Source organism: Anomaloglossus baeobatrachus, chromosome 3, assembly GCF_048569485.1.
Source record: "Anomaloglossus baeobatrachus isolate aAnoBae1 chromosome 3, aAnoBae1.hap1, whole genome shotgun sequence".
In the NCBI taxonomy this organism is placed as follows: Eukaryota; Metazoa; Chordata; class Amphibia; order Anura; family Aromobatidae; genus Anomaloglossus; species Anomaloglossus baeobatrachus.
Window position 1 is genome coordinate 386,962,985 of NC_134355.1, and position 72,089 is coordinate 387,035,073.

At 45.1% G+C, this 72,089-nt stretch overlaps 1 protein-coding gene and 2 long non-coding RNA genes across 5 annotated transcripts; 1 reads left to right on the plus strand and 2 right to left on the minus strand.

Annotated features, from left to right (window-relative positions):
* Positions 1-34,657: 34,657 nt before the first annotated feature.
* Positions 34,658-35,290, minus strand: LOC142296520 (uncharacterized). Its single transcript, XR_012751648.1, has 3 exons — positions 35,158-35,290; positions 35,019-35,072; positions 34,658-34,932 (listed from the first exon to the last, which is right to left on the minus strand). It is a non-coding gene; the product is annotated as an uncharacterized LOC142296520 (long non-coding RNA).
* Positions 35,291-41,845: 6,555 nt separating this feature from the next.
* LOC142296519 (uncharacterized) lies at positions 41,846-53,081 on the minus strand. Of its 3 annotated transcripts, none has more exons than XR_012751646.1 (7): positions 52,798-53,081; positions 43,303-43,685; positions 43,158-43,220; positions 42,988-43,070; positions 42,703-42,888; positions 42,542-42,611; positions 41,846-42,367 (listed from the first exon to the last, which is right to left on the minus strand). It is a non-coding gene; the product is annotated as an uncharacterized LOC142296519 (long non-coding RNA). The 3 variants fall into 3 exon arrangements; XR_012751645.1 differs by having other exon boundaries at positions 52,433-53,081; XR_012751647.1 differs by having other exon boundaries at positions 41,947-42,011; positions 52,433-53,081.
* An 878-nt stretch (positions 53,082-53,959) lies between these two features.
* EEF1A1 (eukaryotic translation elongation factor 1 alpha 1) lies at positions 53,960-56,395 on the plus strand. The gene is made up of 7 exons (XM_075340206.1): positions 53,960-54,134; positions 54,325-54,504; positions 54,665-54,961; positions 55,041-55,191; positions 55,296-55,552; positions 55,671-55,905; positions 55,990-56,395. The coding sequence occupies exons 1-7, from the start codon at positions 53,991-53,993 to the stop codon at positions 56,112-56,114; spliced, it is 1,389 nt and encodes a 462-aa protein (XP_075196321.1). The 5' UTR covers positions 53,960-53,990; the 3' UTR covers positions 56,115-56,395.
* The last annotated feature ends 15,694 nt before the right edge of the window (positions 56,396-72,089 follow it).

A 72,089-nucleotide genomic window follows, 5' to 3' on the forward strand; every position in this document is an offset into this window, starting at 1 on the left:
GCCGAGTGCTGCTGTCAGGAGGTGAGATGAGATAATTACCTGCTGTGACGATCTCCTGCCTCCTGACGTCACTGCTGTCTATGCCCGTCTCGCGAGCGGCCCGAGACTGTCACTAGCGGTGACGTCACGGGGTCTCGCGATACTGCTGACAACACAGCGGGCATAGAAGGCAGTGACAGCGCTGATGGCAGGACTACAGGAGATCATCACAGCAGGTAATGATCTCATCTAACCTCCTGACAGCAGCACTTGTCATCCCCTGCAGTGACCTGGGCTATTGATGTTAGCTCAGGTCACTGCATTACTCTCCCAGCCAATGGGTAACATTCTGTTCTTCATGGACTGGGACAGTGACTATGGTAAGGATCGCCGTGGGACGCCCCCCCCTTATTGGATTACGCCGGACGTGTAATTGATAGCCTCTTTCACCAATTTATTGAAAAGAGCAATGTGGGGAGTGTTTTTTCAAATAAAACTTTTTTTGTTGTCTATTTTTTATTTCTTACTGACTGGGTTGGTGATGTCGGGTGTCTGATAGATGCGTGACATCACGAACCCCAGGGCTTGATGCCAGGTGACATTACACATCTGGCATCAACCCCATATATTACCTCATTTGCCAACGCACCAGGGCAACGGGATGAGTTGGGGCGAAGCGCCAGGATTGGCACGTCTAATGGATGCGCCACTTCTGGGGAGGCTGCGGCCTGCTATTTTTAGACTGGGGAGTGTCCAATAACAGTGGACCTCCCTAGTCTGAGAATATCAGACCACAGCTGTCCGCTTTACCTTGACTGGTGATCCAATTTGAGGGGCACCCCATGTTTTTTGTTTTCAATTATTTATTTAATGTAAAATAACAGCGTGGGGTGCCCTCTATTTTGGATTACCAGCCAAGGTGAAGCTACCAGCGGTGGTCTGCAGGCTGTAGCCGTCTGCTTTACCCTAGCTGGCTACAAAAGATGGGGGGACCTCACGTGTTTTTTTTTTTTTAATTATTTATTTTATGGCTAAATACAAGGCTAGGCACCCTTTAGTGCCACATGAAAGTCACTAAAGGGTGCCAGGTTAGAATATGCAGGGGGGTGGGACATTATATAGGTCTTTCTCATCTATCTATCTATCTATTTATTATCTATCTATTCATATATCCATCTTTCCCTCTATCCATTATTTGTCTATTGATTATCTATTATCTATATTATTTATTGCAGTAGTTACAGCATAAAAAAACCGCAGGGACCAACCTGCGGAAAAACCGCGGCAAATCCGCGGCAAAAACGCGGATTTGGTGCGTTTTTTTCAACGCAGGCGCGGTAATCTTCAACTCCCAGAAGTTTCTCAAGAAATTTTCTTGAGAAAAATCACTTTTCTAGTGCGCACATAGCCTTAGGCACATTGTGGTGCTCAGAAGGGAGGGGGGACATTTGGATTTGGACGTGCAGATTTTGCTGGATTTCTTTTTTTGAGTGGGAGCAATAGCGCTTTTCCAGAGCCTTAGTGCTGCCAGTAATGAGGAAGCCCCCTATATTTCTGTTAACAGATGGCAGAACTTAGTGGAGACTTGTTTTTTTGTGGAGTGAGTTGAAGGCTATTGGCGGTAATTTGGGGCCCTTACATCAAAGTTTCCATGGACATCTCCGAAATACGTGATTCAGGTGAAAACTCCAATGGATCCATTCAATATAATGAGGCAGAAGCGTTAGGCTATGTGCGCAAGTGTGCGCTCTGCACCGCACCTAAAAGGTGCGCTTCAGAGCGCAGCTGAAAAGCTCCGTTCTGAAGCGCATGGTGCCGGCAGAGAACGTGCGCTCTGCATGCTGCCTCTCCCTATAGGCAGCATGCAAACCGCACGGAAGAAGTGACATGTCACTTCTTAGAACGCAGCGATTCGGGCAGCAGCCGAATCGCTGCGTTCTAATATGCCACGCGCGCACGGCTCCTGCACAATCTCCATAGACTGTGCAGGGGACGCAGGACGCATGCAGTTACGCTGCGCTGCAGATCGCAGCGTAACTGCATGTAATACGCACACGGCGCACATAGCCTTACTCCAGACTCCATCTGGACTGACAGACTGGCATCTGTTCAGCAGTGTTCCTCTTTGAAAGGTGCACAAAACGTCTGTTGAGTGCACTTTTGTGAACGTGTAAACAGATGGCCATTTTCAGACCACAAAGGAGTTTAAACTGCCTTATTACAGTGAATTTTCCACTGGCAATTTTGTCTGAATCATGTTTTTCAGAGATTTACATGTAGACACCTGTGTAAGCTCACAGTGTAGCGCGCAGAATAAAAGTGAGCCAAGCCTTAGGCCCTGTGCGCACTTGCCAGTTTTTGCCGTGGATTTGCTACGGTTTTGCTGCATGTTATGTTCATAACATCTCTGCAGTGATTCACCAGCAAAACCTATGGGGAAAAAAATGCTGTGCGCACTATGCGGATTTTGACAGCTGCATGTTTTGCTGCGGGATTCCCGCAGCAAAAACAATTGCATGTCACTTCTTTTACGCAGGTCGCTGCGGCATTTCACTCCATTGACTGCAATGTAATCGTGAAATCCCGTAGGGAATAACGCAGGCAGAAAATTCTGTGCGGTTCATTGCGTTTTCCTGCGTTATTCCCTCCGGTGTTTTGTGGTTTCAGGACATAATGTTCATCGCTGCATGCGGTTTGCAAGGAAGTGATGTCATTATGACAGGAAGAGAAAGCTGAGCTGAGGGTAAACACACACATATCACACTCACACACATCACAGACAAAGACATAGAATACACACACATCGCACTCACACACAGACATGTAGAATACACATACAAATCAAACGGACATATAGAAAAAAAAAACACGTGGGCTCCGCCGTATTTTTACCTTCCAGCCGAGGTAAACACACAGCGGCGGCCCGGTATTCTCAGGCTGGGGAGGGCGAGGGACAGGGTTAATGTCCCCGCCCGCAGCCCAGAAAATCAGCCTGCAGCTGCCCTGGGACTGTCACATCCATTATGCGGCAGTACCGGAGTGTCCCGGCTCTTCCTGTTGCCGTGATGCGGTGGCAATCAGGGTAATATAAGGAGTTAATGGCAGCAGATTGCCGCCACTAAGTCCAGGCTTTAATCATGGCAGCGTCTATGTGACAGCTGACATGATCAACCCGTAAGTAAAGTGAAAAAAAACACACACACCGAAAAATCCTTTATTTTAAATAAAACACAAAAAAGCCCCTGTTTCACCCCTTTATTAACCCCTCCCAAACACACAGATCTGGCCTAATCCACATCCTGCGATGCTTGCATCCAGCCGCGACTGACACACTACTGAATGCAACCTTGCAACGAGACAGCAGAGGTAACCACAGGTCATTTCCCACGGCCGGTAATGTGAACAACACATTACCGCTTGGGAGAAATGCAGCGTGTGCTCACAGGGACTCTATCGATCGATCTATCTATTCTTTTATTTGTCTATTTATCTATTTATCTACTATCTATCTCAGAAGGAAATAACTTTTTTTTTTTTTCCCAATGTGCTTTATTGCATTGAATGCATTAAAACACATGTACCAACCAGCACGCGGCAAAACCACGGCAATACCGCGAACAATACCGCGGTAAAACCGTGGCAAACCGCATGCGGTTTTCAGGTGCAGTTTGCAAGTTTTTTACCGCGGGTGCGGTAATCTTTCAGACCCTGCGGAATTTTCTTAAGAAAATTCCGTTTTCCAGTGCACACAGGGCCTTACTGTGATGTTTGGGAGGTAGCATGAACAAATCAACAGTGGTTGAAGAACTGGCTTTATTTATTTTTTACGCCATTCACCGTGCTATATAAGTGAGAGGGCTGCTTTATTTCTCAAGTCAGTACAATTAAAGCAATAACAGGTTTATGTAGATTTTTTTAGGTTTGGCTACAATCACACTAAAAACACTTTCACAAAATAAAAGTTTTTGGCATCATCGAATTTTGAAGGCTAAATTTTTTTATATTTTTCGGCCAACAGTCATGCTTGTTTTTTGCGGGATGAATTGGAGTTTTCATTGGTACCATTTTGGGCCACATAATATTTTTGATCACTTTCTACTCCGATGTTTGTGAGGTAGAATCAAGAAGAAAGAGCAATTCAGGTTTTTTGGGTTTTTTTTAACACCATTTACAGTGTTGTAAACGTGATAACACAGCTTTATTCTTCGGGCCAGTACAATTACAGCAATTCCACATTTATACATTTAATGTTTTGCTGCTTTTACAGCATAAAAACAATTTTATAGAAAAAAAAAATTATTTGCATTGCTGCATTGTGAGAGCTATAGCTTTTTTATTTTTAATGGTGCCGTGGCCACGAGTGAGCCCCTGTTATCAAGGTTCGGGAGCCCTGACCACTTGGTAGAGGCAGCGCACTCCATCTTCAAGCCCCTAAACGCTGCGATTGCGGTATTTAGGTGGTTAAACAGCTAGGGGTGGTGCGGGGATCATTTTGGACTGCGAGAGCTGGGTCTCGGCTGTCACATAAGCCGGCATGTTCCGGCAGCGATCATGTGGGCACAGCTCCTGTGCCTTGCATGATTGCTATGACGTATCCATACATAACAGGTCTGAAACCCCTTCCCAACCATGATGTAAGGGTGCGTCATATTTCATTACAGGGTTACAGGGGGTTTTCCCACAAGCAAAGTTAATTTTAAAGTCAATTCTAATCAATAGATCTTGGAATAAAAAGTTCCACAATTGGATGTGTTTAAAAAAAGGTTTCTGTGCTGAGATAATATTATAACTGTGCCCCTGTTGTGTACTGTGTAATGGTCGTGTCTGACCATACAGGGACATGGTCTGATCATACCACATCTCCAGGGCTGGGAGGGGGGGGGGGGAGTCTTACAAGAGAGTATACAGGGATCACAGCTGATTCTTTATGTAAGGTAAAACATTTATTTCCCTTTTGGTTTTAAAAAAAAATTATTTACCTCAAAAAAGTATTGTAATGTCTGTATACTTTGTATTGCATTCGCATTCTCCCCTGCCCAAGAGCTGTGGTATGATCAGACCATGTCCCTGTACGGTCAGACACAGCCATTACACAGTACACAGCAGGGACACATATATAAGATTATCTCAGCACATTAACATTTTTATTAAACACATCCAATGGTGGAACCTATTGTTATACAAAGATGTATTGATTACAATTAACTTTGTGGAAAAATCCCTTTAAGTTTCTGGAGAAGGTAATAACATTTGCAAATGACTTAATTATTTAGAGAAATATGACACTGTATTCAAACAGTCCAGTGAGTGATGCTTGGAAATGTCCACACAGAAAATCACAGTATGCACTGGTCTTGTCTGTTTTGAGGATGAGACAGCGCTGGTATCAATGGCAGCCAGTTCCTGCAGCCATCTGCGATTCAAACAAGTGTATACAGCTGCACACGTACACAATCCTGTCAGCAATGGTAATACTCATCTGAATATAGCCTACCTTGTATGGCTGCATAGGGAGCATCCCTGTCTAGCAATGAGACGATAGGTCACTTTACAACAATAAAAGCAAAAAAAAAAAAATCATATTTCAAAACAGAAATGTCTTATATTTGGTGAAAGGGACTGACAGTGCTGAGAGCTTCAGGCACATGCAATAATTGATACCAGCTCATAGATTGTATGTGTGTATTGTTGGAACCTAGCAATGTATGCATCCTATACCTAGAATTCCAGGCCAATAAATGTACAGAAAGGAACGCTAGTTACTGTTCTTGCAAATGGAGTATTTTAGCTTTTTTTACTAAGCCATCAGTATCAAACTGATGAGCATCTTCAGGTGATGTCTACTGCAAGTATACAGTTGCCTCTGTGGATAACACAATACCCATTTTATTTTTTGTATCTGGAGGCCATACACATGGTAATGGCAATGTGTCCCATGAGGCCCCTGCCCCCATCAGCATTGTGACCATTGTGTCAATGGCTCAACGGTTAGAACTGTTGCCCTGCAGCACAGAGGTCCCTGAATGGAGCGTGTAGGTTCTCTCTAAGCCTGCATGGGATATTTCACTGTAATTACTTTTACTCAAAACAATATTGTCCGAACTGATAATTCACAATCGTTGTCCAGTGATCAGCAAACAATTTTCTCATTTATGGTTGAGCGCATGTTTTATGCTAAAAAAAACCAACAAAACATTGTTATCATCCCATCTCCCACATAAACAACATTAGTTTCCCTAATTCTCAAATGATCATTTGTAAGAAACCCCCCACAATTCATTACACATGTAAATGCAGGTAAATGGGAATCAGTCGCTGTTTTATATCGCCAGCTATCACTCTTCATGGGCAATTTATCTGTCCATGTATGGTTAAGTTACTGCAATTGGTTTTTCACACTTTGGAGTTTTGCTACACAAAAAACACAGGCTCTTACAGTTCCCGCAAAGTGGATCAGCTTTAGAGAAATCTCATTCCCGCTGTATTTTTTCTTTTTTAACGCAGAGTAAACTAACCTGCGGTGCGTATTTGAAATCTGAAACATGTCAATTTCCCTTGCAGATACGTTTACTGAGGTGCCTGTTCAGTATTTCTCTATAGACTTGCATTGGAAGCGGGAAATCCACAGGTAAAAAAAAAAGTAGGAATTAGACCTACTGGTAATGATATTTCCAGGTGTCCATCATGACTGCACTACAGGAGGTTGCTCCCTATCCTATGTAGGGACAGGAACACAAGCAAAAGGTTAAAAGCCCCTCCCACCCCATCCACACCAGTGCTTTAACAATTACCACACCAGTATGGGTACAATGCTATTTTATTATGCCTAGTAAACACATGTTAACTTCACATATGCGAAAAGAGAGGGATATAAAAGGGTGGTGTCATGATGGACTCCTGGAAATATCATTACCGGTAGGTCCAATTCCTACTTTCCAGGTCATCCCTCATGACAGCACCACAGGAGTATACCCAATAAACCGTCTTAGGGTGGGACAACTGCCTGAAGAACTTTCCTACCGAAAGCCATCTTTTGATTAGAGAGAACATCTAATTTGTAATCTTTACAAAATGTAGAAGGGCCTGATCAAGTAGCTGCAGCACAAATCTGATCAAGGGAAGCCCCTGCTCTAGCTGCCCAGGAAGTGGAAAGTGCCCTAGTGGAATGGACTCTGACAACCCCTGGGAGAGGAATGTTAGCTGAAGAATAGGCCAACTGAATCACGGATCTAAACCATTTGGCCAAGGAGGATTTAGATGACTTCCTGCCTTTTGTTTTTCCCCGCAAATTGAATGAACAAGTTAGAGTCCTCTCTCCAGCTCTGGGTTGCCTCCAAATAGGCCAATAGCACCGCACGAACATCCAAGGAATGTAGATCCTGCTCCTTTGCATTTCTGAGAGACGAACAGAAAAATGGTAGCACAATTTCCTGATTGAGTGTAGAAGTAGACACGACTTTAGTAGAAAAGAAAAGATTCAGCTTTAAGACCACGTAATCGTCTCTCACTTGAAGGTATGCGTCTTCGAAAGAGAGAGCCTGAAGTTCCCCTATTCGTTTAGCGGAAGTAATGGCCACTAAAAAGATTGTTTTTAGGAAAAGATGTTTGATATCCAGATCCAAATTCACTGAGTAAGGATGGCCACATAGAAAATTCAGGACCAGATTCAGATCCCAAGGTGGAGACGTACTTCTCAAAGTGGGTCGTAGTAGCTGAACTGCTTTCATGAACCCCAGTATCCAAGGATGGGCGGCCAACCGAGTATCGAGGAACACGCTGAGAGCTGCCACCTGAACTTTCGGCGTACTTGGTTTTAAACCTTTATTAAAGCCTGCTTGGAGAAAATCCAATATGCTGGGGATATTGGGTTCTGTCTCCTCCTTATGGCCGGTAGCCATGAAAGTACAAAAAAAAACTTTCCAGATTTTATGGAATAATAATAATAATAATAATAATAATAATAATAATAATAATAATAAAAAATAATAATAATAGTGACTGGTTTTCTGATTGCCAGCATAGTGGTAATCACCTGATCCGAGATACCCTTTGAGGCTAAGATCTCCCGCTCAGGATCCAGGCGGAGAGCTGTAGTTGTTGTAGGTTGTGATGTAAAAGAGGACTCAGAGAGAGTAGATCCTCCCGGAGTGGAAGAATAATCGTATCCTCTTCGGACAGTTGGCAAAGCAGGGTAAACCAGTTGTATTTTGGTCAGAAAGGAACGATCACTATGGCCCTTGCTTGATCTTCTCGACTCTTCCGCAACATCCTTGGAACCAATGGGACTGGAGGAAAGGCATAGAGCAGGCAGATGCCCCAGAACAGAGACAGGGTGTCCACTGCCACTGGATTTTCCACCGGACTGAGGGAGAAGAACCGCCATACCTTGGCATTTTCTCTGCTTGCAAACAAGTCTAGGCAAGGCTGACCCCATCTGCAAGCTAGTCTGTGAAACACTGTTGTATTCAGGCTCCGCTCTGATGCTCTCATTTGACGACGACTGAGATAATCGGCCTCCATGTTGTCCAATCCCCGGAGATGAAGCGCAGAAACAGAAGATACCGTGCTTTCCAGAAGAAGAAAGATGTCTTCTGCCAGTCTCTGTAAACTCAGATGTCAGGAACCGCCCTGGTGACGGAGAAAAGAGAAAGCCGTGACGTTGTCAGAGTAAATGTTTATATGTTGACTGTTGACCCCGCATAGCCGGTCTGCTGAGATGAAGGACTTCTAGGACTGCCCTTAGCTCCCGGAAGTTGGACGATTTTGACTGGATCACTGGGGCCAAGTCCCTTAGAGATAGGAACGATCCACCTTAGCACTCCAGCCAAAGCGACTCCATCGTGATAGGGATACCTGGATCCAATACCCTTTGGTCAGGATCAATATTGTCTTCCACCACTGTAATGAATTTCTGGCCTTCCCTGAGAGCCTGAATCTGTGACTGAGTGAAGCTTTGTGTCTCGCTGAGATGGCAAGTACGTTCTTCTGCAGGGGTCTTGAGTGAAACTGACTCCAGCGTACGCTTCCTATACAATAAGTCATCAGCCCCAGTGTTCTCATCGCCTGGTGGATTGAGACCTTTTCCTTTTCTGAAACCACACTTATTTCCTGGGAGATGGCCACCACTTTGTCCCTAGGCAAAAAGGACGTCTGCCTGACGAAATCTAACAAGACTCTCAGGAACAGTTTGGATGTTTCGGGCTGCAGGCAGGATTTTTTATTGTTCAGGAACCAGCCCAATCTGCGAAGGACACCCCTGGTGACTTGAAGATGATGCTCCATCTCCAGAACCAATCTTGCGATCAGGAGGAAGTCGTCGAGATATGGAACAACCACTACATCCTGCAGGCGAAGATAAGCCACCATGTCAGTCACTGCTTTTGTAAATATTCGGGGTGCTGAAGAGAGGCCAAATGGAAGGCATTGGAACTGGTAGTGGAGAGACTCAGCCCTTTTGAAGACAAAATCTGAGAAACTGTTGACTGAACAGGAAGATGGTAATACGCATCCCGCAAGTCTAGTGTACACATCACCGCTCCCTGTGCGATAAGGGGAATGGATGAGCGAATGGATTCCATTCGAAACGTCCTGTAAAGTACCCACTGATTTAGGGGCTTGAAATTGATAATTGTGCGGAACTTCCCTGAGGGCTTTCGTACAGATAACAGGGAAGAGTAATGACCCCGAACTGTTGATCTAAAGGGACTGGAACGACTGCTCCTATGTCTAAGAGCATGGCCACATCTGCCAAAAGACGACTGAGGAAGGCAGGAGAGCCCTGAGTGACACAAAACCGCAGAGGAGGGAGGCAGGAAAATTCTATACGGTACCCTGAGATTGTGGAAAGGAGCCACTGGTTTTTGGTGACCGACTGCCAACCCTCCAAAAACTGGGAAAGCCCCCCCCCCCACTTGTTTACCATCATGTACGTTTAGAACGAATTTAGAGGAGGACTGGGTTTTCTTGTCTCTGCTCCTATAACCCCACTCTTGGAGCCCCTTTTCCCCAGAAAGTGCTGTCTACGCTGAGGAAGGGATCTCCAAAAGGGCTGGGATTTCTGGTCTTCCTCCGGAAAACCCTTCTTTTTATCAGAGGCTTTGTCCAAAATCTCATCGAGAACCGGAACAAAGACTCTGAGCCCTGAGAAAGGGATAGAGCACAACTTGTTTTTGAAAGCTAAATTCCCTGATCAAGACCTCAACCATAGGGCACGCCTGGCAGTGTTACATAAAGCGTTATTCTTAGCTGAAAATATTACAGTTTCTGCTGAGGCATCAGCAAGAAAAGCAGTGGCCAACTTCAAAAGTGGTAGGGATTCCAGGATGGTATCCCGAGGCCTTGACATGGTCTTCCAAGTCATTCAGCCACAGGGTCATGGACCTAGCCACTGATGTAGCCGCAATGTTGGTTTTCATGGAAACCGCCTAAGCTTCCCAGGCCTTCTTCAAAAGACCATCTGCCTTTCGGTCCATTGCATCCTTTAGACCAGTCTAGTCCTCGAACAGAATAGATATCTTCTTAAGAACCTTCACTATTGGAACATCAATCACTGGAACAGTGTCCCAAAATTTCACATCTTCTGCATTGAAGGGCAGACGGTTCTTAAATTCAAGAGGGATAAAGGCTCCTTTTTCCACCTTCTCCCACTCCTCCATGATCATGTCCTTTAAATGATCATTCATGGGAAACACCTGAGAACGCTTGGACCATAGACCTTCAAACATCTGATCCTGGACAGAAGCTGGGCCCTCCTCCTCCTCAATCTGCATGGTACGGCGGACTAAACGCAGGAGAGCATCGGTATCCCTGGAGTCAAATCGGTAAGATTTCTTTCCGTGCTAGGTAGGTGATGACCTGGGCTGTCCCTCCAACTCTGAGCTACAGGACGACCGAGAGGTAGAAGTCTCCTCATCCGAAGATGGTTCTAATCTCTCTCCTGGGTCTTTTCCGCTTCTCCTGGGCCTGAGATGTAGTAGACAGGGATGTCACGGATGCCTGGACTTTTTCTCTAATGACATTACGCATGTTAGACAGGAGGGTCTCCTGTTCTTCATTAAGCAGGTATGAGATGCATGTGGCACACAGACGTTTTACGTAAGAGTCCGACAACTTGCAATTGGGACACTTTTTAGATTTGGCAATGGCTTTTTTAGCCATATCCTTTTTTTTCTGCAGCAGGGGCTGGAGAGGAGTCCCTGTCCTGAGGGAAACATATATAGGCACCCGTTAATAACATACTAAACAGACCCCGCTGGGAAGGAATAGAAATCTAATTACTGGGGCTGCAGGCAACTCTGGGGGGGCATCAGATTTCTGTGAAGACTCCATGTTCACAGAAGCAAGGATCAATAGGTACACTTTACCCCCCCCTTTTTATACTATACCGTTCCACGTCGCCCCGGTCTACTTGCTCCATGTGGTCCTGACGCGGCACCACTGCCGACTTCAGCAGCTGAACCGGAAGTGTCCTCACGTGACCCCGGAAGTGCTCCTGCGCATACCCGGAAGTAAGGACTACACTAGCAGAGCCCACGCCGACATCTGCAGGCATGCTGGAGCGAGGCGTCGAGAGTCCCTGTGTTGGAGGAAGCGGCACATTCTGGGAGCTCCGGCTTTGACCAGCCTGGCTGAGGGACCGGTCCTCTAACATCAGCCGCGGACCCGCTTCACCAGGGAGGAGGCAGCACAAAAACCACCACCGCTCCCCTGGGCCCGCAGTTAAGATCTTCTGCTCTTGCATGCTATCCTGTGTAGGGACAGGAAAAACACTGTTGTGGATGTGGTGGGAGGGGCTTTTAACCTTTTGCGTGTGTTCCTGTCCCTACAGAGGATAGAGAGCAACCTCCTGTGGCGCTGTCATTCGGGACGACCTGGAAATGCATGTTTCTGGTGCACACTAAAATACACTGAAAATGGTGGCATGGTCTGGACATGGCTCTGACCAGACGTAGGCAGTGAGAGCTCCTCTGGTTAAGCTGCTCTGCCCTTACTTATTAGCATTCACCAGTCTCCCTTGCTGCCGTCATGGAGGGGAAGTCTGGCCTACGGTCCCAGACACCCTCCGATGCCTCGCAGAACCATCTGAAGCCTCAGTGATGATTCAGGTCAACAAAACCGTTTCTATCCCCTTCAAAATCGCTAACGGAACAAGGTATGGGTGCTCGTTCTCCCCTCTACTATATGTAATCAGAATGGAACATTTAGTGATAGGGCTGAGAGACTCCTGATATTGATGGCTTCAAAATAAAACAAAACCACTTCAAAGTAGCTCTCTATGCTGATGATTTGCTTATTTATTTGTCAAATCCTTACATATCTTTCCCAACACTAATTAAAGAATTTCAAGATTTCTGGGAACAATCTAATAATGTAACTACTCAAAGTCCGAGGACCTTAACATTACCCTCCCTGATGAAGTTTCCAGGCTCCAATCTACCTTCCCTTTTAAATGGGAAATCCATGCTCCAAAAAACACTTGTAGACTTAAGACATATGACTGGTCCCAGCTCTTATGGTTTGGTCGCATAAATGCCATCAAGATGGATATTCTCCCGCAATTTCTCTATCTCTTCCAAACAATCCCGTCTATTGTCCCTAAATACTACTTGAAACGCTTACAAGTAGTTCTAAGTTTGTTTGGGGAACTGGTAGACTGCGGGCCAAATTAGAAACCCTTTTCAGATCTAAACCTTAGGGGTGAGCTGGGCTTCCCAACTTTGAAAAGTACTATCAGAGTGTTCTATCTAGAATTCTGGACTGGAGATTTAACGAAACAAACAATGGGTACTGGTTGAAAATCTCCTACCTCGGATTCCCCTCCATCAGTTACCATGGACCCCAAAAATATTCAGACCTCCTATCTTGGAATTCGCTCCATTGACCCAGGCCTTGTTGTTGTTCTGGGACTGTCATATAGAAAAGTTCAATCTATCCCACATGCCAAGCCGAATAAGCCCCCTCTTTGACAACTCTGCCTTTCGTCCTGCACTAGGGAGAATGTCCTTTTTATGCTGAAGTTCCGCAAACCAGGTCAGGCTAGGGCAGGTAATTCATAGGTTCTGTAGGGTCCCGTCACTGGCAGCTATACAGGAGACCTGCCTTGATTCACCTTTGTTTTGGCTTGATCATCATTGAACTAACCGCGTTTCTTCACAAGATTTTTCCCAGAGGCCTGACTCAGACACCCCTTACCCCCTTTGAGTCTCTCCTCTCTCCAATGGCAGCTCCTTCATATACAGTGCTGGCCAAAAGTATTGGCACCCCTGCAATTCTGTCAGATAATACTCAGTTTCTTCTTGAAAATGATTGCAATCACAAATGCTTTGGTATTATTATCTTCATTTATTTTGCTTGCAATGAAAAAACACAAAAGAGAATGAAACAAAAATCAAATCATTGATCATTTCACACAACTCCAAAAATGGGCCAGACGAAAGTATTGGCACCCTTAGCCTAATACTTGGTTGCACAACCATTAGCCAAAATAACTGCGAACAACCGCTTCCGGTAACCATCAATGAGTTTCTTACAATGCTCTCCTGGAATTTTAGACCATTCTTCTTTGGCAAACTGCTCCAGGTCCCTGAAATTTGAAGGGTGCCTTCTCCAAACTGCCATTTTGAGATCTCTCCACAGGTGTTCTATGGGATTCAGGTCTGGACTCATTGCTGGCCACTTTAGTAGTCTCCAGTGCTTTCTCTCAAACCATTTTCTAGTGCTTTTTGAAATGTGTTTTGGGTCATTGTCCTGCTGGAACACCCATGACCTCTGAGGAAGACCCAGCTTTCTAACACTGAGCCCTTACATTATGCTGCAAAATTTGTTGGTAGTCTTCAGATGTCATAACGCCATGCACACGGTCAAGCAGTCCAGTGCCAGAGGCAGCGAAGCAACCTCAAAACATCAGGGAACCTCCGTCATGTTTGACTGTAGGGACCGTGTTCTTTTCTTTGAATGCCTCTTTTTTTTTACCTGTAAACTCTATGTTGATGGCTTTTCCCAAAAAGCTCTACTTTTGTCTCATCTGACCAGAGAACATTCTTCCAAAACATTTTTGGCTTTCTCAGGTAAGTTTTGGCAAACTCCAGCCTGGCTTTTTTATATCTCGGGGTAAGAAGTGGGGTCTTCCTGGGTATCCTACCATACAGTCCCTTTTCATTCAGACGCTGACGGATAGTACGGGCTGAGAATATTGTACCCTCGGACTGCAGGGCAGCTTGAACTTGTTTGGATGTTAGTCAAGGTTCTTTATCCACCATCCGCACAATCTTGCGTTAAAATCTCTCGTCAATTTTTCTTTTCCTTCCACATCTAGGGAGGTTAGCCACAGTGCGATGGGCTTTAAACTGCTTGATGACACTGCGCACCGTAGACACAGGAACTTTCATGTCTTTGGAGATGGACTTGTAGCCTTGAGAATGCTCATGCTTCCTCACAATTTGGATTCTCAAGTCCTCAGACAGTTCTTTGGTCTTCTTTCTTTTCTCCATGCTCAATGTGGTACACACAAGGACACAGGACAGAGGTTGAGTCAACTTTAATCCATGTCAACTGGCTGCAAGTGTGATTTAGTTATTTTTATTATTTAGGCACTTTTGAAAAAGTTTGGTCCTGACGCACGCTTATGCGCGAGTATTTTTGGGCATGACAATATGGCCACATAAGATGTATATGGGTCGTACCCTATAATCTTCACCTGGACTCCCCTGATGATTGATTTAGTTATTGCCAACACCTGTTAGGTGCCACGGGTAAGTTACAGGGGCTGTTAATTACACAAATTAGAGAAGCATCACATGATTTTTCAAACAGTGCCAATACTTTTGTCCACCCCCTTTTTTATGTTTGGTGTGGAATTATATCCAATTTGGCTTTATGACAATTTTTTTTAATTGTTTTTCATTAAAGACAAATTAAATGAAGATAATAATACCAAAGAATTTGTGATTGCAATCATTTTGAAGAATAAACTGAGTTTATCTGACAGAATTGCAGGGGTGCCAATACTTTTGGCCAGCACTGTACCATTTCTTTACTATATAATCTACTGTCTGAGGTCTCTGCAGAGGGCATGCCGTCCTACTTGGAGGCTTGGCAAAAGGAATTAAATATTACTTTCACAGAGTCTCATGGCTTAAAAATCTACACCCTGTCTCATAAGATGTCGGTGTCCTGTCCTGCCCATGAGAAAAACTTCAAAACTCTGGCTCACTGGTACAGATGTTCAGACCTATTACATAAAATTTTCCGGCGGTCTCCGATCTTTGCTGGCGGTGTGGAGTGGGTATTGACACTATGTCTCACATCTGGTGGCAGTTGCCAATGTATGTAGAGTGTTGTGGAATTAATGGTGCTATATAAATGAATAAATATTATTAGTAGTAGTATTATCTGTGGTCCTGTCATTATCTTCAACCATTTTGGTCAGCAATATTCAAAATCTATTTTCAGGTTACAGGTGTACGTGTCCACCCTTCACCTCAGGTTGCACTGCACTCCTTTCTTTACTTCCTGGACCCATTTCCTCTGCAAAGAAGGGTATCTTATGATAGTTTCTCATTGCAGTACAAATGGTAATTCCCAGACATTGGAAGTCCTCAATAGTTTTTTCCATCAGGGAGTGGATACTGGAGCTTGACCGTCTGGAACGAATAGAATCTCTTATTGCACAAGACAAAAATAGCTGTGGTCAATATGCTAGAACCTGGTTCTCGTATACCTCCTTTAAAGATAGCCCTAAATTCGCGTTTTGGCTCTGTAAGACAACCTCTCCCACTAAGGCTGAACTTTGGAACGCCTGGATTCCCTATGCCCGTTTATTGCTCCCTCCTCCCCCTTCCCCCTCTTCCAGTTTTCCTTCCTTTCCCTCTACTAACATCTGGCTCAATTCCTCTCATATCCATCTTTCCCTTTTGATCTTCACTTTTCTCATGTTCTTTGTTCTCTTACTTCTTTATCTCTACCTTTTTTCTCAGCTTGCCTTTTGGTAAGGCCATGCATTTTTGTGTTTTTTTTCCTTTATTCTTGTTTAGTTTCAGACTCAAGATTATTTTTGGTTTCAATATTTCTGTCTTAGGCCTCACTGCCAGATTTTCGTGACTGGTTATACCATTCTACTGATTCCTCTAATTTGTTTGAATATTGTAATTTTGAGTTGTTACTATTATCTTGTATTAACCTGTTTTACAATTTAAAAAAATCATTTATGGAAAAAAAACACACACTAAAAACACATGTAATCCACATGCAGAGATAAAAATGCATGTAAAAGAAACACACATTGAAACAAACCTGCAAGTAACCTAATTTAGCTAAGGCCTGTTTCACAACAGAAAAAAACATAGACGTGTTTCACTGACGTGTTAAAAACGCCTATTTCCCTCCGTGTGCCGAGATTCACGGCACACGTATGTTCTCCATGTGCAATCCGTGATACGTACTCCGTGATTGCACATGGAGATAAACTCACCTGCCCCCGTTCCTGCTGTAACGAGGCGAGCAGCTCTGACTGTGTTGTGACTGAAAAAGACATGGAGACTGACATTACACAGGATGGTGCTGCCACCTTGTGGACAAGTGCTGAAATTGCTCGAGGGGCGGACGCTGTAAAATCTGATCCCCTCCCACAGGCACTGGTTGTACAAGGAAAAAAGTGCGGGAAAAAATACACTGAGCTACTGGAGCTGGACCTGAACAGACCTGCCTCGGACTGCCCTCATCGCTGACGTGTGAGGGATTGCCAGAACTGCTGCAGATGTGATCCTGGACTCAAGGGACCTCCGGACCCTCTCCTTCCTCCATTTCAAGAGACTGTAAGCTAGTTCTCTGGTGAGAGGGCTGAAGATTTCCCCATCTCTGCTCCTTGGAGTCGCCGTCGTTTACCCGGAGTCCAGGCCTGATACGTGGGAGCCCTCGCCCTTGTGTTTTGGACTGGTAATATAACCCATAGGGCAAGTCAGGGACAGAATTCTTGTTTATCATTGCTGTTTTGTTTGTGTTCTGCGCCATGTGTCTGAAGTTAAAGACCCGGATAGCAAACCCTGGTTATGGGTGCTGCTCAGCCAGCTGCGTGTGTTATTGAAATGTTTACCTGTAAAGAAATGTACCCTTGCATAAAATCTGAGCGTGGGGATTTTGTTGGCGCAGATTATGGGAACTCAGCCGTGGTCAGACCTGCGGCCACTTCAATGCTGTCCGTGGTGCTGAAGTCTCCAGCTTTGCAGCATCCGGCCCCCGCCGTCTCTCACCTTTGCAGCTACTTCCGGGTCGGCTCTGGCTGTATTGATGAATATGCATACCAGTAATGAGCCAGCCAGGCGCTGCAGATAGCAGAGGCTGCACAGAGCGTCGCTGGAGAAGGGGAGTTGAAAATGTTTTTCTGGTACGTGTTTCATGGATCACACCATAGTGTGGTCCGTGGGACATCTGTGAGGAAATCACACAGCTTATTGATTAACAGAAGCAACATGCAATTTCTCACAGATGACAAAGCTTCTAATTATAAAACAATTTATCTTTATTACAAAAAATGACATACATTGTACAAACACTATATCATTAAGAACAGATAGTTATACACTTACTGATGTAGCCAAATCCACATATAAATATAAAAAAGATACCCCTTTACCGTTTCCCTAGTCCCTATACAGACCTAGGCTTTGTTACATATGAATGTCTGGTTACAAGTGAAAAGGTTTTGGTACCGTGTTAGCCAGTTGAAAAATTATTGAATGTTCTCAGTGAGAGGAACAAAATTATAATCTTGTGATACCTTTTAATGACTAACTAAAATAAAATAAAGTGATGTTACAAAGCAAGCTTTCTGTAATACTATTGTATGTACTGAGGATTTCGATTGCGTTAGGGCAATGACAACCAGAGACGAGTTCTTGGTGCAAGACGTTTATAATATGCAACCAACAATATGTACATAAACGGAACAAAAACACAGTAGAACATAAACACAGGAAATACCTTCCAGGGTCGGAGCGAAAGGGAATTCCCGGGACCACGCACCGGACTCCCCCAGGGAGACCACCAAGAGCGAACCCCTATACAGGGACTGTCTGGCAATCACCCCAGAAGGCCTAAATGCGCAGCAGCCGGGACACAAAAAGGCAATAGGTATAGTCCAAAAATGTCCGTACGTGATGTGAGTCCAGAGCGGTTATGAAACGGAAGGAACCGGGCAGAAGTGCCGACCAAAGACGGCAGACGGAGTCTCGTCGGTTGGTTTTCAAGAGGATCCAAATAACAATCAGGAACCAAGAGCAGCAGGGCAGGAGCACACAGGAAGCAGTATACTCAGGCACTGGACTAAGCTTGGGGGCGGCTTTTAAACAGATGGACAGGAAGTAGGGCAACAGAACAGAAAACTCCATGTTAACAAAGGGCAAGCTCTTTCAAAAGAAAACTGGAAATCCCGGAACTCTGACACTTTCGAGACATCTCAGGTCCCTTCATCAGGCATGGTATGACAAAATATCTGAAGAAACACAAACATATGCACAAACAGAGCAGAGGGATGGTATAATAAGACATTTAACTAAACAAACACTGAGCTTAGAAAGTGAATCCTTAATTAGCTTTGATTAGTGGTATGAGAGTTTTATTGTCCCAATATCCATGAAGGATCAGAGTAGTCTAGCAAGTCTCTGGAGCAAACTCCTCAGATTTTGTAATGGGCCATAAATCCTCCTGACAAGATGAGTCCTGTGTCAACAGAGTTAAACATTTTAATGAATTTGTATTCCCAGACCCTGCAATGGCTCTGTGATCTGAAGTTGCCTTTTAATATGACAACTTTCATATGGTTTATGTTGTGTCCTGAAGCACTGAAATGTTTGGCCAAAGGTAAATGGATTTTTTTGTCTGCAATTGTGTGGCGGTGAGATCTCATCCTTGCTCTCAGTCTCTGTCCTGTTTCTCCAACATAGAGGCCCCCAATAGGACATATAGTGCACAGGATTAAGTACATCACGTTGCAAGAGGAACATGTGAATGTCCCAGGAATTTTATAGTCCTTCTGTGTGTTAGGGATCTGTATCCGGTCTTTGGTCTCTACATGAGTACAGGTTTTGCAGCTCTTTACATTGCAAGGATAAGTTCCTCTTGGTGTGTCTGAGGGCATAGAACTTTGGATCATGATGATGCTCCTTAAATTAGGATGTTGCCTGTAGCACAGCTACACAGCACAGCTACAGCCAACCTCCTAATTTAAGGAGCATCATGACATGACCACCCCTACAATTGCTGTTTCTTCTTGATTCTGTCTCACAAAAAGTGGAACAGAAAGCGATCAAATATTAATGTGGCCCGAAATGGCACCTATAAAACTCCAACTCATCCCTCAAAAAAAACAAGCACTCACAACTGTCAGAAGAAAAATAATAAAAAAAAAAAAAACTATAGCCTTTAAAATTTGGTGATAGGAAAAAACCTTTATCTAATATATAAAGCTGTGTGTGTGTGTGTGTGTTTGTGTGTGTGTGTGTGTGTGGGTGTGTCCCCGCTAAAGGAATCTGCACCGTCGCATTTACAATCACAAAATTTTGCACAGACACTCCATGGGACTCAGGGAACTTCATAGACTATGTTTGGGCGGGAAAATTTAACCCCGCACTTTACAGTTACTCTCCAAAAATCCTGCTTCCATTAAACTGAATGGAGGTGGGAGCTATAGGTTATTAATACCAACTGTCAGTGGTTGCTATAGGAACAAAATAAACTGTTAGTGTAAGAAGCTTATGTGTGAGGTAATATGATGTCGGTGGGGAGACAGACCGGGAAAAAGAGACAGCCAAAGACAGAAGGGGAAAGAGACAGGCGGAGAAAGAGAGAGACAGACAGACACACACATAGAGACAGAGATAGAGAGAGACAGAGACAGAGATGGAGACAGACTGATACAAATACAGACAGAGATGGAAACAGACATAGATACAGACAGACAAGGAAAGAGACAGACAGACAGACACACACACACACACACACAGAGAGAGACTGGGAGAGAGACAGTTACTATCCCGGGCAACACCCGGGTACTACAGCTAGTTTTGTATGAAAAGAGGTTTTTTAGCGTGATACCAGCCAAACCTACAAAAACATGGTACTGCTGTAATCATACTGACCTAAGAAATAAAGCCGCCCAAACACTTATACCGCAGGGTGAATGGCATAAAAAAATAGTAATAAAGCCAATTCTTAACTACTGTTCATTTGATTTATTCATTCTGCCTCCCAAAGATCGCAGTATGGCATGGCTCATATTTATCCTGCGCTCTATGCTGAGCGCTTACAGCGGGAATTACGTGCACATCCCTGAAAAACGTGATTCAGACAAAATTCCCAAAGAAACTTCACTTTAATGAGGCAGAGTCACTGAACTTCTGTCTGGCCTGTGGTGCAGCAGTGTCCATCTTTTTATGCATCTTTTTAGGCATGCACAAAAGCGCGGTCAACAACAGTTTTGTGCACCTTAGAAAAGATGGACACTGCTGATCAGACATCAAACAGAGTCTCTAGTAATTCTGCTGCCTCACTAGTGAATGTATCCGTCAGGGGTTTCACTTGAATCACACATTTCAGAGATGTAAACGGAAAGCCTGATGCAAGTGCTCAGCACAGAGCACAAGATAAATGTGAACTGATCCAAAATGTTCTGTACCCAAGTAGCCACCAAATAGCATTCAGCTCAACCCACAAAAATACAAGTCCCCACTCTGGTCCGCCCTCTGTTAGCAGAAATATAGGGGGTTCCACGTTACTGGTAGCCCAAGGGCCCTGTAAAGGTGCCATGACTGCCCACAAAAAAGAAAACCAGCAAAATCTGTCCCCCAAAAATCCAAATGTTAAACGTCCACAAACAAAATACAAGCAAAAGAAAATAGCAGCACTCTATAAGAGCTAATAATATGCAAACATAGAGTATATGAAATTTAAACTGCAGTAATGCTATACAGAATAGATTTAACCTCTACATGACATTTTACATACTGGGTACATCATGATTAGTTGTCCCTTAATGACGGATGACATACCTAGTACGCCATGAGTTCATGCATCGTTGCGGCTGAGGTGATGGCAATCACATGAAAGTACCTGCTGATTCTGTCAGCCCAGCACCTACACTGCATGCCACGAGGGTTTTGTCACCCCTCCCCCGCAATGACAATCGCTGTGATTGGCTGTTTAATTCTGAACAGCCAATTGCAGCGATTTCAAGGTTTCAGGCAGTTTAGGCACATTATAAGGCTATGTGCACACGCTGTGTTTTTTTGACGCTGCGTTTTTGTGCATTTATGGCCGCTAAAAACGCACAAACGCACCCGCGTCAAAAAAAGCGGCAAAAAACGCATGCGTTTTTACCGTGATTTGGTGCGTTTTTGGCTGCGTTTTTGATCTCTGCGTTTTTTTCTGCATTTTTCCAATGCATTGCATGGGGGGAAAACGCAGGAAAGAATTGACATGTCCATTTTTTTTAAGCTCAAAAGCGCAGCTTAAAAAAAAAGTTGTGTGCGGACAGCAAAAATGAAAACTTATTGACTTTGCTGGGGAAGCAAAGTCATGCAGTTTTGAGAGCAAAAACGCACTCGAAAAACGCCGCGCAAAACGCACTGTGTGAACTTACCCTTAGGAGCTCTTCTAACTAGACATGACATTCACAGATTATTGAATCAGTCTGCGCTCCAAAATGTCCCTCCATCCTTTTGGAATTCTGCAGTGTGTCCAAACAGTAGTTTTCCACCACATATGAGAGATCAGTGTATTCAGGGGAAATTGCACCACAAATTATGGGATCTATTTTCTTCTGTTACCCTTGTGAAAATAAAACATTTCGAGCTCAAAGAACATTTTTGTGGAGAAAGTGTAATTTATTTTTATTTTCACAACAAAACTGTGAAGCACCCGTGGGTTTAAGGTGCTCACCACATGTCTTGAAAAGTACCTTGAGTGTTTTTTTTTCCCCAAAATGGGGTCAATTGTAGGGGGGCTCCACTGTTTAGTCACATCAGGGGCTCTTCAAATGCGACATGACATGTGCTAAAGATCCCAGCCAATTTTGTGTTTGAATATTCAAAAGGCGCTCCTTCCCTTCCAGTCCTGCTGTGAGCCCAATAGCAGGTTTCCACCACATATGGGGTATCAGCGTACTGAGGAGAAATTGCACAACACATCATGGGTTCCATTTTCTCATGTTACCCTTGTGAAAATAAAACAATTTTGAGCTCAAAAATATTTTTGTGGGGAAATGTTATTTTTTTATTTTCACGGCAAAACTGTGAAGCACCCGTGGGTTCAAGGTGCTCAGCACATGTCTAGACATCTTCCTTGAGTGGTCTATTCTCTAAAATGGGGTCATTTGTGGGGAGCTCCACTGCTTAAGCACATCAGGGGCTCTCCAAATGCGACATGGCATGCGCTAATGATTCCAGCCAATTTTGTGTTTGAAAAGTCAAATGGCGTTCCTTCCCTCCGGAGCCCTGCTGTGAGCCATTATAGTAGTTTTCCAACCACATATGGATTACCAGCGTACTTAGGAGAAATTGCACAAAAAATTATGGAGTCCATTTTCTCCTCTTACTTTGGTGAAAATGTAAAATTTCTAAATAAAGTACCATTTTTTAAAGGAAAAAAAACCCATAAAATTAAATTTTCACATTTTCTTTATACATTGCTTTAGTTCCTGTAAAGCATCTGAAGGGTTAATAAACTTCTTGGATGTGGTTTTGAGCACTTTGAGATGTGCAGTTTTTATAATAGTGTCACTTTTGGATATTTTTTTGTCAAATAGGCCTCTCAAAGTCACTTCAAATGTGATGTGGTCCCTAAAATAAACGGTTATGTAAATTTTGCTGTAAAAATGAGAAATTGCTGATGAACTTTGAACAATTCTAACTTCCTAACAAAAAAAATGTTTCAAAGATTATGCTAATATAAAGTAGAGATGTGGTAAATTATATTTATGATCAATTTCCTGTGATATAACTCTGGTTTAGGGGCATATTAATTGAAAGTTTAAAAACTGCAAACTTTTCTCATTTTTAGCCAAAATTCAGTTTTTTTCACAATTAAAAGGAAAACATTTTGTTCTAAGTTTACTGCTAACATTAAGTACAATATGTCGCGAAAAAACAAATCTCAGAACCACTGAGATCTGTTCAAGCGTTCCAGAGTTATAAACTCAGAGTAAGGCCTCTTTCACACGTCAGTGATTCTGGTACGTTTGTGCTTTTTTTTAAACATACCAGAATCACTGACATACGCAGACCCATTATAATGAATGGGTCTGCTCACACATCAGTGATTTTTCATTGCACGTGTCTCCGTGCGGCGTACCCGCGTGTGCGTGATTGCCGCACGGAGACATGTCCATTTTTTTCTGGCATCACTGATGTCCCACGGACCACGCAGTGGTGTGGTCCGTGAAACACGTGCCAGAAAAAAACGTGCTTTTAAAATAAAATACATTTTAACTCACCCGGCGTCCAGCGATGTCCTCTGCAGCCCGTTCTCCTTGCTGCTTCTGAGCCAGCTCATTATTGTCGCGCATATTCATGATGCGCGACACAGCCGACCCGGAAGCAGCTGCTGCGGGGGTCAGCGCCGGCCGGATGCTGCACCGCGTGAGCGATCAGCACCATGGAGTGCGGGAGCGGGCGCAGGTGAGTTGATTATTAAGTGCAATCACGGGCCACGGAGAACGGAGCCCGGATTGCACTTAGACAACCCACGTGTGCCGTGATTCACGGCACACGCAGGGACATGTGCGTGTTTTACACGCCAGTGAAAAACGTCAGTGTTTTTCACTGACGTGTGAAACGGGCCTAAGGCTGGAAACACATCTATGCGAGTAAAATCGGTGTGTGTGATCCTTTTTTTTTCTCAGCAGCTGTCATCTGCCATTCAGCTCTGCTACATGGCCGCTGACAGCAGCCACAGACAGCCATGTAGCAGAGCTGAATGGCAGATGACAGCAGACACAGACAGAGCCGCTCGATCAGAATGAACTCGGGTGAACTTCACCCGACTTCATTGTCATGCCCCAGCTCTGTCTGTGTCGCGTCCTGATTAGCGGTCACCCGTGAAGGACTGACCGGTGACTGCTAATCCCCTGAGTGACTGAATTGAGCAGCGTGATTAGCGCTTCTGTCACTCAGGTTACCCGCGGCCAGCTGGATCCTCCCCCCGTGACCGCAACTCACCTGTGACTTCATCGCTGTCACTCGGGCGACTTGCTGTCACTGTTGGAGGATCCAGTGGTGGCCACGAGTTACCTGACTGACATCAGCTGATCGCGCGGCTCACCTCAGTTGCTGCGTGGAGCTGTCAGGAACGGCAGGGTTCTTCTGCAGCTCCTGTCACCTTCATGTAGCAGAGCTGGAAGCGACGCGGGACCTCCATGGATTACGTCGGACAAGGATGGGTTTTTTGCGTACTTAATAAAGTGGTGAACGAGGGTCTTTGTTATTGTTTATTATTTCAAATAAAGGATTTTTTCACTGTGTGTGTTTATTAACTTTAATTTACAGGTTAATCATTGGGGGTGTCTCATAGACGCCTGCAATGATTAATCTAGGATTTAGTGGCAGCTATGGGCTGCCATTAACTCCTTATTACCCCGATTGACAACGCACCAGGGCAAATCGGGAAGAGCCGGGTGCAGTCCCAGAACAGTCGCATCTAATAGAAGCGGCCATTCTGGGCGGCTGCTGGCTGATATTGTTAGGTTGGGGGGCTCCCCATAACGTTGAGCTCCCCATCCTGAGAATACCAGTCTTCAGTCGTATGGCTTTATCTGGCTGGTATTAAAATTGGGGGGGACCGCACGCCGTTTTTTTTAAATTATTTATTTATTTATTTTACTGCACAGCATAGACACGCCCACCGGCTGCTGTGATTGGTTGCAGTGAGACAGCTGTCACTCAGCGTGGGGGCGTGCCTGACTGCAACCAATCATAGGTGCCGGTGGGCAGGTAAAGCAGGGAATACGAGATTGAATAATGAACGGCCGGCTTTTTCAAACGCAGAGATGTTGTCAAATTTTTGACACTCAAAACGCTGCGTTTAAAAAAGCATCGTGCGCACGGATTTTGCATGATTAACATAGACTTTGCTGGGGAAGTCGAATGCATGCATTTTGAAAATGTGACGCTGCAGCTTAAAACGCTGCAGAAAAGCAAAAAAAACCCTGCAATGTGCGCACATGACCTTTTTGTTGCGTTTTTGTCAATTCTGACTTCATGTGTTTGTCAGTATAGAAAGTGTGACAAAACTGCGACAAAAAGCAAGAAGAATTAACATGCTGCATAATTTTTGTCAGACGTTTGGGACAAATAAACTGTAGACAAAAAAATGCAACATGTGCACAGCAAATCTGAATTCTCAGACTTTGCTGGGAAGTCAAAAGTCAGAATTTTCTGACAAAACTGCACCAAAAAAGCAACAAAAACTGCAGCGTGGGCATGTAGCCTTAAGCTGCATTATTGGCGTTTTATTTCTCTACAGTACATGTTTAAATAAAGTTGGTTTCATTCACCACAAAATGCATCACAAACCACAGCAAAAAAAAAAGTTTACACTCTCATTGCGTTCAATAGTACAACAAAAGCTGCAAAACCACTGAAAGAACTAGACTGCCGAGACCCACCCACCGATTCCCCCTTCCCACCGCACAATGAAGGAGACCACACATGGATTATCTTTCTTTTATACTTTATTGAAGGTATCCACATAACACCATTCAATGTTGCTATAAAAAAGGGGGTTGCTTGATATTTTGGCCACAGCTTTAACCACAGGCACAAATCCGCCTTAAACCTGAGGGAGGAGGCCCGATGCCTACGGCCGTCCGTGACAGGTTGGCTCTCCAAATCCCTCTTCCACCGTCTGACTTTTGAACTTGAAACAAAACTTTTAGGTTAGGGCCCCACTTTGCATTCTCCTACTTGCAGTTCAGAACGCACGTTTTGGGCTTAATTGATTTGACCAAAGTTGCCTTTTTCAGAAATTTAGCACTGAAAACGCATGCGTATTTACCGCGTTTTAGATGCGTTTTCAGCGCTTTTTACGTGCTTTTCCACCTGCGTTTTGATAGATGCATTTTGAACATCTATACACTGATAAATAAAGTTTAAATAGTCAAACTCAATGAAAAAAATTGGAAAAAAAGAAACAAATCTATATTTTTGTGAAAAATAATGGAAATAAATTATTTTAATGAAATTATAGAGGTAATATGATATTTAATGGAAAAATAGCACTAATTTAATACATTTCTTATTTTTAATTGTCGGACTATGTGTGTGTGTAAAGGGACATATGAAAGCATTATTTTGATGTCCAAAAAGCATGCGTTTTTGTAGTCCAAAACGCATGTTTTCAGCACTGAAAAAGCAGGTAAAACGCTGGAATTTGTAGGAATCTTGGTTTTTGCCTTTTCTCATTGACTTCAATGTTAGCTAAACGTACCCAAAATGGCAAAAACAATTGACATGTTGCTTCTTTGAACGCATGGTTTTTGCCACAAAATATACAAATTAAACGCAGTGTTTAGAAACGCAAAGTGGGGTCAGGAAATCCACTTTTTCCATAGACTTTGCTGGTAAATCAAAACGCATGCCTTTTGGCATGAAAAAGGTGCTTCTCAAAACGGATCTAAAAAGCACCTAAAACGCAGGTGGAAACTCAAAGTGGGGCCCTAGCCTTAAACACAGGCACACGCCTTAAGCCTGAGGGAGGAGGCCCGATGCCTACGGCTGTCCGTGGCAGGTTGGCTCTCCAAATCCCTGTGTGACTTCCGAATTTGTAACAAAACCTTCTTAAGGGAGGGAGGGAGGGTGATACTCACCCTGAGGGCAGATTGTGGTAAGAGAAAGGAGGGACTCCGGAAGCTACTTATATGCCCTGGAGGAGGTCCCAGCAGGGAAGGGGGGCAGCGGGGGCATTGCACAGTGGGGAGGAGGGAGAGGTCACCATGGGAGAATATAGCGAGGGGCTCAGCAGTCAGGGGCAGCGGTATCGGCCGCAGTGCCCTGCACAGGCACATCTATGTTGACAGATACAAATATACAGGTACATCTGATTCTTCCTGATGAAGGAGCTGTGGCTCCGAAATGTGCAGAGAAATAAAATTACTTTCTTTATCTTCAGCCTTTATTTGTAAGGCTGTGTGGATTTAACCCCTTTCTTTCCTCTCCATGCTTGGTTATTTTAGACGGGGACTGCAGCAGCCATTGTATATACTATATGTCTTCTACAATGGTTGTAACAAATCACAACTACTCCAGGTGAGCCATCTCTTGTCATTTTCTTATCCGGTCCCACCTGGGTAAGACCCTGTTTCCGCCTTTTGTCTTTCCAGCATTAGCACGTTTCTTTCAAAAACATAGCAGTTTCCATTTCAGTGAGGAAAAGAAAAAAAAAAAAACAGTTTATGTCCGTGTGCATGAGATTTCTGAAATCTTATAAGTTTTGCTGGTACTGTAAAAAGCAGCTTTTAATTCACATAAAACTCATGAAAAAATGATGCAAAACACGTGTGAACATAGCTTAATTCTATTAAGAAATAAAGAAGTTTTTAAAATATGAACAAAAGAGTGACATATCCCTTTTTACACCTGTAACATAAAATAAAAAAAAACAAAACAAAAGAAAAAGAAATGTGGAATTGCTGCATCCAGATCAAATCAAAATATAAAACTATCCCGATTGGTAAGCACTGTAGAGGGAAAAATAGAAACGCCAGAATTGCATTTTTTTTTTGCTTCTTTGTTTCTGGTCACTGCAACTTTGTAAAAAAAAAAAAAAAATATATATAATATATATATATATATATATATATATATATATATATATATATATATATATATATCTATCGTACCCCTATTTCATTCTGTTTTTTTCTATTGTATAATGTATATAACAGGGAGTGGTGCTCTGTTTGCTGGATATGCACCCCAGCTCCTGGCTGCTTCATTAGCCTCCTTTTTGTTCACCAGCTGATCCTGTAGGTTTTTAAAACCCAGAGAAGATGCAGTGTAGTGTAGGACCCAGCAAAGGAGGGTGCCGTGAAGGGGCGCTGGACTGGTATTACAATGGCCATTATAATATTCTAAATACCTCCATTTATGTTATAAGGTAGAATTTATTTTGGCTTTTCACAGTGTGCGGCTGGAATTTTTTCTCATATATATATATATATATATATATATATATATATATATATATATATATATATATATATATTTTTTTTTTAAGATGTGATCAATACATTATATATACCCCAAAACTGTACCAATAAAAATGTCTTCTTGCCACGTAAAAAGCAAGCCCTCATACGGTCTATCAGCGTAGAAATGAAAATGTTTGTTTTTACAGCACAATGAGTGTCATAAAAGGAAAATCCAAAACACACTGGGTTTTATCATATTTGGAATTTTTCTCCATTTTGCAGTATATTTCATAGTAAAATGACTAGTGTAATTCAAAACTACAACCTGCCCCACAAATTAATCCCTTACATGGCTATGTCAACAGAAGAAAAAAAAAAAAAAGGGAATTTGGAAGAGGAAAAAAACAACAGGTGCAAAAAACCTGAAAAATCGCCAGATTGGGAAAAGGGTAAAAGTAATAACTGTCACTGGAATTTCTGCATATTGAGAAGTCTCTAATTGGCAAGCAGCCTGGAGGCTTGTACTGACTTCATTGCCCTATAATGTTACACCTTGTCTGCCTAGAATTTACATTGGAATTTCTATCAATGCCCTAATCACAGATAACAAGCTTTTGTTTTGTTTTGTTTTTTTAACAAAAGTCAATTACTAAATACAAAGGAATCAGCGTAGGCCTCATTCACATGTCAGTATATTTGATTAGAATTTCTGTACTAAAATCAGGAGTGTCTCCAAAACACAGAACAGGTGTCAGTTTTTAACTAAAGGTCCAGTCACACATAACGAGATCGTGAACGAGATCGCTACTACGTCACACTTCCTGAATTGTTGCTGAGTCATTGTTGAAATCGTATGTGAGGTGTCACACATAACGACTTTAGGAACGAGCATGTGTCCTGTATAACGATCTTGCAAATTGTAGGGACCCTGTCACACAGCAACTGTGTTAACGATTCCGATCTCAATTAATGGCGTAGTGAAACGCAGTGAGCCACGTAGGCGTGCATTTGCGTCGCCTTTTCCATACCCCCTCCACTATGATTGGTGGCCAATACTGTGTTCTGATTGGGCGGCCGGGCGGGCGTCGCCTTTTCCACACCCCTCCACTCTGATTGGCGGCCAATACTGCGTTCTGATTGGGCAGGCAGGGGGCGTCTCTAGCAGTTAAATTTTGTATCGCATAACCCTTTGTCACTTCTTTTGAGCCTTGCTTTGAGAATAGAACCTGCGACGCCACCCTGATTCATTCGTCCTTTCTACCCGGTCGCTTGGTTGGTTTTTTTCGGATCGAAGCCGCATCTGCACCCGGATTCATCCCTCCTGCGTTCCCGAGTGTTTACGGTGAGATCGAATTTGCGATTCCACCAGGATTCTTCACTGATAGACGGCTATACACCTCTTTGAAACGGTAGGTCCTTATTTGGGGGGGGTCTCAATTTTATTTAATGTTCTTGCTATTATAACATATTAGTATTTATTATGTGAGTTAATTAACCCCTTCAGCCCCCAGGCACTTTCCGTTTTTGTTTTTTGCTCCCCTTCTTCCGAGAGGCGTAACTTTTTTATTTTTCCATCAATCTTGCCATATGAGGGCTTGTTTTTTGCGGGACGAGTTGTACTTTTAAATGAAACCATAAGTTTTACCATATAGTGTACTGGAAAACGGCAAAAAAATTCCAAGTGCGGAAAAATTGCAAAAAAAGTGGGATTGTACAATAGTTTTTGGGATATTTTATTCACCGTGTTCACTATATGGTACAACTGATGTGTGGGTATGATGCCTCAGGTCGGTGCGAGTTTATAGACACCAAACATGTATAGGTTTACTTGTCTCTAAGGGGTTAAAAAAAATTCACAAGCTTGTCTGAAAAACGTGGCGCACGTTTTGCGCCATTTTCCAAAACCCGTAGCGTTCTCATTTTTCAGGATCTGAGGCTGTGATGGCTTATTTTTTGCGTCTTGACCTGACGTTCTTAACGGTACCATTTTTGCGCAGATGCTACGTTTTGATCGCCTATTATTGCATTTTGCGCAAAATTTGCGGCAACCAAAAAACGTAATTTTGGCGTTTGGAATTTTTTTGCCGCTACGCCGTTTACTGATCAGATTCATTGATTTTATATTTTGATCGGGCATTTCTGAACGCGGCGATACCAAATATGTGTGTATTTTTTATTTTTTTAACCCTTTAATTTTCAATGGGGTGAAAGGGGGGTGATTTGAACTTTTAGGTTTTTTTAATTTTTTAAAACTTTTTTTTTACTTTTTTTTTTTTATTTTACTAGTCCCCCTAGGGGGCTATTGCGATCAGCAATCCGATCGCTTTGCACAATCTGCAGATCTCAGCTACAGAGCTGAGAACTGCAGATTTGCTGCTTCACTTTCAATGCCGGCTGTATTCCGGCATTGAGAGGAAGTGACTCATGTTAGCCACAGGCGTCATCACATGACCCTGTGCTACCATGGCAACCGCCGAAAGTCACGTGATCATGTCACGTGACTTCCGGCGGGGGCGGGGTAAGTCACTGTCATGGCGGCGCCCATATACATATCGCTGCCAAGACTTTGGCAGCGAAATGTAAGGGGTTAATGGCCGCGGGTGGAAGCGATTCCACCCGCGGCTAGCAGGCACACATATCAGCTGTTGATAACAGCTGATATGTGCGCGTCTTGCCGCCGCCCGCCGGCGGCAGGGGGCGGGGCTTACCAGGACACGATCCATGACGTATCTAGTACGTCATGGGTCGTTAAGGGGTTAAAGTGGCTGGCTTTTATCTGTGTACATAATGCCTTTTACAGGGGGTCTCATGTGCGTACATCCATAGTGCCGTTTGTAATGTGTCCTTAACCTAGCATCGCTGGCTCTTTTGTCTCTCAGCTACAGCCGCCATTTTGTGTCTCTGCCACACATAGAACAGGGGGCGGCCATTTTAGTCTCTGCCACACCATAACCAAAAATTGTGATTGGTTTATTGTAACTTCTCTTATGTTTACATATAATTTTTGCATTCTTTATTTCAGATGTCTTATTACAACAACCAAGAGTTCGTGCGCGAGCTTTTGGAGTTGTATCAATCACTGCCCTGCCTGTGGAAAATCAAATCAGCAGATTATTCGGACAGAATAAAAAAACAAGAGGGCTATGCCCAATTGGTGGAACTATTTAAAAAACACAGTGGAGGCGAGGCGGTGGATGCCAAACTTGTTAAAAAGAAAATACAGGGATTGCGGACTGTTTACAAGAAAGAAGTTAACAAGGTGGAGAAATACAAAAAGTCTGGGGCCGGCACCAACCAGGTCTATGTTTCACCTTTGTGGTACTATAATCTCCTAGAATTCACGAGGGACCAGGAGCTACCCAGAAGGATGGAAAACTCATACATGCCAAACCAGGATCCGCAAACTGACATCCCGATCGATGACATCCCGATCGATGACATCCCGATCGATGACATCCCGATCGATGACATCCCGATCGATGACATCCCGATCGATGACATCTCCGCTGTTGTAGATGTAAGTACCTTATTTGCTTCACGGTACATAGCATTAAAACTTTGTATGTACATGCCATAGATGATTACAAAATAGTAACTTCTTGTTACCATGATTTATTATGCAGTTTTGAAAAGTTATCCCTTCCAGTTCAGATAAGTACACTCCAATACAATTTTGTCACACTTAAATTAAACATAATACCTATTTAAAATGTATGGCTTTTACTTAACATTTATTTTTCTGTTCCCGCAGAACCCTCAGACAGATATGGTGAGGACCCAATTGGACGAGAACCCCACTGAGGCGATTGTGGAAGATAATGAAGCACCTGCGCCCTCTGGTGAAATGCGGCAAACAAATTTCCGCAAAAGGAAGGCGCCCCAGTGACATCCGCCGACTTTTACTCTTTAGCGAACAAACTTCTATCCCAGCCAAAAAGCACACCAGTTGATACCTTTGCGGCAGACAGACTCAGCAAACTGGATTCCATACAGAGGGACCAAGCAGAGAGACTAATGTTCGAAGTCCTAAGAAAGGCAGGACGAGGAGAACTTGATGAGACTGATACTATATGTAGGATGAACCAGCCCGATCATTCCACTTCATGGATTTATCCACAGCCCCTCCGAAGTACACCGAAGAGGATGCCTCCACCAAGCTTGCACCTTGACCTCCCTCCACAGTATCTCCCCCCCACAGTATCCCATGTATTCAAATCAATCATTTTTATCCCAACTGTCGTCTCCCACCCGGCCAGGATATGCCACCCGATATGAAGAAGGCAACTAAAGTTTGTTATTTGTGTGTAATTTTAATTGATTGTTTCATTTTGATTGTAATAATAAATTTATGTTGGTTCAATCTTGCAGCCTGCTTTACTTAATTCAGCATATGGTTGTGACGCCCTGGCAAAACACGGTAGTTACAGAGGTTGTACCATACTCCACCCTCATTGGCATACTACCACACAACCCACACCCATGTACACCAAACAACCAGTAAAGCCTAGTCACCCCCTCGTGACAATAAGGACATAGCAGTGGGCGGGACCAGGCAGATGGGAGCGCCCACCTAGGGGTCCTGAGATGTCAGGGGCGGGACCACTGTAGTCAAGTACTGACAGTTGAAGTGGAGTAGTCTGAAGCATAGCGGAGTCAGGGGTTGGGGCCCATGGACTACTGGACTAGGTGGCAGACGGCAAGCAGGCTCACAGGCGACGTAGATCCGGGCGCGGGTGAGTACACCGGTACAACCCTGCATGTCACCTTCCACAGCCATTTAGCCCATACACCAGGGCCCAGGGACTACACCTCCCCTAACCGTCCCACCATCAGTCACCGCAGCACCCGGTTGGCCTCACCAACAACTCACTCCCCAGTAAATAATCCCTTTCTACGGTATACTGGACGGACGGCCGCACGAGCCCAGGTCCGGCCACCACTCGTTACTACCTGGCCAGAGGCGGGATAATGGGGTTGGTGCATCTATACGGATGCATACATGTAATATGTTTGTGAGTGGTAATTAACCCGATGTGTACTCTGGCTAGGAGGGCAGGGAGCCAGCGCTAAGCGGTGTGCGCTGGTGACCAAGGTAAATATTGGATAACAAGCGCTTGGTTACCCGATGTTTACCGTGGTTACCAGTGTCCGCAGCTTCCAGACGCTGGCTCCCTTCAAGCGCAGCATCGCTTCCAAGTCGCTGCTGGCTGGGGACTGGTCGCTGTTGAGATCTGCCTGATTGACAGCTCACCAGCGACCATGTAGTGACGCACCAGCGATCCTCACCAGGTCAGATCGCTGGTGGGATCGCTGCTGCTTCGCTAAAGTGTGACGGTACCCTTATACCTTCACTATCAGTTAAAGCTCGCAGTTCACTAATGTTCAGTGTTCCGTCTTCAAGTTCGTCTGGCGATGGTATTCAATCATCGGATTCCTCAGGCAATGGTATTTGGTCTTGGGGTTTCTCCGACGATGGTATTCAGATTTCAGGTTCCACTGGTAATCGTATGCAGTCTTTGTGTTCGTCTGGGGCTCAGCACACTTCCAGATCATTCCACTGCAGGCAACATGAGCCTGACCTACTGCACACACGTCTTCTTCCTTGGTAATCTTGGCATCGACTCCACCTTCTCGCTACCGGCCCAGCCTTTTATATATTGCCCACTGCACCACAGTTGTCACCTGACTCAACATCTTGCTCTGCCAAAGGCGGAATAATGGGGTTGGTGCATCTATACAGATGCATACATGTAATATGTTTGTGAGTGTTGATAGATGTTAATTTGCTTTTTGAAATGACACGTACCAAACAGCAGATATCAATTTCAAAGTCTTTATAAAACAACATGTACTTGAGAGGGTTCAAGGCCCGAAAGAAGCCATTGAAGACAGCCATACAAAGACAAGCATAACATAACCGATTCTAAACTTGGGACATTGGAAAATGAGTATGGCATACAATGAGGGATTACAAAAACATATACAGTCATATTAAAAAATTTGGCCACCCCTATTAATGTTAACATTTTCATTTATAAAAAATTGGGTTTTTGCAACAGGTATTTCAGTTTCATATATGTAATAACTGATGGACTCAGTAATATTTCTGGATTGAAATGAGGTTTATTGTAGTAACATAAAATGTGCAACCTGCATTTCCAAAAAATTTGACCGGTGCAATAATATGGGCAACCTTAATTTCTTGATTTGAACCCTCCTAACTACTTTTTACTAAAGCACTAAATTGGTTGGGTAACCTCATTGAACTTTGAAATTCATAGGCAGGTGTATCCTATTAAAAGCTACAGAAAGCAAGAAGAGGCTGTTATTTATGCAAAAATATCTACAATATATTAAGGTCACTTTTATGTTGAGGTGCCCATACTTTTGCATCGGTCAAATTTTCTTTCAATGCGGATTGCACATTTTCTGTTTGTACAATAAACCTCATTTCAATCCAGAAATCTTACTCAGTCCATCAGTTACTACATATATGAAGCTGAATTATCTGTGGCAGAAACCCAAATTTTTAGAAAGAAATAAAAGGTTAACATTAATAGGGGTGCCAAAAATTTACCATATGACCTTATGTTCCTCCAGTTTCACTTTACAGATGGATTATTGGCTGCTGCCCTCCGCTTGGCCAGCCACATAATAGGCCAGCATCGCTGCATGATGCTCCACTTTGGCCATCAGTCTCCTCTGGGCTGAGATGATTCTTCTCTGTGATGCCATGATGGTAGCTTGAGAGGAGACGAGGTCTGCCATAGTCAGGATGCCTATTGAGGGAATGGTAAAAGTTTAAAATCATAATTTTTATTTCTGCTTATTATTACGAGGTAGGAGATTGATGTTTAAGACTTACGGCTTTCCCCCTCGTCCGATATAGAGGGACTGATGGAGCCCGTTGGAATACCATCTATGAAAACAAAAAACACTTTATAGTACTCAACAGCTTTATGTTTTGCAATTTATATGGAGTTTATTTTATATGAAACAATTACCGGGAGCCGATGCCTCATGCTGTTGCTCCTCCGGGTGCTCCTCCTCCTCTGGGGCTGTAGCTCCACCGGGGGCTCTGGATCCTCCAGGGGCCCATGCTCCTCTGGGGGCTCTTGACCCTCTGTGGCCCCTTGCTCCTCTGGGGGTTCATAATAAAATATAAATTTTATGGGGTTGCGTTATGATACATATAGGACTGTGGGGGCTACATTATAATATATGGCGGACTACGTAGCCTACCTTATACATGGACTATGGGGGTGCATTATAACACATTGGGGACTATGTGGTGCAGTATAATATATGGAGAACTATGGGGTGAATTATAATACATGGAGAACTCTAGGAAATGCATTATAGTACATGGAGGACTATGGGGTGCATTCTAATATATGAAGGGTTATGTGGGACCCTTTCTACTATATGGAAGGCTATGTGGGGGCCATTATTGTATTTGGAGAACTATATACGAGGGGGAACAAAGATACAAGCAGGAGATGAAAATGTTTTATGCTGAGGGAAAAAGGCTCCTACCCACAGCACTCAGCTTTCCCATGCTCTGATATGGGAAAGCTGGGTGCTGAGGGAATGATGTTTAGCCAAGCATGGGGAAGCTGGGTGCCGAGGACAAGATGTATATCAGAACATAGGAAAGCTGGGTGCTGATAGAGGGATTTCAGATCATGGGAAATCTGGGTGCTGAGGGTAAGAGTCAAGTGTCAGCGACACTATCCTGTGCCCCGAGTGTCAGTGTCATTATCCCGTACCACAAGTGTCGGTGTATGTGGAGGGGGGCTCAGATCTGAACTTTGCACCGGGGCCCATCAAACTCTAGTTACACCACCGTATATATATACATTATATATATATATATATATTATATATATATATATATACACACATATATTATATATATATGTATATATACACACACGTATATATATATATATATATATATATACACACACGTATCTATATATATGTATATATATACGTATATATATATATATACGTATATATATATATATGTATATATCTATATATCTATAGAGATAGATATTTTTATATATATCTATATATCTCTATAGATAGATATTTTTACATATAGATATATAAAAATATCTATCTATAGAGATATATATTTATATATATATATATAGAGATATATGCATAAAAATATCTATCTATCTCAATGTATATAGATGTTTCTCTCTCTCTCTGTATATTTATTTATATTTATGAAGACCATTATAAGTTGCCTAGGCACAATCATCTGCACCCACCTTGGTTATGCTGCCTCTCTGCCTGTATGGCAGAGATCCGGGCGCTGGAGCGATACCGCAGATCCGCAAGCTTTTTGCGGATCTGGGCACAGGTCCTCTCCAAACGGAACCTCCTCCTAAGACCACGTTGGATCCTCCGTAAGACATCCTTTTCATGGAGAAGTGGATGCTCTTGTGACCCACGACAATCGTAGTCGCGAGCATCCACTTCCCTTATTAAGTAGCGGACCTCCGCCTCTCCCCAAGCAGTTGCTCTTCTGCATGCCGCCATTTTTCTGATCGGTCGCAGTTGCGGCTGCGTAGCCTACGCAGGTGCGTCACCCATGGTGACGCCTCTCCACCTCCAATCAGATTGGGGGTGGGCGGTGACCCTGCTCCAGCCAATGGCCGATGATATTGCATCTTCGGCCATGGCTGGATTGTAATACTTCTCCAAGGTTGATTGGTGAAATATTACAATTGCTATGATTGAAGGTGAAAGTGAAACTCACTTTCAACAACAAATCATAATGATCGTAGCTGCAGGAATGAAATCGCGCCATGACGCATACAGTGCGGCAAGGGTCGTTTTAGCACCAACTGCGTGCGCACATACAATTGTAGAAATTCGCTAATGATATGTCGTTCGATGACTGTTTCGGCGACGCACATACGGCCCCGTTAAAAAACAAGTATACAGCTTCATTGATTTACATTGAGAGTGCGATCTGGGTTTTTTTTTTTTTTTTGAATCGCACTTGCACATGGAAATCATAAGTGTAGAAGAGCCCTAAATGATGCATCCCTCACACAGCTGAACGCAAAATTGAAGAAGTAAATTAAACTTTTCAGGGTTTCACACGAAGTAAAGCAATGTTGAAGTTAAAAGTGAACATTTTACTTTTTAACACAAAAATCTAACTTTAGTCATACCATTGAGCATTTTTACTAGGGTATCATGAAAAAAATTCACCATAAAATTTATTGTGCAATTTCTTCTTAGCACACTGATATGTTATATGTGGTGGAAATCAAGTGGTTAAGCGCATGTTTTGGCACACAGTTGTTGCGAAAACGACCCTTGACGCCACTTATTCATCATGTTCGTCCGCTGTGTGGTCTGGACATAGCACAGTAGTGACGTCACCCACCGCTGTCCTGAACTGACAGCGGTACAGTGATGAGAAGAAGCGCTGCGCTCACTCTCAATGTGCGATCCGGAGCAGGGGGCCCGATGCTGGCGGTGACACCGTGGGCAGCCGCAGCAAGGCCCCTCCCCTCGGCTCACGGGTCCCTCAGCACTGCCGGGGGAGAGTGCGGGGGAATGTGTGGGAGGGTGCAGGGAAGGGGGCGGGGACTCATGCACTGTACACGCCCAGCAGTGCGGCAACATGCTGTTCCCAGATTTGCATGTCAACATGGTCCTGTCTATGTATACATGAAATGACCGTAAGCAGATAAATTGCGGCAGGAGCGGTCACATGGCCGCTGAGAGCCGGTGGAGAGGGGCTGACAGCAGGGCAGGTAAGTGGTCTCCATCTACTTACCTGCCCTAATGTAGTCCCATAGAGAAATAATAAAAAAAAGTCAAAATAAGCCGGATAACCCCTTTAATGGGCAGGTGCGATCGCCAGCAACATTGCTGTAAAGTGGCCTGTAGGCCTCTCCAACTCACTTCAAAAGTGTTGGATTCCATTTTACATTTTCTTATAAAAATGCAAAATTGATGATGAACTTTCAACCCTTCGAATGTCCTAAAAAAACCAAAAAAAATGTCAAAAATTGAACTGATGTAAAGTAGCCCTTACAAGTGAATGAATGACAAACAAATCTTGTGAAAAGTAAAAATAACTGTTTATTAAAGTAATCAATAAAAAAAAATGACATTTTAGTATAAATGTGATGAATATAACACTACATGTAACCAATATTTTAAAATTAAGAAGGAAAGTTTATTAAACAAATCAATACAAGAAATTCTAGCGCTGCATAAATGTGATCAATACAATAGTCTATCTAATGCTGCCATGTAATTGCACCAGGACCATTAAAATATTGGCAGTACTTTTCTCGACAGGCTTCGCATCATCAGTATTTCTGCCGGGCGCCAATGGTTGAAGTCCTGCGATTGCGGTAGCGTCAGAATGCCATTCGCCAAGCACCACTTCCCCGTTTAAGTCAACAGAGTCTACAAAGCCTGTTGGACAGTACGCAATTGCATCTCGCCGGCGTAGAAAGTTGTGAAGGGCGCAACAGGCCAAAACAACTGCGTCTATCGATGGTAGACTCAGGTTAATCGGTGTGTGGAAAACTCGGAAGCGATTTGCCATGATCCCAAAGGCGTTTTCCACAACCCTGCGTGCCCTTGATAATCTGTAATTTAACATTTGTCTTTCCGCCGTTAGACTTTTCTGGGGGAATGGTTTCATGAGATTGGGATGAAGTGGGAATGCTTCATAGCCCACAAATACAAAATTAAGGTTTGCGGTAGTGTCAGTGTTGGGGGGCAAGTGCAGTTCACCATTTTGCAAACGTTCACCAAAGCCTGTGTGCTCTAAAACCCCACCGTCAGAAACCCTGCCATTCATGCCAACATCAACAGCAATAAATTCGTAATTGGCATTCACAAGGGCCATTAGGATGATGCTGAAATAGCCCTTATAGTTATAAAAATAGGATCCGCTGTTCAGTGGTTGAGTGATCCGCACATGTTTCTCATCCAAAGCCCCACCACAGTTCGGGAACTGCCAAAGGTGCTCAAAATCGGAGGCAACTTTTGCCATTCCTCCACAGTTTTGGGGAACTCAATGTAGTTACGTAGACTGTGGAACATTTCTATACATGTCTCCGAAATTAGAACGCTGAGCAGGGACCTTGAAATTGCAGAAGAAAAATGCAAGTCTTGCAGGGAGCGTCCGGTGGCCATGAATCGCAGCGTGACTGCCAATCTATCATCTGCCGGGACGGCAGCACGCATCGCTGTATTCTTGCGCTGAATAAGAGGCGTAACTCTTTCGAGTAAAAGTTTGAATGATTCCTCTGACATCCGCAGAAAGTTGTGGAAATCCTGAGGATTGTTCTCCTGCAGCTCTATTACAAGTTGCATGTGGGAGTATTTGTACCTCTTCTGCAGCCACTCTCTGGTCCACATGCAACGCTTTCGTTTGGAACGCCTCTGTTCCCCTTCACGTAGCCGACCGGCCTCAAACATCAATGCAGCACCCAGCACAGCACGCTGCGTGTCGTTCATGATGTCCACACTGCAAAAAACATATGTAAAGATGAGAGAAGTTACAATAAAACAATCACAATTTATTTTGGGCGTGTGGCAGAGACACTAAAATGGCCGCCCCCATAGAAGTGCACCTGTTCTATTTGTGGCTGTGTCAGAGACACAACATTGTGGCTGTAGCAGAGAGACAAAATAGCCAGCAATACTAGTATAAGGACACATAAAAGAACGGCACTATGGATGTACGCACAAAAGGCAATATGTATACAGATAACAGCCAACCACTTTCATTATCTGCAATAATAATTACTATCTATAAATACAAATACTATCAATACTATAACAAAAACATGAAGCAAATAAGACTTTTCAAAAATGACTTACCGTGTCCAGAGAATACAGCCGTCTATGATCTCTTATGCTATCTATTATTAATCGCAGATTCGATCCTCACAGCAACACGCTCGTGAACGAAGGAGGGATTAATCCAAGTGCAGATGCTGCTTTGATCCGAAAACCAAGCAAGCAATCGGGAACAAAGCACGAATGAATCTGGGTGTAGTCACAGGTCCAAGACTCAAAAGGGAACAAAGCACGAAGCGATACCCAATCAGAAAGTAGTAGGGTTCTCAGCGCCAACCAATCGGTGCAGAGAGGGGCGCGGAAACGGTGACGTAACTACACGCTATTGTTCTCAGCGCCAACCAATCGGTGCAGAAGGGGCGTGGAAACGGGGACGCAACTACACGCCTGCGTGCATCTCATCTAGGTCGTCAACGAAATCGTTAGTTAGGTGTCAAACATACAGATCCATCCAGCCCAGCAGGACTCCAACGAGACAAAAATGGCCCAAGCTGTTCAGCATCGATCAGCGATTTCGCAGCAGGGGGTGAATCGTTGGTACGTGTCAAACGTGACGAGATCGCTATTAAAGTCGTTCTTGCGTCACAGAAACTGTGACGTAGTAACGATCTCATTCATGATCTCATTTTGTGTGAAGTGGCCTTTAGGCCTAAGGCTGTGTCCGCACTTTGCGTTTTTACCTGCTTTTTAGCTGCGTTTTGAACTGCAGCGTTTTCATGCCAAAAGGCATGCGTTTTGATATTCAAGCAAAGTCTATGGGAATAGGGGATTTCTTGTGCGCACTATGCAGTTCTAAACGCTGCGTTTAATTTGCATAATTTTGGGCAAAAACTCAGCGTTCAAAGAAGCAGCATGTCAATTGTTTTTGCCATCTGGGCTGCGTTTTGATAACATTGAAGTCAATGAGGAGTTGCCAAAAGCAAGCAAAAAAAAATTCCAGCGTTTAATATGCTTTTTTGGTGCAGAAAACATGCATTTCTGACATCAAAATAATGGAATAATATGTCCCTTTACACACACGCAGTCCGACAATTAAATTAATGACAATTATTATTTTATTGTTATTTTTGCCATAAATAGTTTAAAAAAAACGCTATAATTATATTAAATATAACTAATTTCGTTATGATTTTCAACATTATATTTTTCATTTTTTTTTTCCTTTTTTCATAGTGTTTGTATGTTAAAAAGTCCGAGGCCGCCTCTCTCCTTGCCACTGATGCCAGTTCCGGATCTCCACTGCAGGCGTCCTCTCACCTCACATAGTGATCCTGTCACCCCTTCTCCTACGAGCATACTCTGCAAAAACGTGTGGAACCTTACCTTTATTTGCAAACCTCCGGTTGTCCTTCGAGACCCGTGTTTCCTTTACTCTGACCAGTGATGCAACAACCTTGAGAAAGGCTCTATGCCGAAACGTTGGTGCTGTTGTTCTGGTTAGGTTCCTTTTGCAGTGTATGGCTAGGTTCGCACACTGCGTCTTTTTGACGCTGCGTTTTTGTGCGTTTTTGGCCGCTAAAAACGCACAAAAACGCACTTGCGTCGAAAAAACGCATCAAAAAAACGCATGCGTTTTTGCCGCGATTTGGTGCGTTTTTGGCTGCGTTTTGCTGCGTTTTTTATCTCTGCGTTTTGCTGCGTTTTTCCAATGCATTGCATGGGGGGAAAACGCAGAAAAACGCAGGAAAGAACTGACATGTCCATTTTTTTTTTTTAACTCAAAAACGCAGGTAAAAAAAACAGATGTGTGCGGACAGCAAAAATGAAAACTCATAGACTTTGCTGGGGAAGCAAAGTCCTGCAGTTTTGAATAAAAAAAAATAAAGTGGGGTAACTCCGGCACACTACTATTTCCCATAAAGATCATGGAGACATAGAAAATTGAAGAAAAATCTTTTTTCTTTATTTTTGCTCGTGAAAAAGGTGAAAAGGTGAAACAGTGCTATACAAAAGTCCGCCACGACGTTTCGGCCACTTGGCCTTCCTCAGGTCGGACAAGCTGCATATTTACAAAGGTGGAGATACAAAAATAAGAACAAAAGATACATCAATAACAACAGGAAAAAAGTATATGTAAATACCACATTGCAGACATGAATAGTTACATATGGAGATACAGAAAATCAATGGGGAGACCATGATACAGTGTTATGGGTATCAATCACAATGGTGAGATCATGTTAAAGATAGAAAATCTATTTAGAGATAAGTAGATGAAATTACATATAGGTCGCATGGGTGACGGGACTCTAATAGATTGGATCACGTTCCTATGTGTGCCCTGCGTCAGTTGCGGTATGAAGTGCGGTAATAGTAGCCCAGTAAGCGTACAGGTCATATGTGGAAAATCATCACCTGGAGAGTAGCAGACGTATGAAGAGGTAAGGGAAAGAGAGAGAGAAAAAAAAGAAGGAGAGAGAAAGAAAGGAGTCAGGTATATTAGCAGTATGGAGGGGTAAGAAATAAGAATAAATGGAGGAAAGGGAAAAAGGGAAAAGAGGGGAAGCGAGCCAATAGGAAATGCCATACCTTATATTAGAATTTAGTGTGGTATAGACGGGAGCATCAACTGAGATTATAATGTTGGTAATAGGTCACTCTGGAAATAAAGGAGTCACATAGAGTTATATAATAAATGGTATAGACACTATTGATATGTGGATATAGGTCCTAGAACATGTGGAAAATACCTCTTGTAAGGAGGGCGTGAAGGGTACGGTGTTCTTGTGGTCCCTGCAATATGGTGACTGGAAATTAGACGTGGGGACACCACGTTCCATCAAAGGCACAGAACCTGATCATATGTCCGTGCGATCCATATGTGCCGTAGGAATGCTCGGGTACTCAAGAAACCCTTTGTTCAAGGTAGGTTATTGCTGTGCCATATGTGGATATGAAAAAAAGAAGGAATAAGTGTCAAAGGGAAGGTATGATAGAATCTAGAAGAATAGGAAGGGGTTAAAATTATATTATACCTCAAGTAGCAAAGTAATCAGGGATTTAGAGAGCAGAATGTGGTCAAAGGAAGGAGATGATGGAATCTGTTCCAGTTAGTTGCCTGTATAAAGGAGAGACTGGCTATAAGGAATGTATGGTGTATCACAGATGGTATATAGATGGGGAGGAGGAAAAGCCAAGTCAGTACCTATGACTCCAATGGTTAAGGAAAAGGTCCAGGAGAAATGTGGGAGTCCGGGCGAACTAGCGGCTGAAATTGAAAGGGGTAAGGATTAAGATCAAGCGAGGGGTGTCAGAGGAGAGATCTGCTAGTATCCAGGCGAGTCACTTACCATATGTCAGAGGTGCTGGGGAGCTGTACCGTGCGTCCTGTGGCGTGCAGCCCGTACTGAGGAGTGGGGTTTTTTATCGGAGAAAGTGCCGCGACGTCACTTCCGGTTTCGGGATGGATGGAGGAAGTTGACGGAAGGGCTGTGTTGTACCGCGCATGCGCGGGAGGGGATCCTATAGTGGTGAGAAGTGAGGGAATAATGACGTGCGTCACTACCGCTGTTTGGCACGCAGAAGTGGAGGTGAACCGCATGTGTTGTGAGGTCACATAATCGCGGATGGCCAGTAATCAGGATGAGAGTGCTGCTCCGGTGCTTGAGCTGGTGATAGTCTGTAGAGGCTAAAGGGGTGACGTGCGTGTTCTACCACAAGGGTGGTACTAATTCTGTGAAGGAGAGGAATAAGGGAAAATCGTTAGAAACACAGAAAAAATGATACATATGTATAACATATAGGTATGCATGTTGGGATAACAAGATAACGCCGTATACATTGGGAGTATATTCTCATAATGTAGGTATATTGATGTATGGATAATAAAAGTATTTGGAAGGTAACTTTGCTATGTTGTTCAGATGAGAGACAATAGGGGGTCCATAAAACACCTGTCTAGAGGATTAATGTGTATGAGGATAGAATAGTCTCTACAATGTGTTACTGAAGTATGAGGACTGGCCCAGTGTTGACGGCGTTACCTTGCCTACAATATATAATTAAACAATGGTAGAAAGGCATCCTTATGATTACCGGATGATGAGCCGCAGTGAACATACAGGGACTGATTTGCACACGTATATGTAGGGAAAAAATATATTATTAACAATAATGAACATCTAATGACCATAGAACATATTTAGATGTGAATCTCAGAAACCAAGTTCGTATTTGCGGTTTAACCCATGGGGTTCGAGGGTGCCCAGGGTGTGAATCCAACGAGCTTCTTTTTCACGGAGTAATTTGACCCTGTCACCTCCCCTGCGGCTAATGCCCACATGGTCAATGACCTGGAACTTTAATTGAGAAATCCTATGACCGGCTGATATGAAATGGAAAGGGATGGGTAATAGCGTCCTACTGCATCTGATGTCAGATTTGTGTTTATTAATGCGGTCCCGGATATGTTGGGTAGTCTCCCCCACATATCCGAGACCGCAAGGACATTTTATGTAGTATACGACGAAGGTGCTGTCGCATGTGAAAAAATCTCTGATGGGGAAGGATTTGCCCGTTCTAGGGTGTGTGAATGAACACCCTCTAGTGACATTGGAACATTGTGCACATCTGAGGCACGGGAAAGTACCGAATTGTGGATTACCCAGAAATGTTTGTTTAGGAGAGTGGATGGAAGAGCCTATATCAGCTCGAACGAGTTTATCTCTTATATTAGGTGACTTTTTGTAGCAAAAAAGTGGGGGTGCCTGGAATTCCTTTACTTGTGGGTAAGCCAGACCCAATATTGGCCAGTGTTTTAACACTATTTTCTTGACCAATGGGGAAAAGGGGTGAAAGGTGTTAATCAGAGGAATACGATCAGATTGTGTGGAGTGATTCGAGGGATCGGATGTTGTTCTTGTGGCTATTTTGTCAGGATAACCCCGCTTTCTGAATTTAGCACTCATTTCCGTGTGTCTTATTGCACGGATGTCCTTGTTACTAACAATACGGTCAACTCTGGTATGTTGACTGATTGGTAGGGAGTGTTTGGTATGTCTGGGGTGATTGCTCTTGAAGTGGAGGAGGCTATTTTTGTCTGTGGGTTTTACGTAAATGTCAGTAGAGATAATGCCATCATTATTTTTGGTAACCATACAATCTAGGAAATTGATCCTATTGATGTCGTGATGAATGGTAAATGTAAGACCTGGTAGGGATGTGTTGACCTCTTGATAGAATGTCATCAGGGAGTTAAGATCGCCATCCCAAATCAGAAAAATGTCGTCTATATAGCGACGCCATAAGCGGGCATGGCGTAAAATTAAGGGGTGTGAATGCACGTATTTCTCCTCAAAGGATGCCATGAAAATGTTTGCGTAGGGGGGCGCGACGTTAGAACCCATCGCGGTCCCCCTACGCTGGACATAAAACTGATCTTGGAATAGGAAGTAGTTCTTCTCAAGAATGATCTTAAGTAGATCGATACAGAAACTTCTGTTTTCAGCCGGAAAAGTGGTGAATTGATCAAGAAACCAATGTATCGCCTGTAGGCCATCAGTGTGATTAATACTGGTGTATAGTGAATCAACGTCCAATGTCACGAGAAGTGATGTACAGGGAACCTGGTGCAAATCCATCAATAACTCTAAGAAGTGAGATGTGTCCTTGAGATACGAGGGAGTTAAAGGGACAAATGGTGAAAGAATTTTCTCTATAGTCTTGGCTAAGGGTGAGAGAATAGAATCAGTAGAGGCCACTATGGGTCTGCCGGGGGGACGGGTGAGATTTTTATGCATTTTGGGCAAAGTGTAGAACACTGGGGTGATGGGGTGGGGGTTGTTGAGGAAGTCCTTCAATTTGTGGTCTATGACACCGCGTTCAAAGTAATCCTGGGTTGTGGTTCTAATAAGGGAAGCAATCCCTGGGGTTGGATCGTGGGGAACGGGTTCATAGGTGGACCTGTCTGATAGTTGACTCATGATCTCAGAAATGTAATATTGTCGGTCTAGAATAACAATTGCTCCGCCCTTATCGGCTGGTTTGATTATAATGGTCTGATTCTTCTTGAGGTTATGTAGGGCTCTTGACTCATCTACTGATAAGTTGTTTTTAATCTGCAATTCGCCTGCCTGGATTCGTCCATTTAAGGTTCCAATGTCCTTGAGGCCAAAAACGCACCCCAAAAAACGCGCAAAAACGCCGCGAAAAACGCACTGTGCGCACATAGCCTATTAGTCAATAAATTCCCTTTTGCATAATTCCCCCTTTGTCTTCATTTTGAGTGCTGGGATTTACTTTACTATCCGTGATAACATGGACTGTTTTCGGATTAGAACCTGGCCTTCAGCTGGGTTTCCTCACCTGGGATTTCTGTTAATTTCTACATGTGAACACTAAAGCTTGATGTGCTCTTTACTGGCACAAATTACCAGTTTTAATTAATGCAACAGATGTTGACATTTTGTGACCACTACTGATGGGTGAGCACCAAAATCCTGGGTGCTCCTTACTTGAGCCAAGCAGGTCAGATGCTCTGAAAGGGCTCGGAGTAATGAGAATCGAAGCCAATAATTGGGCAGTTTGTTTCTCCACCCTGATACAGCCATCCACATACAGAGCATTTCCAGAGGGAGGGATTTTATTTTGACACTACATCTGAAAAAGTTGTTTTAACCCCCAGTCAAAGCCATTCAGACTGCGACTGTCTCTCTCTGGGGTGCCAGCTCCTATCATTCAGTGGAGCAAGCCCATGCTTAGCGGTCATTATTTCATGAATGACACATCCAAACACCTGCAATAATTGGCAGAGCACCCCAATGCTCGATCAAGTATTGAGCACACTCACCCAGCGTTAGTGACCACATAAATTGTGCTAGCAGGTTATTATATATAAGGGGCTGGTAACTGTCTGAAAAAGTATTTTATTATACATTTTATGCTTCTCGCACGTAAACTAAAAAAACAAAAACGTATCTACCTGCCTCCTCATGAATCTGGTGCATGTGACGAACTGAGTCCGCGAGGCCAGAAATCTTACTCCAGTCAAGTACTGGAGATTTCTGGCATACGACACACCACAGCTTGTTATGAATCAGACAAGCTGTAGTGGCCCACCCATTTTGACAGAGTTGGAAGTAACTGCCGTGAAAACATCAACAGTTGCCACTCCGAGTTGCGCCAAATGTTTTTGACTTTGTGGCGCAAAAGGTTTGATGAATTAGGCCCTATGTAGGAACATGGATCTAAGGTCTACATGGAAAATCGACTGCATGTGCTAATCTTGTCTGCAGACTTGTGCCGTCTGCAGACTGCTGCTACACCCATCTGCTATGTGGACGAGCACATGGAGCCATTCAGGTCTGCAAATTGAAGACATGACTGATCTGAAGTGGAGAGCTTATCTGAACATCACCTAGGTTCACAATCAGCTATTTCATGGCCCATTTAGTTGTCAGTGATTTTCCTTGTACCTTAAAAAAAACTTGAATGATTTTCATCAGTGTTTTAGATCAGATTCTCAAGGGGGGGTTTTTTGCATACCAAAAAACACTGATAGGAAAGGTCTGATATAGTGATGAGCGAGCACTACCATGCTCAGTACTTGTAATGAGCAGTCAGGTAGGCTCGACTCATGGAAATCAATGTGGAGCCCAAGCATTTTTCTGAGAGATTTCGCCCCCACTGACTTCCATTACAATCGGGTGTTCAAGTAGCGCACCAAACTGCTCTTTACAAGTATAAAGCACCCGCGCATGGAAGTGCATACTCATCAATAAAAACAAATGTCTCCGTGATTTTCTGTATATCCCTTGGTAATCAAAAATGCCCCAGGGAGGTATGAGTTCTATCCACGACCAAGGATAAAACGCGTACGTGACTCATGAACATCTGCACGAGGCCTTACACAGCCATACTTGGCTTGCAATACCCAGCGTGACAGTAGGCACACAAGGCTGATATTACCTGTCAGGAGACATAGTCAGGATGGGTTTTATTTAATCATATGAATGTATACCTTATCATCATATAAAAATAAACATCAGACAATAGACAGTGATTGAAAAATATCAAAAGGATAAAAATCAAAGTTGAATATCAAGATTTTCTATATATGCAATAGCGTTATCATTTACAGTATAGAAATCATTCTTGTCACCATGGTAGGATCTCCTCAACAATGTGCTGGATAGTTTGTTGATCTGCTCCACAGTCACAGGTTGGAGAGTCATATTTTCCCCACTTATACATAAAATCTGCACAGACGCCAAAGTTTGTTCTGATACGATTTAGAGTAACCCATGTTTTCCTTGGTAGATTGAAGCCTGGTGGAGGGTTTTGTAAATTAGGGAACATTTTGAGATCACAGTCTACTACAATGACCCAGAGTTCTCGCCATTTTTCCTCTAAATTGAAGTCTTGTTCATACAAGGTGATTGCAGTTCGGATGGGCGGGTGTCTTGATTTCAATCGTTGTATTGTAACATCTCTGATATTTTGGTGTATTGGAAGTTTTTCATTATTCACTACTTTAGTGTATTCTTTAAAGGGGTTATCCGGCTTCTTTTGACTTTTTTTTTTATTCCCCTATTGGGCTACATTGGGGCAGGTAAGTAGATAGTGAACACTTACCTGCCCTGCTGTCAGCCCCTCTCCCCTGGCTCAGAGTGGTCATGTGACCATGACTCCCTGCTGGGCGGCTACAGTGTGTGAGTCCCCGCCCCCTTCCCTGCACCCTCCCACACATTCCCCCGCACCTCTTACTCTCCCCGCAACCTCCCCCTGCATTTCTGTGGGGTCCGTGACCTGCGGGAGGGGCCTGGCGGCGGCTGCCGTCGTGTCAGCACCAGCACCGGGCCCCCTGCTCAGGATCGCACATTCAAATATACCGGCATCGCAGATCATAGATGCCAGTACATTTGAAAGTGCTGATGAGAAGGAGCGCAGCTTCTCATCACTGCCCGGCTGCCTGTGCTCTCTTCAGCACAGCGGTGACGTCACTACTGTGCTGATATGGCCAGAGCACAGACAGCGCGCGAACGTGCAGGAGCTGCGGGGACTGAGGACGGGTGAGTATGTACTCCCTACATGTGTTCCCTATGGGGATGGGGGGGGGGTCGGTGCAGAGCCCTGTCTGTGCGTGTGCGGTGCAGAGCCATATGTGTGCGTGTGCGGTGCAGAGCCAGATGTGTGCGGTGCAGAGGAGCCATATGTGTGCGTGTGCGGTGCAGAGCCATATGTGTGCGTGTGCGGTGCAGAGCCAGATGTGTGCGTGTGCGGTGCAGAGGAGCCATATGTGTGCGTGGGCGGTGCAGAGCCATATGTGTGCGTGGGCGGTGCAGAGCCATATGTGTGTGTGTGCGGTGCAGAGCCAGATGTGTGCGTGTGCGGTGCAGAGGAGCCATATGTGTGCGTGGGCGGTGCAGAGCCATATGTGTGCGTGGGCGGTGCAGAGGAGCCATATGTGTGCGTGGGCGGTGCAGAGCCATATGTGTGCGTGTGCGGTGCAGAGCCATATGTGTGCGGTGCAGAGCCATATGTGTGCGGTGCAGAGCCATATGTGGGGCTGTTATTTGCAATGCTGTAGTGATAACAGGTCAGGTGCTGGGACAGAATATACTGACAGGGACTGTGTGTGCAGGGGGCGGGCAGGGGGCAAGGCTGGACACTGGGGAGGGGCTGGACACTGAGGCCTCTGACTGGGAGATTTTGCACAGGAAGTGGTCGGTTTGCTGGAGCTGAATGTAAACAAGGAGCTGCAGAGAATAAAGGGTGAATTCAAGAGGAACAAAAGTTAGAAAACAAAAAATAACAATGTAGGGGTGTTTTATATGACAATACAGCACAGATTAGCTTAACAAAAATTTTTGAGTTTATGTCGGACAACTCCTTTATGTAGGAGCTTTTGTCTTCTTAGATTTGCGGGTGCGATATGACTCAGCACAGGTAACCAGTGAGCAGGTGTAGGTCTAATAGCACCAGATATTATATGCAAAGAGTTGTTCAGCTGTCAGGATAGGTATTGGAGTCAGAGTTCAGAGTTAAGTGTGACTGTGCAACAAGCTGTATCTTGTACAGAAGCCCAGTCACTGCATGAGCCAGGATGGGCAAGTGACCGATCTATACAGAAAGAGCAGGATATAGAGACGCAGGTAAGGATATAGGTTGAGAGGGGAGCCAGCAAGATCTGAGAGTGGCATGCATCATGTGAAAAGAGCAAATTCACGGATTTATTCCCACTGTACTATAATACAAAATGAGATTTTTAGCAAATACTTGATCAATTCTTTGAGACACACCTGCCAATGTCACGGCAAATCTCAGTAGAGGGGTCCTACTCTATATTATGTATTTCATGTGCCATGCGGCCTCCTAGATTAAAAGCAGAACTATACTGAAGCACACATACCTGTAACCTATATACAATTGCTTCCATGTCGCAAAAAGAGGCAACTGCGAATAAAAGGTCAGTCCAGGTCCCAGCGTGTGCAGCAGACACCACACGTACCAGGACAATATCAGAACTGACCTTCACAGTGCCAGACCAGCAACCATAAATAAAGGCAGACCAAACCCAAGTATGGTGCTTAATTAACATTGCCTGTGGAAAAAGGTGAGGCAGCTGAATGTGAACAGCCACCAACAGAAGGAATATATTGCAATCCAATTGATCAATTATTTGCAAAAAATCTCATTTTGTATTATAGTACAGTTGGAATAAATCCGTGAATTTGCACTTTTATATGATACATGACACTCTCAGATCGTGCTGGCTCCCCTTTCTGTTTAGTTGTAGTTATGCTACATTGGTCTGGTGGCTGACCACCACCATGCACGCCTGACTTTGGTTTGCAATATATTCCTCCTGTTGGTGGCTATTCACATTCAGCTGGCTCACCCTTTTCCACAGGCAATGCTAATTAAGCACCATACTTGGATCTGGTCCACCATTATTTATGGCTGCTGGTCTGGCACTGTGAAGGTCAGTTCTGATATAGTGCTGGTGCGTGGCGTTTGCTATACCCTGATCTGGCTGATCTTTTATCCGCAGTTGCCTCTTTGCGCATCATGGAAGCGGTTATATATAGGTTACAGGTATGTTTGCTTCAATATGGTTCTGCTTTTAATTACTTTTTTTTTTATCTAGGAGGTCGCATGGCACATGAAATACATAATATAAAGTAGGACCCCCCCTATTGAGATTTGCCGTGACGTTGGCAGGGGTGGCTCAAAGAATTGATCAATTATTTGCTAAATATCTCTTTGTATTATAGTACAGTGGGAATAAATCCGCGAATTTTCACTTTTATATGATGCATGCCACTCTCAGATCATGCTGGCTCCCTTTCAAGGATATAGGATGGCCTATAATTGGAAAACACACATTCTGGGGGTGAAGCGATGGTTTTGCCTACCATTTAATATAGCTATATACCGTTGTAGCAGTCATACACTGTATATTTATAACAGTCCTACAAAGGCGCTGTGTGACTGGGCTGAAGGGAGGGCACCGGAGGGTCTCAGCTGAGGTAAAATCTATGGAGAATCCTAGAGACACCACCCGACAGCGACTCCTGACCGCCCCGGGCACCATCTCATACACCTGTGTCCCCCAACTCCAATCCCCACTAACCAGCGTCCCCCCCCCCCCCAACTCCAGCCCACTAACCAGCGTCCCCCCCCCCTCCAGCCCACTAACCAGCGTCCCCCCCCCCCCCCCCCAACTCCTGCCCACTAGCCAGCGCCCCCCCCCCCCTCCAGCCCACTAGCCAGCATCCCCCCCATAGCCTGCGCCCTCCCCCCAACTCCAACCCCCACTAGCCATCGTTCCCCCAACTCCAGCCCCCACTAACCAGCATCCCGCCAACTCACTAACCAGCGTCCCCCCCCACGCGCCAGCCCTCTAGCCAGTGTCCCACCCTCCCACTCCGGCCCACTAGCCAGCGTCACCCCCCCTCCCCCTCCAGCTCACTAGCCAGCGTCCCACCCTCCCAACTCCAGGCCCCACAGCCCACGAACATGGTGTATTCGGGATTTCCCCCACATTGCACAGGTGGTGGACTCATCACTGGTACATACTATCACACAGCACATCCGCTGTTGGTGGAGGCAGGCGTTGGGGGACACTGCCCTACACCATCCCCCAGTGTGGGCCCTGCAGGCCGCCGCCCGGGCTCTCCTCACACCGTGCGTGCTCGGCCGGTAATACGAGCCCTCACATTGATCCGGCAGTAGTCTGGGCCCGGCGCCCGCACTGACTACATGTGTACGATGACCGCCCCACGCTGTGTGACAGCCGCCATCCCAGCCCAGCTTCCCTACACGTGCAATGGCGGCTGGGCTGGTGGGGCCATGGAGCACGACCCCGGGAACAGCAGCGGGGGCCACTCCGGCCCTTACACGTGCTACATGGCCTTCAATGACTGGCGGCGCCCGGGAATCGGTAGTGATACGTGAACATTCCCCATGCGCCACTCATACCCGCTTCCTCCCCTCCCCCATCACGGGCCGCTCCAACACTCCGCCTCACAGTGCCGGGAATTCTGGGCAGGATGACGTCATGAGCACGGCCCGCCCTGCTGGCTATATAAGAGTGACGCCCGAGAACTTCGCTCTCTTCCTCACCGGGTCTGCGGCGAATTTACAAGGTAAGGAGCTGTGACGGGGCGGGACCGGGACTAGGCCGCACTGTGGGATTAGAGGCCTGCTGACTGTATTTATGTTACTACCTGATTGGATTGTTATGGGCTCTGCTGGGATTCCCACAGTGGTGTGGGGATGAGGAGCCGGCTGTGGCCTGCGTGCTGCTCCGCGGCCTAGGTCCAATCCGCCGGGGATCCCCTCACCTGGGAGCCATCCGAGGGCGCGGAGCTGCTGGTCTCACTTAGAAGGGGCCGCTCTATGTCTGCGGGCTGGTATTTATTGTACGCTACCACCGGGGAGCTGGAGACTAATGGCGGTGTGCCGGCATGGCGCCTGTGGGTGGTGTGATGGCGGGGCCGGCAGAATCCCACCGGGGGTGATTATATGACGGGTCGTAGTGAGAAAGTTAGCGGCGATATCGGGGTGGAGGGCGGTGTCTGCCGGCGGATGATGGGAGTGATGACCACGCTGCACTACCGGTCTGATCAGCACAAGCGCCGGAGCGCTCCACAATATAAAGATGGCGGCCGCCGCTGAGCGGGGTTTCCTCTTCCACAAGATGGAGGACGATGAGTCACGGCTCACAAGACAAAGGAGCCGCATGTGGCCTCACTCCTGGCCTGTGGTGCCGGGGCGCTGCTCTGCCTCCTGGGACAGTGTGCGCCCGCGGGTGTGGCGCTGTATGGCCGGACTGAGGGAAATGGCCGGGCGGTAGTGGGGGTTACAGGCCCTCCTGCCTCGGGGGTCCCTGCCTGGTCACTGCTCCTGCCTCGGGGGTCCCTGCCTGGTCACTGCTCCTGCCTCGGGGGTCCCTGCCTGGTCACTGCTCCTGCCTCGGGAGTCCCTGCCTGATATCTGTGGTCACTGTGCTGCTGCCTAAAATCTATAGGCACTATGCTCCTACCTCGGAAGGTCCCGTCCTGATCTTTATGGTCACTGGCTGTTAGTTGTGGTCACTGTGCTCCTTCCTTGGGGGTCACAGCTGCTGCCTCGGGGGTCCCTGCATGATATGTATGGTCACTGTGCTGCTGCCTCGGGGGTGCCTGCATGATATCTATGGTCACGGCTGCTACCTCGGGGGTCCCTGCCTAATATCTGTTGTCACTGCTACTGCCTCGGGGGTCCCTGCCTGATATGTATGGTCACTGTGCTCCTTCCTTGGGGGTCCCTGCATGATATTTATGGTCACTGCTGCTGCCTCGGGGGTCCTTGCCTGATATGTATGGTCACTGCTGCTGCTTTAGGGATCCCTGCCTGATATTTATGGTCACTGCATCCTTGAGGGTCCCTGCCCGATATCTGTGGTCACTGTGCTGCTGCCTCTCATTTCAATGTTCTTTAAACTTCTGACCATCTCATTTCTAGGTGTCCATCGCCAAACATCTAAACACTCAAAATGGGAAAGGAAAAGACACACATCAACATTGTCGTCATTGGACACGTAGATTCTGGCAAGTCCACAACAACCGGACATCTCATCTACAAATGCGGTGGTATTGACAAGCGTACCATTGAGAAGTTCGAGAAGGAAGCCGCTGAGGTGAGTGCACCTGGTCATGATGGAGCATGCTGCTTGTTATACCCTGGTGTAATGCTACAAATGCCCAGACCCTGGTGATAAGTGTTGGGAATGTAGCACCTTGAATGCCCAGTCTGCGGCGGTGCCAGGACTAGTAAGCAAGCCCATGTTATTACTGTACAAGGATCACTGACCTTCTCTCTTCTCACAGATGGGCAAGGGCTCCTTCAAGTACGCTTGGGTCCTGGACAAACTGAAGGCTGAACGTGAGCGTGGTATCACCATTGATATCTCCCTGTGGAAATTTGAGACCAGCAAGTACTATGTGACCATTATTGATGCCCCTGGACACAGAGACTTCATCAAGAACATGATCACTGGTACTTCTCAGGTGAGATGCTATATATGTAATCTGTAATATTTACCCCAGTCACTTGTGTATGACTTAGTAGCACTGTCTGTTAAGTCTTCCTTCAGGCAAGATTAGTGTGTCCATGCTGTGGGAAGACCTGTATGTGACTGCTAACAAGCCCATTGTGTCCTCATTATAGGCTGACTGCGCTGTCCTGATCGTTGCTGCCGGCGTGGGTGAGTTTGAGGCTGGTATCTCAAAGAACGGACAAACCCGTGAGCATGCTCTCCTGGCCTACACCCTGGGTGTGAAACAGCTCATTGTTGGTGTCAACAAGATGGATTCCACTGAACCCCCATACAGCCAGAAGAGATACGAAGAAATTGTAAAAGAAGTCAGCACTTACATTAAGAAGATTGGATACAACCCAGATACCGTTGCCTTTGTGCCCATTTCTGGATGGAACGGTGATAACATGCTTGAGCCAAGTGCTAACGTAAGTGGCTGTGGGGCTCCCACCCTACTTGTGAGTGATGTGGTATACGGGTCTATAACTTTAAATTCTCGCCCAATAGATGCCCTGGTTCAAGGGATGGAGCATCACCCGCAAAGAAGGAAAAGGCAGCGGAACTACCCTGCTTGAAGCTCTTGACTGCATTCTGCCACCAAGCCGCCCCACTGACAAGCCTCTTCGTCTGCCCCTTCAGGATGTCTACAAGATTGGTGGTATGTGGTCAACTAGATACCACAGCAATCTTGACAGGAGTTTGTTAAATGTTGATCAGATGCTTAGATTATTATTTATTAATAAATTTTTTTTTTTTTTTAAGGTATTGGCACAGTACCTGTTGGTCGTGTGGAAACTGGTGTCCTGAAACCAGGCATGGTGGTCACTTTTGCCCCAGTCAATGTAACAACTGAAGTTAAGTCAGTGGAAATGCATCACGAAGCTCTGACCGAGGCTATGCCCGGTGACAACGTTGGTTTCAACGTAAAGAACGTTTCCGTGAAAGACATCCGTCGTGGTAACGTTGCTGGTGACAGCAAGAACGACCCTCCTCTTGAGGCTGGTGGATTCACCGCACAGGTACTTGATTTGTTCACCTGTATTGCAGCAGTGTGTACCTCTGTACTTGGACCACTACTAGTGCACCAGTGTAATCCTGTATGCAGACCTCTACCAGTGATACCGTTTTGCTCTTTAGGTTATTATCCTGAACCACCCTGGCCAGATCAGTGCTGGGTATGCACCTGTGTTGGATTGCCACACTGCTCACATTGCTTGCAAGTTTGCTGAGCTGAAGGAGAAGATTGATCGTCGTTCTGGTAAGAAACTGGAAGAAAACCCCAAGTCTCTGAAGTCTGGTGATGCTGCCATTGTTGAAATGGTCCCCGGCAAGCCCATGTGTGTGGAGAGCTTCTCTGACTATCCTCCTCTTGGTGAGTACATCACTTAGTGCGTGGCTCTTGATGTCGCCTCTGTATAAAATGAGCGTTTCCTAACTTGCTCATTTTGCCTTGTAGGGCGCTTTGCTGTGCGTGACATGAGACAGACCGTTGCTGTCGGTGTCATCAAGGCCGTTGAAAAGAAGGCACCTGGTGCTGGCAAAGTCACAAAGTCCGCTCAAAAGGCCCAGAAATCCAAATGAATATTCCAAAAATCCAGTACCACCTCAGTCTTAACCAGCGGTGGAAGATCGGTCTCAGAACTGTTTGTTTTAATTGGCCATTTCAGTTTAATAGTAAAAGACTGGTTAATGATTACAATGCATCGTAAAAGCTTCAGAAGGAAAGGAATGTCTGTGGACCATTTTGTTTGTGGCAGTTTTTAAGTTATTAGTGTTTTTTAAAACAATAATTTTTAAGTGGAAACAACTTGACCAAAATCTGTCACCAAAATTTGAGACCATTAAACAAAGTTAATGCGAAATGTTGTGTGAACTGTATTAGTTGGGTATTTGTGCTGGTAAATACTGGTATCCCTAATATGTATTGGGCAAAAATGGTGTAATGGGCACTTGTACCCTGAAAGATGGAGGTGGCATTGTAGAATATTGGCAGTGAACCCCTATCTGCTCTGGTCCTTGGGAAAGTGGAGATCTGGCAGCTGTAATCATGAATTAACTTTTAAACAAATTGTCCACTGCTTTTACATTGATAACATATCCTAAGGATAGGCCATCAATATCTGATCGGGCAAGGTCTGACCTTCTGCCAGCAGCAGGCAAATAGAAAGGTCAGCTCCAGAACCGAGCATATCTTCTGATAACGGCTGGGTACTGCACATCCGCCTCCTCTTTTATTTGGATGGGAGGCAGGTGTGCAGTATTAGGCCGCTGTCCGTTGACTGGGCAGCTCCAGAACTGAGCACTTCCTGCTGCCGGCACGGAGTACGTGAATATGCAAGGTGTTGGAGTCTGTACAATTAGACATTGATGACCTAGCCTAGGGATAGTCATCAATGTAAAAGTAGTGGACAACCTCTTAATAAATCATAAAGGAGTTTGGTTACCACTGCCATTACATAACCAGAGACTGGTGGGTACATTTTTGTTTACTGTAAAACTAAGGGGAAGATGATGCATTGGCTCAAGATTATTAAAGATCTAGCTAGCATTTACATTCAGCACCTAGCAAGTTTAGAAGACCAACCGTCTCCTGCACAAAATAGTGTGGGTCTCTGGTGCAGCTGATTGTGAATGGGTTTAGTGACACTAGACATGCCTTTAGCATACCCAATGGCCACACCACAATCATTTCGTGGGTGGATAATTTTTGCTGTGTGGACTACAGCACTTCAGATTTCACCCAAATACCTCTAGTTTCCAGCAAGGTGTGGGAAGAGTCATAGTAAAAATTATTTAAACTTCATAATACACTTGTTGAGGTTGACATTGAAAACTGACGATGCCTTAATATATCATCATTGCATCACTGATTTGGTGTTGGGTAAGACTGCATACAAAGGACACCATTTATAAATGCAAACACCTGCGACCTCTTTCTCTCCCAACTATCATTTTGGAGACCTATCTAGAGGGTGTAATAGATTCTTAAATGAATATCCCTCATCATGTAGGGGACGAGGCACTGATTTTAGGGATTTATCACTTATTCTCAGACTTGGATGCTGCAAATTTTCAGTACACTGCATCCTATATCACCACACCATAGATTGACAAAAACGCAGCCAAAAAATGCCTAGTGTGGACAGCAAAATAGAAATCTCAGACTTTGCTGGGAGAAGGAAATGCATGCATTTAGGCGCATCTTTGTGACCTTAACGCAGTAAAATTGCAGTGTGTGTGAACATTGCTTTAACATTACATTTTATCTAGGATTGCACAGTTGGCCTTAATTTGAGTGGTTGATTTCTAGCTCCCAAATTGGCTAATCAGGACTGTATCACAAGTTTGAACTTGTGCCTATTCCTTGTGTTGTAGCGTTCTCATTTAAAGAGAACCTGTCACCACTTTTTTTTTTTTTGCCTATAAGCTGCTGCCACCACCACCGGGCTCTTATATACAGCATTCTAACATGCTGTATATAAGAGCCCAGGCCGGGGCAATAACACAAAAAACACTTTACAATACTTGACAGTCGCGCGGTGGGCCTTATGGGCATCTCCGTTGTCCGGTGCAGGCACCTCCCCTTTTGGCCATCTTCGTCCTCTTTCTGAAGCCTGTGTGCATGATGAGGCTACGTCATACACACCGGTCCTGCACAGGTGCACTACAATACTTTGATCTGCCCCTGCTCAGGACCTGAAAGTTGGCGAGTGTGGATGACGTCGGACCCATCCTGCACTGCCGCGGCTAGAGGAGAACAAAAATAGCCAAAAAGGCGCCGCCGGGACCAGACAACTGAGACGCCCATAGGGCCCACCGCGAGACCGTTACACAATTATTCTAAAGTGTTTTTTATGTTATACCTCCGGCCTGGGCTCTTATATACAGCAGTCTAACATGCTGTATATAAGAGCCCGGTGGTGGTGACAGCAGCTTATAGGCTAAAAAAGTTTTGACAGGTTCCCTTTTAAGTGCTTCAGAAGCAACTACAATACCACAAGTTTGGATGTTTGCCAATGGAAAGGGGATACCTTCAATCAGCTGAGTCTTGGCGGTGCTTAAGTTAAATGCCAGTCTGAGATTGATTACCTATTCTAAGTATAGGATCTTACAACGTACTAATTACACAGCCAACAAACACCACAGGTACGGAATCAATGTTTCTGGAGAACTCTGGTTCAATCAGCCATGTTTGCAGGTAATGAATTACACACAAACCTATGAGGTACTTCTCACATAGCAAGATCGCTGCTGAGTCACAGGTGTTGTGACGTACCAGTGATCTCATCAGCGATCTCGCTGTGTGTGACACTAAGCAGCGACCTGGCCCCTGCTGTGAAATTGCTGATCGTTACACTGTTCTGGTTCATTTTTTGGTCGTCTGGCTCCCGCAGGGCAGCATGTATCGGTGTGTGACTGCGGGAGACCAACGAGCACAGACTCTGTAAGCGGTATACGCTGGAACCAGGGTAAATATCGGGTAACGAAGCAAAGTGCTCTGCTTGGTTACCTGATATTTACCCTGGTTACCAAGCGCAGCATCGGTACACGAGTCGCTGGTGAGATCTGCCTGATGGCCAGGTCACCAGTGACCATGTAGCGATGCACCAACTATCCCTGCCAGGTCGGATCGCTGTGGGATCGTTGGTGTGTCGCTACTTGTGATGGGACCCTATGAGATGAATGCAAGGACAGTTGTGGCCGTAAGTGACAAAGTTAGGCTAAGTTCACATGTCCCCTAATCATCTGTTAGAACGGATCCAGCAGCAATCTGTAGGCAAAAAAGACCACTTCTCTGTTTTGAAAAAAATTCACTCCTGCAGGGTCTGTTTTAACATTGCAGTCTGGAAAACTGATTGCTGTTTATCAGGACAGGACAGGAAACCTACTGCATAAGGCCCCTTTCACACGTCAGTGATTCTGGTACGTTTGTGCTTTTTTTTTTAAACGTACCAGAATCACTGACATACGCAGACCCATTATAATGAATGGGTCTGCTCACACGTCAGTGATTTTTCACTGCACGTGTCTCCGTGCAGCGTACCCGCGTGTGCGTGATTGCTGCACGGAGACGTCCATTTTTGTTTCTGGCATCACTGATGTCCCACGGACCACGCAGTGGTGTGGTCTGTGAAACACGTGCCAGAAAAAAAACATGCATTTAAAATAATAAACATTTTAACTCACCCGGCTTCAGCCACGCTCTCTGTAGCCCGTGCAGCCTGCTGCTTCTAAGCCGGCTGATTACTGTCGCGCATCTTAATGATGCACGACACAGCCGACCCGGAAGCAGCTGCTGCAGGGGTCAGCGCCGGCCGGATGCTGCATCGCGGGAGGATTCAGCACCACGGAGAGCGGGCGCAGGTGAGTTGATTTCTAAGTGCAATCACGGGCCACGGAGAACGGAGCCCGGATTGCACTTAGACAACCCACGTGTGCCGTGAATCACGGCACACACAGGGACATGTGCGTGTTTTACACGCCAGTGAAAAATGTCACTGTTTTTCACTGACGTGTGAAACGGGCCTAAAAGAGCAGTACCTCTCCCATTCATTAGTTGGTTTCTTGTCCTTGGAGGGGGAACCCTCTGATGAACCAGAGGGAAAATGTCCCATCACTGACTCATGGGTGCTTCCAGAGATCCCAAACCTATCTGCTCCCCCAGGGGCCAATCCAACATCCTCAAGTAGCCAGCCTACACTTAACGGTGTGGAATTTGAGAGGTAATTGTTAGAGAAGAGATTTTCTCCTAACCTGATTGCTGCTTTGCTCAGAGTAGGAAGCTGGTCACCACAAATAATTATGGCAGGACAAGGAAAAAATTCTTAAGAACCTCAGGTGCTAAGCTGGATGAGGGGATTCCAGTCAGGTCTATTTTGGAGTTCTTACAGAGAGGGTTGGACTTGGATCTCTCTATCAACACCCTAAAGGGCCATTTACACGCTGTGACATCGCTAACGATATATCGTCGGGGTCACTGTGTTTGTGACGCATATCCGGCGCCGTTCGCGACATTGCAGCGTGTCACAGGCAGGATTGACCTTAAACGATCGCAAAAGAGACAAAAATCGTTGGTATATGAGAGGTCGTTCATTTACCAAAAATCATCTCGTACATAGCGAGGTTGTTCCTCGTTCCTGCGGCATCACACATCGCTATGTGTGACACCGCAGGAGCAGCGATCATCCCCTTACTTCCGTCCACCGGCAATGAGGAAGGAAGGAGTTGGGCGGCATGTTCTGGCCGCTCACCTCCGCCCCTCCTCTGCTATTGGACGGCTGTTTTGTGACGTCGCTGTGACGCCAAACGTCCCTCCCTTTTCAAGGAGGGATTGTTCGGCGGGCACAGCGACGTCGCAGAACAGGTATGTACATGTGACGCTGCCGTAGCGATAATGGTCGCTACGTTAGCGATCACATATCGCACCAACGACGGGGGCGAGTGCTAACACTCGCGACATCGCTAGCAATGTCGCAGCGTGTAAAGCACCCTTTAGGCTATGTGCGCTTGCTGTGTTTTTCGGGTGTGTTTTTGGTCTAAAAACTGCATGACTTTCCTTCCCCAGCAAAGTCTTGAGTTTTCATTTTTGCTGTCCGCACAGTGCAGTTTTGTTTTAGGTGCGTTTTTGTGGTGACCGCAAAGATGCAACATGTCGTATGCTTTTTTTGGATGCATTTTTATGCGTTTTTTAGCAACCAAAAACGCTGCATCTTTGTGGTCACAAAAAAAAGAGGCAACGTGTGCGCACAGCCTAAAGGCCACGTCTCACTAAGCAACATCGGTGCGAAGTCACGGTTTTTGTGACGTAACCGCGATCTTGCTAGCGATGTTGCTGTGTGTGACATCCAGCAACAACCTGGCCCCTGCTGTGAGGTCGCCAGTTGTTGCTGAATGTCCTGGACCATTTTTTAGTTGTTGCTCTCCCGCTGTGAAGCACAGATCGCTGTGTGTGACAGCGAGAGAGCAACAACTGAATGTACAGGGAGCCGGCTTCTGCGGACGCTGGTAGCCAAGGTGAATATCGGGTAATCAAGAAGCCCTCTCCTTGGTTACCCGATATTTACCTTCATTACCAGCATCCGCCGCTCTCACGCTGTCAGTGCCGGCTCCCTGCACACGTAGCTAGAGTATCCATCGGGTAATTAACCCGATGTGTACTCTGGCTAGGAGTGCAGAGAGCCAGCGCTTAGCGGTGTGCGCTGGTAACCAAGGTAAATATCGGGTTGATTACCCGATATTTACCTTAGTTACCAAGCCCAGCATCGCTTCCACTTGTCGCTGCTGGCTGGGGGCTGGTCGCTGGTGAGATCTGTCTGTCTGACAGCTCACCAGCAACCCGTGTAGCGACGCTCCAGCGATCCCTGCCAGGTCAGGTTGCTGGTGGGATCGCTGGAGCGTCGCCTAGTGTGACGGTATCTTTAAAGTCCAGGTTTCAGAGTTAGGGGCCCTCTTGACCTAGTTTGGTAACCGTTGTGTGTCTCAGTTTATTAAAGTCTACTCTAGATCATAACCTTTTCCTAGACCAGGGTTGCCTCCGTGGGATTTGACTGAGCCTTCTTTCAAACCCATTGATGCCACAGTATATCAGTTATGCTGCTCTCACTTAAGTTCTCATCATAGCTTTAACATCAGCCAGGAGGGTGAGTGATATTCAGACCCTATCAGTAGATCCTTTCACTCAGATTCTAGAGAATAGAATTATCTTGAGTCCTGATTCAGCATATCTCCCTAGCATAGCATTCAAGTTTCAGAGAACTCAAGAGGCGTTTCTTCCATCCATCCTTTTGAAACAATCCTAAAAATCAGAAGGAAGATAAACTACTCTAAAGGCCCTGTCATACACAGAGATAAATCTGCGGCAGATCTGTGGTTGCAGTGAAATTGTGGACACTCGGTGCCAGATTTGTGGCTGTGTACAAATGGAACAATATATCCATGATTTAACTGCAACCACAGATCTGCCAAAGATTTATTTCTGTGTGTGACGGGGCCTTAAGAGGTCATTTAGAAGACTGTTCAGTCTGTCCTGTTCAGTTCCTGTTTTTTTACGGACCTACTGACAGGACCATCTTTCAATGTCTTCTGTGTAGGATTGGCTGGCACACGGAAGCACTTTCGTGTGCATCAGTTCCTACAAAAAAAAAAAAAAACACATCGGATGCCGTATGTCCGTTCTTTTATGGAACATGTCCTATTCTGTTCCGTAATAATGGACCGTGACTCAATACAAGTCAATGGGTCCGCAGAATCCCCGGAAGCCGCATGGAAGCACTTCCGTGTGACTTCCGTTGGGTGCCCCTGCAGTCTGTGTCCCACTCCCACGCCAGCCCTGCAGTGTGTCAGCATCTGCCTGCACTGCACTGTGTCAGGATCTGCTTGCACAGCAGTGTCAGCAGCTGCAAGAATGACGAGTGCTGACATTACAAGGTTAGCACAGTTCATTACCTGTGCTCATGAAGTCCTGCACTCCTTACGTCAGCGCTCGTCACTGACTTCCATGCCCGCCACATTTTCACATCAAGTCTTGCGGACGGCCCAAGACTGACTAGCGGTGATGTCACGGGCTCCCGCGATACTTTGCTTGTGAACACGGCGGACAATAGAAATCAGTGACGAGCGCTGACGTCACGACTCGAGTGCAGCATCGTTCATCACCACAGGTAATGTAAATAGCTTACATCTTAAAGTCAGCACTCATCCCGTGCGGTGACCTGTGCTGACCTAATGATGTTAGCTCAGCTCACTGCACTGCTCTCCCAGCCAATGTAGAACATTCTGTTCTTCATTGACTAGGACAGGATTGTCGTGGGATCCCCTTATTGGATTACCCCAGAACCGGATTTGTTTTGGTGAAAGAGGGAATGTGTTGGGGAGTGGTTTTTCAAATAAAAATTCTTTTTTTTTTTTTTTTATTACTGACTGGGTTAGTGATGTTGGGTATCTGATAGACGCCGTGACTCCACTAACCCCAGGGCTTGATGCCAGGTGACATTACACAGCTGGTATCAACCCCATATATTACCTTGTTTGCCACTGCACCAGGGCATTCGTGATGAGCCGGGTAAAGTCCCGGGACTGTTGCATCTAATGGATGTGGCAATTCCGGCTGGCTGATATTTTTAGGCTGTGGGGGGCTGCCAATCATGTGGGTCTCCCCAGCCTGAGAATACCAGCCAGCAGCTGTGAGGCTTTATCTTGGCTGGTATCAAAATGAGGGGGACCGCACGGGTTTGTTTTTTTTAATTATTGTACTGTACGATTTAGACCCGCCCACCAGCGGCTGTGATTGTTTGTAGTCAGACAGCTGTCACTCAGCGTGGGGGCGTGTCTGACTTCAACCAATCACAGATACCGTGAACAGAGAAGCAGTGAATATGAAGTGAACCCAATGAGCGTCCGGCTCGAGAAGAACAAAGCTGCTGCAGGAGCAGTGTGACACCTGTGCCGGTGATCGGTGAGTATGTAACGCTTGCTCCTACCCCTTTGTGCCAGATTCTGTTCCCCATAGACCCTATATGGGGACCAGCATCTGGACAGATACCCTGGACTGTATGTAACTCTCCTTCCATTTTTTTTGTTTTTTTGCTGACCGCAAAAAACGGAAGTCACATGGATGACACACGGACCGTATACTGAATGGGATGGATGCGGTTCACACGGATGTCACATGGATGCATCCGTGGAAAAACAGGACTGTGTTTTGCAGACAGCAAAAACTGAACGGTCGTGTGAATGTAGCCTAAATCAGAACTCAAACACAGGCCGCATGCAGCACCTCAGACTTCTTACAGCCTGTAGACCACATGACGATCACTGCCGATGCAGGGGCTGCTGCCTTCGTTAGCGCTTTACTTCAGCAAAATGATTTGCGGTGCCGCAGAGAAGAGCTCTCTGCAGTTATACTAAAGGCAGCCACCGGCCAATTAGAGGCCAGCAGCCGACGGTGTATGACGTCAGCTGCTGTCCTCTGATTGGTTGGCGGCTGTCATAGGTATAACTGCAGAGAGCTCGTCTCTGCACGGTGATACAAATGATTTAACTGAGGTAAAGTGGTTACATCGGCGGCCCCTGCATTGGCCGTGATCATCAAAGGGTCTGCTAGTCACAAGAACCAGAAAAGAGGACACTGAGGGAACAAAGGACACATGAGAAAAATGTTTTTGTGTGATTGTGTGTGAACAATGGCTTAATAGGAGATATTACTGCAGAATGGGACATTGCGAAAAGAAGGGCACTAGGAGAGGGGACATTGCAAAAAGAAGGGCACTAGGTAAGGAGACATTACTATAAGAAGAGGACCAGCATGGGTACATTACTACAGGATGGGGACAATGATAAGCATATTACTACAAGATGGGGGACAAGGATGGGCATATTACTACAGAATGGAGACCAGGATGGACACATTACTACAGGATGGGGACAAGGATTGGAAGATTAGTACAGGATGGAGACAAGGATGGTCTCATTACTACAGGATGGGGATGTTCCCACAGGATGAGGACAGGTATGGGCACAATACCACAGGATAGGGACAAGGATGGGCACATTACTACAAGATGAGTACGAGGATGGGAATATTACTACAAGGTGTCCATAATTACTTTAAAAACAATATTACTTACAAGGAGATAAAATGTAAAAACAAATTACTCACAGCATGACATTTGTTCTTTACCATTAAAAATGTTTGTGTGTGTGTGTATGTGTATATATATATATATATATATATATATATATATATATATATATATACTCTGAAATTAAGAGTGCACATTTATTATAATAAACAAGCGAAAAATGTTAAAAAAAAACAAAAAAGCGCTATCCAAATGTCACTTTGTTCTGCAAAGAATGTGACACCCCAAATAAACATTTTTTCCATGTGTGGCCCTTATACTCAGCCGAGTTTGAGACCCCTGCTTTAGATGTTCAGAGGTGTCTTATAAAGTACTTAGGGGGGGTCACAATTAATGATGGGCAGACCTGGACTGTAAAAGTCTGGATCTGCGTGGGTTCAAAAGAACCTGAGCACCGACCCCGGGCCCAGAGTTCTCAGAGAACTCTTGGTAACGATCCGGGTCTGGCCACCGAGATAATTAAAAAAAAAATCAAAGAAAATAAGAATAAAGCAAGTGCTTTATACTTACCGGTCTCCGAGCAGCTGTAACTCTGCGTCCAGGCCGCTCACTCTACTTCTGGGCTACTCATATATCCTTCATACAAATTCACTGCTTCCCCCGCCCCCTGACAGTCCAGCCGTCTAATTTGTTGCAGCCAGACAGCGCCCCCAGCCTGTGTGACAGCGTGTCTGACTGCAACTAATCAGAGGCGATGTGTATGCGTATAGATTGATGTAAAAATTAATTTAAAAAAGTGGTGTAGGGTCCCCTCGTATTATGATAACCAATACAGATAAAGCATACAGCTACAGGCAGCAGCCCCCAGTCCTGCGCTTACCTTGGCTGTGTTTCAAAATAAGAGGAACCACATGTGACTTTTTAAAAATGTATTTAAATAGATAATTAAAAACAGCATGGTTTCCCCAATTTTGATAGCCAGCTGTGATAAAGCCAGCAGCTGGGAGCTGGCATTATCAGGCTAGGGAGGCCCATGATTATTGGGCCCCCCCGGCCTAAACATAGCAGCCTGCAACCGCCCAGGATTGTACCATCCATTAGATGCGGTAATCCCAGCACTTTACCTGGTTCATCCCTATTGCCCTGGTGCAGTGGCAATTGGGGAATAAGGGGTTAATAATAGCTCACAGCTGCCACTAAGCTCTAGATTAGTAATGGTAGGTGTCTATGAGAACCCCCCATTATTAATCTGTAAGTAAAATAAAATAAACAAAAACACTGAAAAAAATCCTTTATTAGAAATGAAATACAAAAAAATCCCTCCTTTCACCCCTTTATTTACCTCTAAGATACCCAGGTCCAAATTAATCCACACAAGGTCCCACAACGATTTCAGCTTTACTACATCTGAAGTGACACCACGCAGCCATAGAACATTACCACCTGCTGCTAGCTCCTATTACCCTGATTGCCACCGCACCAGAGCAATTGAGAAGAGCCGGGTAAAATGACAATTCTGGGGCGGCTGTAGGCTGCTATTCTTAGCCTGGGGGGGTCCCCAATAACCATGGGACTCTAGCCTGAGAATACCAGCACACAGCTGTTGGGCTTTATCATGGCTGGGTATTAAAATTGTGGGATACCAGGTTTTTTTAAATTATTTATTAAAACCCTTTAAAAAAAAAAAAAAAAAGAAGCCACATGCAGTTCCTCTGATTTTGATACACAGCCAAGATGAGCGCATGGCTGGGGGCTGCAGCCTGTAGCTGTACAGTTAGGTCCAGAAATATTTGGACAGTGACACAATTTTCGCGAGTTGGGCTCTGCATGCCACCACATTGGATTTGAAATGAAACCTCTACAACAGAATTCAAGTGCAGATTGTAACGTTTAATTTGAAGGTTTGAACAAAAATATCTGATAGAAATTGTAGGAATTGTACACATTTCTTTACAAATACTCCACATTTTAGGAGGTCAAAAGTAATTGGACAAATAAACCAAACCCAAACAAAATATTATTTTCAATATTTTGTTGCGAATCCTTTGGAGGCAATCACTGCCTTAAGTCTGGAACCCATGGACATCACCAAACGCTGGGTTTCCTCCTTCTTAATGCTTTGCCAGGCCTTTACAGCCGCAGCCTTCAGGTCTTGCTTGTTTGTGGGTCTTTCCGTCTTAAGTCTGGATTTGAGCAAGTGAAATGCATGCTCAATTGGGTTAAGATCTGGTGATTGACTTGGCCATTGCAGAATGTTCCACTTTTTAGCACTCATGAACTCCTGGGTAGCTTTGGCTGTATGCTTGGGGTCATTGTCCATCTGTACTATGAAGCGCCGTCCGATCAACTTTGCGGCATTTGGCTGAATCTGGGCTGAAAGTATATCCCGGTACACTTCAGAATTCATCCGGCTACTCTTGTCTGCTGTTATGTCATGACGCCCAGGCCTTTTTGAGTTCCCAAGCTCACCAGTCAATTCCTTTTTACTCAGAATGTACCCGACTGTTGATTTTGCTACTCCAAGCATGTCTGCTATCTCTCTGATGGATTTTTTCTTTTTTTTCAGCCTCAGGATGTTCTGCTTCACCTCAATTGAGAGTTCCTTAGACCGCATGTTGTCTGGTCACAGCAACAGCTTCCAAATGCAAAATCACACACCTGTAATCAACCCCAGACCTTTTAACTACTTCAGTGATTACAGGTTAACGAGGGAGACGCCTTCAGAGTTAATTGCAGCCCTTAGAGTCCCTTGTCCAATTACTTTTGGTCCCTTGAAAAAGAGGAGGCTATGCATTACAGAGCTATGATTCCTAAACCCTTTCTCCGATTTGGATGTGAAAACTCTCATATTGCAGCTGGGAGTGTGCACTTTCAGCCCATATTATATATATATAATTGTATTTCTCAACATGTTTTTGTAAACAGCTAAAATAACAAAACTTGTGTCACTGTCCAAATATTTCTGGCCCTGACTGTATGCTTTACTTGTGCGGGGTATCATAATATGGGGGGATCCTACACAATTTTTTTTATTTTTATACCACAATACTGACCCGCAGACAGTTGCACTACTTTCCCCGCCCACTGGCCATCCTGGCGCCTGTGATTGGTTGCAGTCAGACGCTGACACACAGGCTGGGGGCATGTCTGACTGCAACCAATCACAGACGCCAGGACGGCTGGTGGGTGGGGAAGCAATACATATGAATGAGCAATGATGAGCAGCCCAGGAAATGAAGGAGAGGCCGCGGGAGTAGCATACAGCTGCGGCGGAGCCTCAGTAAGTATGAAGTGCTCGATTCATTCCTATTTTCTTTATTTCTCCTTTATTTTTTTTAATTTCCTGAGTGCCGGATCAATATCTGGATTCCCGGGTCTGGCTATCGCGCACCTTTAAAATCACGCGGATCCGGACTTTTACAGTCCGGGTCCGCCCATCACTACACATTAACAGAATCTAGTGTAGATAACCTTTGGTGTTTTGTCATGAATCAAATACTGCAACATCTTGTGGCAGAGAGCTCTGCAGTCTCCCTCATAGGCTCAATGCTCTCACAGAAAAAAATCCAGGGACTCATCGCTCTCAAATGAAGAATCACGCTGTGATTGGAAGAGACCCTCTTTCTTTTAGAGCAGGGGTGGGAAACCTTTTTACTGCCGGTGGGGTCATTTGTAAATTTCTACCAACCTTCGGGGGCCGCACAAAATTATCATATAATTTATCAAATTATTATATAATTTATGTGAAAATTACCCGGCTATATTTGATCAAGCAATTAATTAAATCACCCTTACTGTGGTGGCCAGAGCTGCTTCTCTTTGGTGCGACAGTTAATTTTTGGTGACATTGAGCACGTAATGTTGCTTTTCACAACTACTTTTCCAGATTTGTGTCTGTCTGGAGTGCAGTCGACTCTTTGTGATAATAAGATTGGTAAATCATATACAGTATATCACATAGGAGACATTGGGACTACTGTATATACATCACAAGAGACATTGGGGGCACATTCATCACATGTGGGGCTGGGGACATGTATATGCCCCAGCCCCTCCTATGACCCTGGCCTCCAGCTCCTCCAGTGATGTAAATGCCCCAGGCCCTCCAGTGATGTGTATGGCCCCATTCTCTCCTGTGATATATATATCACAGGAGTCGGTGGGGGAATACACATCACAGGAGGGGCTGGGGGCATACACATCACAGGAGGGGCTGAGGGCATACACATCACAGGAGGGGCTGAGGGCATACACATCGCAGGAGGGGCTGGGGGACAGACATCACAAGAGTCACTGGGGCACAGACATCACTGGGAGGCATATATATGGCTGAGGGGCACAGACAGCACTTGGGGGGGCACAGACAGCACTGTTGGGGCACAAACACTGGGGAGTAGGCTTCACTAGGGGGGCAAGGACATCATTGGGGGGCACTGACAGCACTTCCAGTGCACGGGCAGCACTCGGGGGGGCACGGAGAGCACTCGGGGGGGCACAGAAAGCACTCGGGGGGCACGGAGAGCACTCGGGGGGCTCGGACAGCACTAGAGGCGATGGACAGTATTAGAGGGCAAGGAGAGCACTAGGAGGACACTGGGGAAAACGGATTACACTTGCAGAGCACAGACATCATTAGGGGAGAAATTGGGGAGCACAGACATCACTAGGAGGGCACGGATAGCACAGGGGAGCACGAACATCACTGGTACAGCACTGAGGGTGGTACACAGCACTGGGGGGATAGCACACTGCTCTGGAGAGGGCACACAGCACTGGGGGTGGCACATAGAATGGGGGGGGCACACAGCACAAGGGCACTCAGCACTGGGGGAGGGAGCACACAGCACTATGGGTGGTACACAGAACGGGGGCACACGTAGCACTGGGGGAGGGGGAATACATCACTATTGGTGGCACACAGCATCGGAGGGCACACACAGCACTCGAAGAGGGGGCACACAGCACAGGGGCACACAGCATCGGAGGGCTACAACACAGCACTGGAAGCCGAAAAGCTGCGGCTTGTCTTCTGTAGACGGGAGTGCAGAGTGCTAACCCCGCCCACAAAGTAAGTCCTGAGTACACTGGCCAGTGCGAGGACCAATGGTACGCCCACGAAGCATTCAATAGTGAAGGCTTCGGCGCCAGAGTCACAAGTTGCAAGTGACTAGAGATAAACAGGGCGCATGCAATACTAAAAGAATAATGATACAGTTAGGTCCAGAAATATTTGGACAGTGACACAAGTTTTGTTATTTTAGATGTTTACAAAAACATGTTCAGAAATACAATTATATATATAATATGGGCTGAAAGTGCACACTCCCAGCTGCAATATGAGAGTTTTCCCATCCAAATCGGAGAAAGGGTTTAGGAATCATAGCTCTGTAATGCATAGCCTCCTCTTTTTCAAGGGACCAAAAGTAATTGGACAAGGGACTCTAAGGGCTGCAATTAACTCTGAAGGCGTCTCCCTCGTTAACCTGTAATCAATGAAGTAGTTAAAAGGTCTGGGGTTGATTACAGGTGTGTGGTTTTGCATTTGGAAGCTGTTGCTGTGACCAGACAACATGCGGTCTAAGGAACTCTCAATTGAGGTGAAGCAGAACATCCTGAGGCTGAAAAAAAAGAAAAAATCCATCAGAGAGATAGCAAACATGCTCGGAGTAGCAAAATCAACAGTCGGGTACATTCTGAGAAAAAAGGAATTGACTGGTGAGCTTGGGAACTCAAAAAGGCCTGGGCGTCCACGGATGACAACAGTGGTGGATGATCGCCGCATACTTTCTTTGGTGAAGAAGAACCCGTTCACAACATCAACTGAAGTCCAGAACACTCTCAGTGAAGTAGGTGTATCTGTCTCTAAGTCAACAGTAAAGAGAAGACTCCATGAAAGTAAATACAAAGGGTTCACATCTAGATGCAAACCATTCATCAATTCCAAAAATAGACAGGCCAGAGTTAAATTTGCTGAAAAACACCTCATGAAGCCAGCTCAGTTCTGGAAAAGTATTCTATGGACAGATGAGACCAAGATCAACCTGTACCAGAATGATGGGAAGAAAAAAGTTTGGAGAAGAAAGGGAACGGCACATGATCCAAGGCACACCACATCCTCTGTAAAACATGGTGGAGGCAACGTGATGGCATGGGCATGCATGGCTTTCAATGGCACTGGGTCACTTGTGTTTATTGATGACATAACAGCAGACAAGAGTAGCCGGATGAATTCTGAAGTGTACCGGGATATACTTTCAGCCCAGATTCAGCCAAATGCCGCAAAGTTGATCGGACGGCGCTTCATAGTACAGATGGACAATGACCCCAAGCATACAGCCAAAGCTACCCAGGAGTTCATGAGTGCAAAAAAGTGGAACATTCTGCAATGGCCAAGTCAATCACCAGATCTTAACCCAATTGAGCATGCATTTCACTTGCTCAAATCCAGACTTAAGACGGAAAGACCCACAAACAAGCAAGACCTGAAGGCTGCGGCTGTAAAGGCCTGGCAAAGCATTAAGAAGGAGGAAACCCAGCGTTTGGTGATGTCCATGGGTTCCAGACTTAAGGCAGTGATTGCCTCCAAAGGATTCGCAACAAAATATTGAAAATAAAAATTTTTTTTTGGGCTTTGGTTTATTTGTCCAATTACTTTTGACCTCCTAAAATGTGGAGTGTTTGTAAAGAAATGTGTACAATTCCTACAATTTCTATCAGATATTTTTGTTCAAACCTTCAAATTAAACGTTACAATCTGCACTTGAATTCTGTTGTAGAGGTTTCATTTCAAATCCAATGTGGTGGCATGCAGAGCCCAACTCGCGAAAATTGTGTCACTGTCCAAATATTTCTGGATTTAACTGTATATAGTAAATACCTAAATGGGTGCCACAATGCAGAGAATAATTATAACGGGAAGAAAGACACCGAATTTTTTTCCCCATTGGAGCTTATTTGATACATTGGGTTTTTTTTT

Coding starts and splice junctions, on each gene's coding strand:
- EEF1A1 (XM_075340206.1), top strand. CDS start 53,991: ATGGGAAAGGAAAAGACACACATCAACATTGTCGTCATTGGACACGTA. Junction 54,505..54,664: donor TGATCACTGGTACTTCTCAG/GTGAGATGCTAT, acceptor TCCTCATTATAG/GCTGACTGCGCTGTCCTGAT. Junction 54,962..55,040: donor TGCTTGAGCCAAGTGCTAAC/GTAAGTGGCTGT, acceptor CTCGCCCAATAG/ATGCCCTGGTTCAAGGGATG.